Source organism: Mercenaria mercenaria, chromosome 12, assembly GCF_021730395.1.
Source record: "Mercenaria mercenaria strain notata chromosome 12, MADL_Memer_1, whole genome shotgun sequence".
NCBI classification, from domain to species: Eukaryota; Metazoa; Mollusca; class Bivalvia; order Venerida; family Veneridae; genus Mercenaria; species Mercenaria mercenaria.
The window spans coordinates 13211565-13275834 of record NC_069372.1 but is presented as its reverse complement, the minus strand read 5'-3'; the positions used below and the strand labels follow the sequence as shown (position 1 = coordinate 13275834).

The following is a 64270-nucleotide window of genomic DNA, read 5'->3' as shown; positions in this document are numbered from 1 at the left end:
GCGCTAGTGAGATTTAAGAATTGCCTGTCATGTTTTATTTCACCTATTCTCTCCGACACAATTCTAACAGGCTGAGATATTTACATGTGAATCAGTTCGACTAGTCCGCCGGAGGATTCTAATTAAACGGACATTGGTCACGAGAACTCAATCTGATTAGTTCCCCGGGTGTTCAAACCGCAACGGGCTGAGTATTATATGGAGACGGTCTATCCAGCCATGTCTGAATCCTTGCTCGTAACATTATTTAATGTAAATTAAACCCTTTTATTACAAATAGATATAAGCATAGTAAAACACTTAATATACAGATAAAGATAGATTAAAGAGATTGCAATGTTCTATATCAATAGGCACAAATGCAAACTAAGTTTTACTCGAAAGAAAGCGTAGCGTCCTATTTTGGAAGTGCTGAACACCAAACATTCTTTGTGTCTCAACATGGTTGTGGGCAAGGAGGCAATGTTAATTTTTCAGTTATATCTGTGTCTCTATAAGGCTATGATAATAATTACAGAATATATGGATACTTTGCTTTTGTGTAATTTGTCGGGTAAAGTCATATTTTACCTGACAGAGGTCATGAATTTTAAAGGCATTGAATACGTCGTTTAATATTAAGGTACTTCTGAACATTTTGAACCCATCTAAATACTGTTGAAGTCGCATAATGAAACGTGTAAATAATGTAAAGATGATTATAGATTCATTTATGGATGGAATGGAAATTGATGATACTGACTAAACTGGCTATTTATAATAAAGTCTTAATGGTGATGGCCAGACTTCCTTTTTCTTCTGATGAATACACTGTTTGTTTGTAACAGATCGGGTCTCTAATAAATGTCGTCCATCAAGGCAAATGGCAACATTTCCTCCTAGTCGAATAAAACATCATACATTCTGCTTTGTTATAAACCAAACTTAGAAAGACGTAAAGAGAAGTCTATCATTATATTCTTACTTCAATATAATGGAAGCTTTTAGCAGCAAATTAATATCGGGTCTTATTTTCCGCAAGCTAGGTAATTGAGACAAAATTATTTCTGTCAACATTTGGTAAGAATGGACGGCAAGTTGTTACACACAAGTAGATACAGCTGAGTAAAGAAAAACAATTATTAAGGTATACTGTCAGTACTGAAATTCCAGCTATGCGACAGACAAGGACCTTTAATACTCCGACTTTACTGATGATTATGTTACTCATTTGAAGGTATTTACAGTAATTTCTCGGGTCAAGATGCCTCAGTTTTTGTATGCATGTCTGTTTAACTGAGAGTGGTGAAAATGGGGAAAAACTAACTGAAATTGTTTGATAAGGATATTTGCTTTTTCAATGTTATTACTTTTTTGTGTACCGGTTTGACATTTTTGTGGGGATACCTTTTGTGAATCTTGTTTTGAGCATTTTATTAGGATATAGAGCTTTTTGGCACAGACTTGACTTTGTGAATGTTTTCTAAAAAGTAATCATATGATTATTTAATTTTAGCTCTTATTTGAGATTTTAGTTTCTTGAATTGAATCTATTGTTCAATCATGATCTGGCTTGCCTTTATTAGTGTCCGTTTTTTTATATATAGATTTTTGTATAGTTTGTACTTTCTAAATGGATTTTGTTATCCAAGACAAAGATGGTTTTGCTCTAATTGTTTTAGTCAGTATGTATTTTGATATTCCATCCTCAAGTGTGTGTTTGAACTCGGCCCTAAGGTCTTCAACAGAGAGAGATTCAGCTTTTGTAGTATTTCTGGTGTAGAGATTTAAATGATGTTTTTTTAATTCTGTCCTGTTAGCTTTTTTGTAAATGTGAATATACGGGGCTTTTGTTTGAGTATTGTAGGCTTTGATCATATTTTCGTGGGGATGATATCATGGGTTAATATGCCAGGTATGATCTTGACTTTATTAACCAAGGTGTGATTAGAAATGAGAAATAGATCAAGAATATTGTCATGTCGTGTATTTACGCTGATCATCTGGACTAGTTTATGACCATCAATGATGTCTAGGAATTTGTCATAGATAGAACCTGTGATTGAGCCTGCTTTAATGGTAGGTGTGTGTTCAATCTAATTATGGAGGTTAAATTCAGTAAGAATTAAGTTCGTTCGTTTTAAGTTACGTACAAAATTATAAAATGCTATTCATGCCGAATTCCTGTGGTTTGTAATAAGGGGTGGCAAACTACCTGTGGTTTCAATTTTGATACAGATTATTTTACAATCAGTGTTAGGTTTTGGTTGTTCACATGGAAAATATTGTTCTTGACAAGGATAAACTTTCCGACACCCTTGCCGTTGAGTCTGTCAAGACGAAAAACAGTGTAACCAAGATCAGGTGGGATAAAATCATTGTTATAGTGCTCTTTATTTAGCCATGACTGTTGCTGTAACAATGTCTGGGTTCTGATTCGCTATTAAAGTTTGCACTTTATGTTTTATATTGACAAATGATTGACAATTTTTACAAAGAATTTTTAGTTTTGACACATAATAAATTTGCTTTTGTTATGAGTTGTCGACATTTGTTTGAGAGATTTGATTCATTGCTTACTGTACAAGTCCATGCAAAAAGTATGTCACTATTGCTTATTTCTTGGTACCATTTGTTGTTCATGCCTTGGCATTGTATGTGGAACAACATGCAGCAATTGTTACATTCCACAGCCAGGTCAGAGTCTTTGACCTCAGAACCATAGCTTTCACAGGGCTAATCTTGACCAGGATTCCGCTAAACATCGCATGATATAGATAATAGCAATATGACCAGATATGACAAGGTCTTATTTCTGTGGGTTTTGAAAATCTATGGATTTCTTAATTCTACATTATGGAAAAGAAATTAATCTGAATGTGCAGAACTACCTTAATTGAACTTATCAGTTTAATCAAACAGACAGATAAAAGAATGACTCGCAATTGCACTCAGCTGTTACATTGCCTGTTCCTTTGGGATCATAACATATATTCAATTTGTTATTGTGGGAGCTAAGAACACAACCAAGCAAAATAACAGAAGACCCGGATTGATTAAATCTGTTCATAGGAGTTACTAAATGTGCAACATTCTAGCACCTGCTTATGCGGAATTCTATTACAGAAAAACTGAATGAATGTATTCCTAGATCCCAAAAGATAAGAAAATATAACAATCCGAAATATATGTCTTGGTTGCATGGTATGCTCCCAAAGGATCTTTTTAAAGTTGCATTATTTATCACAACATCGGTGTTAATACCCGTACTTGAACTTGGTGTCGTTACGTTATTTTTTACTTTTATCAATACATGACAACATAATAATAGTCTGTGATAGGGACAGTCTCTGATGTTTCCAGAATATATCAAGGTCGATAAACATTGTCTAGAAATAATTTTCCTCCATTGCGTCGTACAGTGTCCCTCAGTCACTGTGAGCATGCTTTGCCGTGACAAATAGGCGTACTCTATACAATGACAAGTCAAAAAGAATGCAAGCACACCTCAAACTTTTATAATCTTTCTAAAGTTATTTGTTTTCCTCGAATATGTCAGTTATTTGAGGAGAATACTAAGTCTAACCGATTGCTACAAAGCAGAATTAAATAAAAAAAAACAAATATTTTAAGGAGCTGAAGTAACATAACTTATGACTGTGCGTAAAATAAAATTTAGGAAAGGGGACTATGCTCCCAATATCGAAGAAATCGGCACTGATTGAAATTGTAGAGAGAAAAGATTTAAAGTAAGGGGAAGATTTCCCAGAAGCACATTGCTCCCCTACACTACCATAGAGCTATGAATCGCAATGTATGCCCGCAACAAAAAGAAACAGCAACGAAAAACGAAAAATTAGACGGTTTGTTTCATTTAGCACATTTTAATTATATAATTATAGGCAAAATACAAAAAGTAAAGGGTAGATAAAAGGATGGGGTGTTTGGGGAATGGATGAATATTCAACAGAGAAAGCAACATTCTTAAAACGACGCCTTAGAAAGATCAGTAAACTATATAAAGGAAACAAGTTAGACAGGACAGTGTAATTAAAGGAAAACTAAAATACATTCTTTTAAAGAGTTTTATAGAATCCTTAGAAGATATGTTCATTACTACGAATTATGTCTGAACATTGACTACGTCTTAGTGGCAGGCACGAAATGTCAGTATATATTTTTAGAATGGAAGTGTCTGCAAATGTAATTAAAACGTACTTTTTTCTAATCTAGAGTTAATGAAACTGTAATGAGGTTTTTCTATTCTGCGTTTGTTTTTTTTTTTTTTTTTTTTTTTTTTTGTTTTCTTTTTTTTGTTTTTTACTTGGCCTCAGATAGAATAACTAAATGGAACATTGAATCAAAAATAGAATTATATTGCATACTGCTACGTTTTATGTACTAAAATATTGTTTAATAGTGTCCAAATACTATTAGGTTATTTAACATTGTTCTGTACAATACGGAGATATATTTGGACGAGTACCCAGCTGAGAAAACCATATTGGACGAGCCGCTAGGCGAGTTCAATATAGTTTTCTCAGCTGGGTACGAGTCCAAATATATCTCGTATTGTACAGTACAATGTTAAGTAACCTTTTTATTCTATATCTATTTTATCTTACTATAATAATAGTTTGAATTAAAAATGTTTCACTGAATATTGTATTCCTGCTTTTTCTAGTTTTTCCCAGCTTGGTATGAGTGCAAATATATATTATACAGAACAATGTTAGACCTTAAATAACTTTTTTATTCTATATTTATTTCACTTCATACGTAATATACGTGATTCATTGAATGTTGTTTTTTCTGCGTATCATCATTAAAAGGTATATGGTGCAACCTCCCTACAACAGCCATTTGGCGATTTGGGTAGTAATAATACTTGGCTGAGATATTATGCCCACAAACATTGTCAGCAAGTTTGGTGAAGATCGGATGAAAACTGTTCGACTTAAAAGAGCAGACAAGGCTAAATTCCCCGTTTTTCGAGTAATTCAAGGACTAAAATCAAAGAGTGCCTGGTACCATTTGGCTGGTTATCGAAACTGGCCAAGATGTAATGCCCACAAACATTGTCAGCAAGTTTGGTGAAGATCCGACGAAAACTGAATTATAGAGCAGACATGTTTTGGATGCTGACCGCCCGTCCGTTGCCATTCATAATCTTCTCCATTTTGTTTCTTAACCGTTAAATAAAAACTGCTGAGGTAGCTATTCAGACAGTCAGGGCTGATACCAATTTCTAGCTTTCGTCCGGAACGGCTTCTTTATGCGACTTTTCAAATATTCCAACATCTGATGATCCTTTTTACTGTATTTTGAAATTTTTGATTATTTACGAACGTTTTAATATCTAAATCTGATAGCATTGTTATCCCTTGAATCGTTTTTGTGTGTTGTAAACAAAAAAGACTCAAATTAAATCCAGATTTCAAGACGCATAATCAAACTCTGTACATAGAACGCCTACTTCATCCGATTTACATTCGGAACATTTTCACGCGTTTCGGGCTTTATCGTATGTTTAACATGGGACTGTTGAACCGTCCAAATACAGAAAATACAGGATGCATCCAAATACCGTAATATACTGTACGGTCACGTGTTGCAAACGAACGTTCGCGATTGGATAGATAAAATAGATATAGAATAAAATGTATTAAAATAACTCAATGCATCCTAATAAAAGTTACATTTATAACAAAATATTTTTATGTAATGTATTCTCATTTTCTCTGTGGGGGTACGTGGGGAGGTGTCTCCAAGTGGTTAATGTCGCTTTCATCTCACCGCTTCGATTGTGGAATAGAGTTATTGCGAGAGCTTACGGAAGGTGTAAGGTGAAATGCAAGTGGCACTTATGGTGTTCCTCCGCCATCAAACCCTCGATAGTTCCCATCTAACCTTTAGTTGTGTAGGTGTGACGTTCAACCAAACAAAAAATACAAAGGACAAATATCAACAAGAGCTGTCGGAGGACAGCAACGCTCGACTATTCAACAGCCTTGTCAATTGAATGAATACAAAAGTTGAAAAAGGGGCATAATTTTGTAAAATGCAAAGTAGAGGTATTGAACCTCTGTACTGCATGTCATATCACGACAGTGAACAAGTGTGTGAAGTTTCAATCCTTTCCAATTTGTGGATACTGAGATACCAGCTTACATACAAAAACTTAACCAAAAACTGCTAAGTCAAAGGGGCATAGTTTTGTCAAAATGCCAAGTAGAGTTATGGGACCTTCACAGTGCATGTAAGATCATGACAGTGAACAAGTGTGTGAAGTTTCAATCCATTCCAATGAGTGGATACTGAGATATCAGATTACATACAAAAATTTAACCAAAAACTACTAACTTTTTAAAGTCGAAAAAGGGGCATAATTTTGAAAAAAAAAGAGTAGAGTTATGGGACTTGCTTAGTGCATGTCAGATCATGACAGTGAACAAGTATGTGAAGTTTCAATCCATTCCCATTAGTAAGTACTGAGATACTAGCTTACATACAAACCTTAACCAAAAATTTCTAAGTCAAAAAAGGGGCATAATTTTGTAAAAAAGCAAAATAGAGTTATGAAACCTGTGCAATGTAGGTCAGTTCATCACAGTGAATAAGTGTGTGAAGTTTCAATCCATTCCCACAAGTGGTTACTGAGTTACCAGCTTACATACAAAACCTTAACCAAAAATTTCTAAGTCGAAAAAGGGGCATAATTTTGTAAAAAAGCAAAATAGAGTTATGGAACCTGTGCAATGTAAGTCAGTTTGTCACAGTGAAGTGTGTGAAGTTTCAATCCATTCCCACAAGTGGTTACTGAGATACCAGCTTATATACAAAACCTTAACCAAAATCGGGACGAGGACGCGGACGCCGACGCCGGCGCGGACGCCGACGCATGGGCGAGTCCAATAGCTCTACTATTCTATGAATAGTCGAGCTAAAAAAGGGTAAAAACAACTTTCCGACACAATGTAATCTAACTATATCTAAGGACTCAAATGTTTGTTGTGTTCATTTTCGTGCCTTTAATCTTTATCACGTATATCGAGGGAAATAAATTAGGTCATCATCTGTTCGCGTTAGGCAAGAGTTAATGAAGATGTCCGATTAGTCCGATTATTGAAATTGCGTGAAAACGATTGCTTAAACAGACGACTATGTTGGGGTTATACAGTATCATAAATCTCCTTAGATTATTTGTGTGTTTAAATGTTGTTTATTTTGTATTGAAGATAACCTTCAGCTGAAGCAAACTTAAACTGAAACTGTATTACTTGATTAAACTTGATTTATAAAGGGATATATTCAATTACGTTGTATATTAATTTTAAAACATAAATAATGTCATTACGGGACATTTCGATTACACAATGAAAATATCAACATGAGGCAAAAAGAGTACACAAATAAGGAACAGAACGAAACGTAGCATCCTTTCTATTTCTACTACTTTTTAATCGTTAAATATTCAGTAAGAAAATGCCTGTGTTATTCCTACTTAAACGATTTTATTCAATTTTCCAGATGTAGTAGATGCTCCAGTTTTAAATAAAATAATCAAAGCATAAGGGCTTAAACATCAATTAGAGTACTTTTTATACTTTTAATGTTCTTGGAAAACACTTGCATATCAACTAAAGTTTCATACTAGTTTTTGTCCAGATTCCTAACTGTAACTCGAGGATTCAGAATTCCCGTTTAATTGGTTTATGTCAATAAGATTACGCACAATTATAAAACATAATATGGTTAAGATGTCCTATAAATTAATATTAAAGTCATACTTGTACTCATTGTGTTTCGATTTATACTTCTCGTGTTGGTACCTGAAATGAATCGATTTTTCCTTTTATACCATTAAGCATGTTCAAAGAAATATTCCTTAAGAACGTTGTTACAATGGTAATTGGTTTAATCGTCTAACATGAGTGTCTCTATGTTTTCAATCTCGTGTTCATAGAACATACAAGATGTTGTTCTTCACATACTCAAAATATTCCTTTTAATTTTGCCGTCTGTTATTGGCAACAGAACAAACATCCTTTAATACCATTATGAAAATCCAGATGCAACGTCACACTGTGACCGTTTTGAGATTAATGAAAATTGTTAAGAATGGTGTTCACTTGAATGTTTGATATGCGGTCTATGCCTACATATAAGAACTGGAATATCCGAATGGTGTAAGCAATAATCACTGACACTTCCGGTAAATGTTCTTCTAATCAAACCCATTCCTCTGGTTCCCAGTATCAACATTGATGCCTCTTCTTCTTTTGCAGCCTCTACAATAGCTTCCCCTGGTTTCCCGCACTGCTGCTTGACGTGACCACGTAACTGTAAATAAATTGTAAAAGTACATAAATTGGGAAAATATGACTGATATTTTAAAGTTATAGTGTCTCTCATGGTGCTACAAAAAGGAATTACGGTTTTGTAAGTTAACATTTGTTCAATATCATTATTATTATATAATTTTACATATTGACTTTACTCAGATACCTATATACCAACATGGCACCATCATGGTTTGCAAAAACCTATTTCAATACGACAACTGCTCCTTCTCATATGATTAATGACCCCCTTTCTAACAAATAAATAGATTTTATTCTATATCCATTTTATTTATCCAATCGTGAACGTTCATTTGCAACACGTGATCGTACAATATATTACCCGAAACGAGTGAAAATGTTCCGAATGTAAAACGGGTAAAGTAGGCGCTCTGTGATGCTTTTTGAAACCAGGAAGGCAGAAATACAATCTTTAATTTAAACTAAAATAAAACAGATATAGAATAAAAAGGTTCTTTAACATTGAACTGAAAATACGAGATATATTTGGACTCGTACCCAGCTTGGAAAACCATATTGGACTCGCCTAGCGGCTCGTGCAATCTGGTTTTCTCAGCTTGGTACTCGTCCAAATATATCTCCGTATTGTGCAATACAATGTTAAACAATCTAATAATTAACATGTAGGCTTGACGCATTAAATCGACGCAATTGAGGTAATGTTTAAACAAACCAAAGTCCCATTTTCCGTTTTCTTATGAATACATTAAATTCAACAACAATAAGGTTTGCAGAGAGAACAATGCTATGGCATTTTGTTTCATTTGTATATTAATCTCGGAAAAATATATTATGCGTATGCGAAAATGTTCTTTAACGTTAAAAGGTGTTTCATATTTTACAGTTTGTTTGTTTAATGATTTTTACGCTAATGGTTTTTAACCTTCTTTTAGACCCCAAGAAAAACAGTGTGCTAAATATAATTAAGCACGTCATTTTAACTGATTAAGATCTTGAACATTAAACCTATAACTTATAATGTGGACGTTGAAATAATCTTGCCCTGCGTGTTTGGAGATACAATATCATTAAAGTAAATTAAGAGCGTATGTAACGGAAGGAAAACACTCAAGTATATAAATGATGGGGTAATTATACTGCATTACCCAGATTTTTTTCAGATAAAACATATATAAAAAAGAATGAAAATAATTACATTCATACACATACACGCATGTACACAATTTACAGGAAAAAAACCTGGTAAATGAAGTCTTACGTTACATTCTTTCATTTTCATGGAATACTTCTCTACAAGGTCGCTAACTCTTTCCTCATTATCTTTCAGAAGATCAGACACAATGTTTGGATCCGTCAACAATGATGCTACAAGCAAACGATATAATCATTATCTTTGAATACAGTTATATTATATGTCTACACTCGACAAAACATATAAATGACAAACTGTATAGCTATGTATACACAAATCGCTTGAATAATCGTCCGGATATTTTGTTAAACTGTTTGGTTATTTAAAATTTCAAATAGTTAGCCCAAGGCAGACAATGGAGCAGTAATATTCCATCATGTCCGATTATATAGACATATATATATATTGTGTAATTTGTCTATCTAATCGATATTATACAAGCCTTTTATAGTCTTATTTAATATGAAAATGCACTTTCATGCAAGAAATTGAAATAAGTTATGAAACTCAAAATAAGTAGCACTAGATAATTTGCATGTAATTTCATATACAGTCGTCCAAATTTAAAATAGATAAATTTGAAACTCCAAAGGTCGCTCAACACGACCAAAATAAAAATGATGCAGGTTCGGTTTGATTGAGCCTGTTCATGGACTGTTGTGGAATGTCATGCTACCGCCCATGCCATCTATTCCAGGATTAAGCAGAACTCAATATTTACACATGTTACAAGTACCAAAAACAATTTAGAAAAGTTCGAGTCGTTGCACAATGCACACTGCTACACTAGTATGCAATTCCAAGAAAAGCAGCATATGGTCCACAGTTAAGACAAATCGACTTGACGTTATCGTTATAACATTGAGCAGGATTAAACAAACAGGACTTTAAAAAGGAGACATGAGGAAACAGAGGCTGCATATCACAGAAACTGTCAAAAGACATAATTAAACCGCAGGTACCATATCCAAGTGGTGATTATACAATACTCAAAGATATGTCAAGAGCTTTTGACAAACTGCGCAAGAGAGCTTTAAGAATTGCCTTTCATGGGATCTTTCATTTGTTCCGTCAGACACAATTCTGACAGGTTAAGATATTCAAAGGGTCAACTAGTCCCGTCGGATTCTAATTAGACGGGCATGGACATTTCTACTGTGACGGGAAATCAGTATGATTTGATCCCTAGATGTTCAAACTGCAACGGGCTTAGGTATTTAATGAAGACGGTTTATACTGCGGTGTCTGAAACCCTGCTCGTGCAGGATGTTCCTTTAGATAAAACTGAGGAGAAACTATTAATAGTTAATAACATTAATCCCTTTTATATGTGTAGTAAAATAATTATCAGCGCAAGATAAATATAGATCAAAGGGGTATCAATGTTCTGTATCAATACAGACAACTCTGTAAATGCGATAAGTAGGTTTCAAAAGAAAGTGTGGCGTCCTATTTTAAAAGTACTGAACACCAAACATGCTGTGTATAGCATAGCATGTTATGATAAAGCAGATGTGGACAAAGAAGGCAATGTTACATTATCAATTATTTCAGTTTTCCAGTATATTACAGTAACATTAACTGCCTTCGTAGATAACATCTTAATTATATTTATTTTACAAAATGTAATTATAAAGTCCAAAGGTTATGGCAATACTTACAGAATATATGAATAATTTGATTTTGTGAAAATTGTTGGGTAAAGTCATATTCATATTCATACTGCCAGAGGTCATGAATTTCGAATGGCATTGAACACATCAGTTAGTATTAATATGTTTAGTGAACATTATGATCCCATGTAAATACTACGTAGTAATAATACAGATGATGTGAGAGTTTAAATGCATCTTTAAAGGCATTGAATGGATTCGAATGAACACTTTGCAAATTATTGTGTCGAAACGCCCATTAACATGTTGTTGAATTTAGAATTGTTATACTGTTTTATAACATTCCGCTTTCTACGTTACTTACTGAGTAGGTGGACCCAAATAAATTTTATAAGATATCTTGTGTATTAAGCAATATTAAGGTATGTGAGAAGCAATATAACAAAAAACTTTCCAACTGAAACTAATCGATACCATATGCACTTTGATTTTTAAAAGTAAACGAAATATATAAAAGTGTAAATGCCTTTACCTTTTTCTTTAAATTAAATCATTTATTTATTCTGTTGAGTTTAACGTCGCATCGACACAATTATAGATGATATGGCGATTTTCCAGAACAGACTCAATCAAACCGAGTCTGCAATTTTCACTCTTTCCCTTGTTCTCGGTGCTTCGAGGGATCTACTTTCTAGACTTTTATTTACTTCACAACAGCGGGTGATAAGTACTGTGTGGTGGCCATAAAAAGTCGCCTTGACTTCATACTTCATCTCAGTCTTATTATATTTTCTGGTCCTTCGGGATCATTGATTTCAACTCATTTAGATTTGCAGATTGAATACTGTTTTAGCCAGTGCTAGGGGAGAGGTGGGTGAGCAGTGTTGACTTTTCCATTGCTGCTCATGAACAGACTCAATCAAACCGAGTCTGCAATTTTCACTGTTTGACTTGTTCTCGGTGCTTCCGAGGGATCTACTTTCCAGATTTTATTTCCAGTTTTCATGCTGGGGGGAGACCCCGGGTGCCCCTCAGTGCATTATTTCATCACAAGCGGGCACCTGGGTAGAACCACGGATCTTTTGTAAGCCAGTTGGATGGCTTCCTTACTTGAAGAATTCAGCGCCCCGGGTGAGACTCGCACCCACATCGATAAGGGGCAAGTGATTTGAAGCCAGCAACCTTAACCATTCGGCCACGGAGGTCCTTTAAATTAATTGCTTTCCTTTATCAAGTTCTAAATACAATGTAGTCCTATTAGTCTAATATTAGCTCTTCATTTATAGATGGAATAAAAGCTGATGATACTGACTGAACGGACTATTTATAACAAAGTCTTAATGATGATGGCTAGACTTCCTGTTTCTTTTGATGAATACATTGATTAAGTGAACAGATTGGGTCTCTAATAAATGTCAGTCCAACAAGACAAATGGCAACATTTCCTCCTAGTCGGATAAAACATAACACATTCTACTTTGTCATAAACCAAAATTAGAAAGACATTAAGAGAAGTCTATTATTGTGTTCTTACTTTAATATAATGGAAGCTTTTAGCAGCAAATGAATATCGGGTCTTATATTCCGCAAGCTAGGTAATTGAGACTAAATTACTATATTTAACATTAAATAAGTATGTGGCGGCAATTAGTCAGAAAATATTGCATTGTTTGTATACAGTCAATACTGAACAACCAGTCATGAGACATCATACTATATTTTATGTACCCTGACAGTATATAAAAATGTCTTAAGACAGACAGCACAAAATATCAGTAACGACAAAGAAAATATAGTCTACTAAGCAATAACTCTAATATTTCCCTAAAAAGGGGTTATCTTAAAAAGAGTGTATGCATAATGTCTTGTATACACTATACGGTACAAATTCTTTCAGAACCAGAAATGTAAAGTTTTGTTCTTCATATCTGGTTCTAAAATTTCTAAAATTACTATACAGTTAATGACTAGTGAGCCAATAGATATTATATATATGATTTGATATTTTAGGCAAAAAGTTATACCGACCGAAATTCTTTTTATCTTTCTTTTTTGTAGATATAAGCTCGTATTATATGCACGTGTATGTTAGCTGTTACATAAGTTTTACTGTAATTGTGAATTGTTCTTTTCCTCTAATTTGGAGATAGTAAAACTGATAAAGATGCAATAAAACGTATACATTTATTATTATACTTTTATATCAAATACAAAGCAGCGTTTCCAGGAGTTAGTTAAATACAGAGTGAAAATGTTAATGAATACAACTGAATGTCTGTTATTATTTTTGCATTATACTTCGTTATTGCTTACGCATTTTGTAAATCTCTTTGACATAAGTGACAGAGGATATGTTTGGTCCAAATGCAATTTTGGTCGATTTTTTGCTTATCTGTCTAATTGACATTTTGCGGCTAAAAATCTGCATCAGTATCAATCGTTGGAATGCTGAAATTGTCACTTTCTTGCCACTTTCTAAACACCATTTTTGAAATGTTTATCAAAATTAAGGCAAACTACGAGGGGTGTTCCAAATATAATGTCATTTGTGTTTTATTTCGCGGAAATCGTGTCATGTGTACACAAAACCACCTCGTGTCGATAGAACGATCACTGAATCGTAACACAGGTAAATATCGCGCTCACACGTTCACTGACTTTGGTACAGTGTACATTGCTTTATTGCGTATTCATTACACTTACATGTCTCATAGGACTATTTGTGTAGAATTCTTCACGTGAGGAAGCCATCCAGCTGGCTTACGGAAGGTCGGTGGTTCTACCCAGGTGCCCGCTCGTGATGAAATATGCACGGAGGGGCACCTGGGGTCTTCCTCCACCATTAAAAGCTGGAAAGTCGCCATATGACCTAAAACTGTGTCGGTGCGACAATAAACCCAACAAAATAAATAAAATAAATAGGACTATTTGTAGGTGGGTAGCTAAATTTAGGACCGGACAGCAGCAACTCAAAGATGCTGCTTGCACAGATCGTCCTGCAACAACTACGTCGAAAGGTAACATCGAAAAAATCCTCAATTTGCTAAAAAAGGATGCCCGATTCACCGTAGGGCAATTGGCCCGACTGACAAACTTGTCGTTAGCACGAGTACATGGAATTTTGAAGAAACACCTAAAACTTAGAAAAATAAATGCAAGATGGATACCCCATTTGTTAACAGATGAACAAAAGAGGACCCGTGTAACAATGGCAAAAAAACTTCTGAACATGTACCTAAAATACAGCAAAAAGGTTTTTGATAAATTAAATATACATGTAGTTACTGGTAATGGAACCTGGATTTATCATTTTGAACCAAAGCGGAAGTATTCCAACCGAATTTGGAGAGACGCCCAAGTATTGCCAAACGAATACGAACGGTGAAGAAGGTTTTGTATGTATTTTTTTCACTCATAAGGGTCCAATCATTCAAATTCCGGTACCAAAAGGCAGTACGGTCATAGGAAAATGCTATAAAAAATTGTTCTATGAAAATTGAAGAACTACTACAAAAGTCGCCGCCCCAAAACAGGACTTAAGTACCTCCGACTTTTGCATGATAATGCACCCGCTCACAAGGCACGCATTGTGACCGAGTTTTTGGAGTCAGAGGTTACCGTCCTTCCACACCCTCCGTTTTCGCCAGACCTGACCCCCCTGCGACTATTTTCTGTTTCCCAAACTTAAATATCATCTGTTTGGAAAGAGATACAAATCGAAAAATGCCCTTGGATCTGCTGTTTATCAGTATCTGATGGGTGTTCCCACAGAAGAGTATGAAGAGTATGAACAATGCTTCCAAAAGAGGATTGACCGGCTCAAAAGGTGTATTCAGGCTGACGGAGAGTATTTTCAAGGGCAGAGCAAGTTAAAATGATCAGAACATTTGCGGTATAGGAGAACCGATGCAAGTGACATTACTTTTGGAACACCCCTCGTATCTTAACAAAAACAATATCAAGATCTAGACAACATCGAAAAAAACAGCATGCAGTTAGTGAAATCTATTTCTTACTATTTCTTCCGTTGTTCTCGTCAGTATCAGTACAAATATTTCTAAAAATATAGTTTCCACGGCAACACAGTTGGTAAAACCAAATTTAATAGTCCCTTGATAAATCAAGTAATAACTTGCATCAAGAACGCGAAATAAACAAACAATTAAGTTTTTCTAGTTCAGACATGTTCTTAGCCAATTGTTGTTATACGCAGTTTTATTAGTATTCTTTTTTTACAAAACTTCAGCTTTCTTTGGATATCGTGTTAACAGTTCAAAACCTGGACATTTATCTTGATATTACAAATACCTTCTTCATTTATATTTGTTTTTCTTACTATAACAAAGACATACACTTCTTATGTGAAAAATACGACATTGTGTGAGAAATAAGACATAATTCAGGCGAATATAATATTATGTCTGTAGAAATACATAATTTCAAGATATACTGGTTACAGCGTTAAGTTTATGAAATAACTTAATGTTGAAACGTTTAAACTTGAAACCTTACGTCAAATATTATTGATTTTAAAACCAATAGGTATTGTTTAAAATTAAATTAACGAAACCAAATATTCAATTTACTGAGGTCAACGTATTCGTCATTTTACCGAAATCGAAGCTAGTGTTAAGTTAATAAGATTATTACATATTAGGATATAATAGCTTTCATACTACAGTTTTATACAATATGTACGTTCTTCATAAAGGTGTTCCACTCACAAATGATGTGCAGAAAAAATACATTTTATGTGTAAAGAAATTAATTTTCTTTAAGATATAGAGGAATACAGGAATCATGGTCAAATGAACTGAAAGCAACTTTTACAAGAAGAACTTCTGACACACAAAAAAAAAGATTGAACCTCCCAAGGTCGCTCAGCAACTACATTCCAAGCAAAACATTCAACCTGCTTTGTACAGTATTATGTTGGAATTGACATCATAAATGAGACGTTTATTTAAGGGATTGAAACAAACAACAAACATGTTTCACTTGCTTCTGATCATGTCACTAAATAAATATGGACGTTATTTGATGTGACTAATCACTGATTGATTTTGTTCTTGTCTGGCATCAAAGTTTTAAAGTTATAAAGTCTCCCTAAACACTGCTTCTACTAATTAGTGTCAAAACTGCTTTTATGAAAGGAGTTCAATAAAAAAAAAACTTTGCTTCTTGATGGACTGGGTTAAATTACGGTCTACGGCAAAGAGAATATAAAATGAATGAATTTTACGATTTCAGATTGTCAAACTTCTCATTTCAAGGTTAGTTTAACAAAATATATGCTAATACAGTCAATATCAATCCACCCTAAGTATTTGTTAACCTGCAAATACGCGAACTGTCATTTTCCATATCTTCGAGATAAATCGTCAGATAATTGTCTCTGTTATTTTTTTCTGCTCTGTCTTCTTTGAAAGTTGATACAAAGGGCGATATATTAACCATTATTGGATAAAGGAACGAAAGGGCAAAATACGGAACTGTTAAGTACATACTTGATGAATACTCCTTCCATCGTGCCGAAAAAGATTATTATTGAGAACAAAATGCATTTAAAGATATCTGCTGATTTAATTTCTGTGACATAAGTATAATCAAGCTTTTCTTCAAAGACGTGACGACGTATTTGGACCCAAAATGTCATGATGCGTCACAATTATCATTCATTCAATTTAATCATCGAAACCATTGCTTAATAAGAATGACAAGATTGTATTTATTTCAATCCAAAAGTGTTCCTTAAAAAATAAGTAATCTAATACTGGATCTTACTTCTAAATTGACTGCATAAACTGATGACAACAAATGATCAACTAAATATGAAACTGTTTGTAATCTTTACATACCAAATATACTGAAAAATAAAGAAACTTGAAATATGACAAGAAAAAAGTACAGAATGTATGAAATGATGCAGATAAAACGCATTTGTTTGTACAACATAAAACAAAATCTTTTGAAATCAATACATTCTGGTTGTTTAAGCCTGATACCGAAATGTAGATAAAACTGACAGCTGGCTGAGAATCAAATTTGATTTAAAACTCAGCAATATCTTCTGAGTTGAAGACTTGCATCAAATGAAATCTTTGACTGAAACGTGTCAGAAGAATTAGTCATTATAACTGCAGCAACAGGGATGGTGAGTTGCATAGAGTAATTATAACAGAAACGATACCAAACAACTGAAATAATGTTGAAAAACGGCGTTAAACCCAAAACAAACAAATAAGCAATTGCTAAGCAATACCCTATTACATATATATCGCATTCCATTGCACGGCATATTAAATTAGTCGCTCCAACCGTTCATACAATGAAAACGATTTCAGAACTGCCCCTTATTTATACCTCTTTACACCAGTCTCGGACTGACAAAAACGGTTGTATATCTTTATAGGCTGGTGCTAGACAATGGAAGTGAGAAAACTGCCTAATAACCGTTTACTGAATGTTCCCAATATTTAAGCCGAGCGTTTAGACTGTCTCTAGACACCTCAGGTGAAGTTGCAGGTCTAACCGTTCCTCAGAAAGTAATCCTACCTATGAATCCTTTTTCCTTGCATCGTCATAAATCACAAATTGAATATAAATGTCTAAAACTTACATCTACCCACGCAAAAACACGAGTCATTACTTAACACTTAAGCTAGTGAAATCTTGCGTAAAGGAACAGGCTAGCTACTAGATTGCAATATAATGACGCCAATTTTAAGAAAAGAACCTTTATTCTAAGCGGAGGAAGCTAGTTTCAGGGAGGATTGAGCTAATACTTTTAACCTCTTTCCATTGCGAAATAAACTTTAGAAGAAGTAGAAATGTATTCTATTTAGTACCGGATCAGTGCCAGGTGTAACAGACTGCACATAGTAAATGTGGTTATTTAAAATATGTGTTGCGGTGAAATTTGAGATATCGGCTTTGGTACTTTTACTTTGTTTATTAATGTTCGAACCTTTTAGCCTATTGTCTAATACGGTCATATGTTTAGATTATCTTAAGAAATTATTTTATACATATGGTTTTGTCGTCAACCTCAGCGAAGATTCTTATACACTTGCAAATAAAACTGCTTTTAATCTATTTTGGCATGTTTTTTATTATGCGATGGAGCAATGAATTTTAGCATTTTGTTTCGAAGAATTTGTTACGTATTTGATTCTGTTTATTTGTTATGCGCATTCTTACACGAACTTCGAAAGTCACTTGAGAACGTTGAATCAATTCATTACAATCAAACTTCTGTTGATACCTGTAAGGAAAAGCTATGTTTATCGTGTAGTTGATATAACGCCACATGCTTCGCAATAACAACATCTATCATAACATGCTTACAAAAGATGAAGTTTTCCAGTTATACACATGCTTGATTTGTGTCAATATGTAGGCAAGATAAAATATAAAAACTTGTGAAACGAGACAGGAACATACACACGTATGCGCCAAAGTTACAAAAACGCCGCTAAGTGATAAAGAATCGCGGTTTTGACGACGCCAGAGGGTACTCAGGGAGAACGCTTTTTAGATAAGACTTCGACAAAGATACAGAGGAGACTAGAATGACAAGACTTATACTATTAGGTCAAATGTCAATTATGCTGCTCAAATACTTTCCAGCAGACACAGTATCGATATCATTGTTTAAGTTATATCACATACGTATAAAGCAAATTGAGATTTGAGGATGCAGGGTATATCACTAGGTGAATTGTGTTACTTAATAGTATGAGAATTAGTTATACACCTATTTTACTTCAAACCTACATACATGTATACCATCTAAGGAGGTCAGAATTAGGATTAGTTCGAATATTATCATCGGTTAATTAACACTTATTGTGTTCTCACTGGGCGTTGAACCTTTAGCCTGCTGGCGGCAAGTGATTCTGCCTTTGCGACCAGTACAAACCAAGATCAGCCTGCACTGTTTCCTATTCAGACTGTAATTTTCAGTGAACGCCCCTTTAAATAATGAATGTTTTTTTTTTTTGCTCATATTGAATGAATGAATGACTTGTCCATTTTAGAAATTTAGCAGGCTAAAGGTTAATGTGTTGCATGTTTTTTTTTTTATTTTATTATCTATCCTAGTTGCTCAAGTAAGATATTTCAAAATCAGTAAAAATTTGATTCACATACTTATGATTCGCGTTTAAAATAACATGTTTCCCCGAAAGGCACTTAAATGCTAGTTTGTAAAATTATCATTAATCAACCAAGAAGAATGAAAAGAAAGAAATTCCGAAGCTAGATTTAGTGTTAACACTTGTTATTTGGTTCAGATTATTGAAATATCCAGACATCTCAGACGAAACACTTAGCTGTATAAATGCTTTCATGTTTAAAGGAGTTATTATAACATTTTCTGAAAGTCAGTTAAACATGCATTTCTAAAAGGGATCTAGCTATGGATCATTTTGTTCCGTAAAATTAACTCAGACAAAAATACAAATATACGAAAAATAACAAATACTATGAAAAGTTGCTAAAATGTGATTGACCAGCTTTTGTACGTTATTATAGATATGTTAAAAGCATATAACATTTCTTCCGGCTTACTATACAGTAAATTGTCACTGAACAAAAGATAATATCAGTGTTTTGAGTTTAGGTGCGCAGGAGTTTTATATATAACGATACACATCTGAACTATGAATTTATCGAAGGGAAAGTTATTAACTGATTTTACTTTGATTCGAAAAATGACTATGATCTTCAGCTTTGACGACATTCCCCAAATGTTGCCCGTTTTGTGAGGTTTTCTTTTCTAGAGTGTTGCTATGACGTTTGGCGTCATGACATAATTATTACGTACAAGCAGTGACTTTGTTGCATAATAACACATAGTTTCAGTTTAATAAGAAAATAAATCAGGTCGTGTTAGAATGGACTATGATATCAATATGTATTGTTCTGAATGCAATTTTTTTGTATATCAACTAGCACTATTTCGCCAGGTTAAACAAACAAAAAGTTTAGCATAGTCAATAAGACTTACCTGGTCCGACTTTTGAAAGCGAAGAAACAAAACCATAATGTTAAATGCCAGACTGCTTCGTTACTATTTCAAGTTTCAAGATTTTTTTCGTTTTTTTTTAATTAGCGTTATAAAAGTTATATATTGTATAGATTTTTATTCAGTTTAACAATTACTGAAATAAATTAATTTCACATCTTACATCCAATCTTATTATTATGTAAATCTGCTTCAAAACATATTTCTGCTATCTATACTTACAGGTTGACAATACGTTGCTGTATTCAGGGACATGAACAAGAACTATCCGATCTCCTTCTCTGTGTACATTTTTCACGTAAACTGAAACAGACAGATAAGAATTATTAATGAAATATGCACGAAAATATCGTGCTTCACTTCTATAAAGACGTTATCACCTAAACAAGAAGTAAGTACATGAAGAATGTGGTACTCCTTTTGCAAAAAAAGAATCCTATAACATTGAATTAATATAGTAATAAATGTGTACTAATATAAGTCATATTGCCATTAAAAACATTGAATGTCCGGTACATGTATTTGTAACTGAGAAAAATGTTCGCCTTTCATTCTGCATGCCTCTGGTATCTTAATATATCTCAATGCTAGAACACTTCCTCGTATATGTTTAACATGAACACGTAGTATACTTGCATTACACACTGTATAGATTGATTTAAGCTTTATTTTAGAAAAACAATAAGAGTAATATTGTGTCATTCTACAATTTTTAATGATATATCCAATAAAGACAATGTTCATTCTACGGGCTTAATGATTAAGTAGACTTTTATTGGAGCAGCTCAACTTGATCATTTAACTCGTATGTGAATTTATCATTTTTTAATATTACGTTCCTTTTTGTTTAATTATTAAAAGATATACTAAAGTATTGTTACTTTTACGTTTGTAATAAAAGCTACCATTTACATGTAACTTTCTGTCTAAACGTCTAAAGTCACTTTTTTGTTCACTTATCATTTCAAATGTTTAAATTAAATTAAATTAAACTAAATTGAATTAAATTAAATATACTTACAGTCAAAAGCGAATTCTGAATGAAAACTGTCGTCTATTGCAATAACAACTGTCCTGTGTACTGACATGGTAGTTTTATTACTCCAAAATTCCAGCGAGCCAAAGAGTACATTCAATGTATCATGAACTGAACTTTGTTTTCGTGCACGAGGCACTATTCATAATATTATAACAGTTGTAACTCAGTTATAACAAGATGAGCGAAACGTTATAACATAATTGTAATGAAGCGTTCAGTTATTCTAAGAACAGTTCCAAGTTAGAAAGAAACATATTCTACACACGCTGCTCGGTTTTGTGAATGGTTTCTTTACTCAGCCTGTGTGTCTATTTTGCTGAAAATAAAAAAGGTGTTGATTAAAATGTATTTCAAGAAACTCCAGCATTGTGAATTGCCAATACGTAATACTTTCTCTCTATGAGAAGTGGTTTGTGTTTGACATTTCTAATAGCTAATTATACTAGAAATTGGTGTATATCTTAAACTCTCATTATACACAAATTTTAAGAATATTAAGGTTTCATTTTCTTTATATCAAACATAATAAAAATATTCTGTTTTTGTAACAAAACAAATGTGTGTTATGCGAGTTACTCCGTGATATATGTAATTCTAATTTCTAATTTTCATTCGATTGAAAACGTAAACGTCATGTTCACATGATACATTAGGTATTATCACATACTCAATGTAATTTTCCTTTGAGTTACAATGGAACTGGAAACATCACTGACGTTTCAATTCAATATTGGATGCGTGACGTCATTTTAATGTACTAATTCCGCCGGCTGAGATAATGCTCTTTCCTCTACATTCCTTCTAAATGCAACTGCTAGAGCAATTTTTCCGACAAATGCAAATGTGCACTTCATTCCTCTATTAATTTTAACATCTTGTTATGATCATGATTACGGTCATTGTAGGATAAAGCGCACTCTGTATTCGTAGTCAAAAGTAAAGGTGAGTTAATGAAATGTTGACGATATATTTTTTAAAAATCAGTTTGGTTTCTATTTTCGATCATGATATTGGCCAGGTTGGCGTATTGTATTATACATTATGCCTTTTTTGTCAAAGAAAATGTTATTAAAATAATGGGTAGGGGATCTGTGTTTTGACCAGTTATATCTTGCGGTTTTCTTAGAGTGTACGTTATTTTATTACTTACTAAAAAGATTAGCTTTTTACCCTGCCCTCCGATCTTTCAATTGCATGTCAGTTTAGTTTCAAAATACGGCAAATATCAAAATTCGGCATCATTATATTAAAACTAAACAATCCATTTGTAGAATGCAGTTGTATTTACTACCCAACGTTTCGGTGGAAAGATTGTATATCGTTTCAGAATAAAATCAAGGAGGAAATTGCACGAGCATATGTGACAGGAAAACAAATATATTTTCCAAAGCCTTTAAGAGAAATAGATTTCCCAAGAAATACTTCTACGTTTTCCTTTTAAACAGGCATTTTGCGAATATGATTCATTGTCTTTGATAGCAGTTACTAGCAGATTAACTCTTGGCAAATGAATCAGCTGCTGAAAATTCTAGGAAAACTATTTCAGTAAACATATTTTATTAAACATCCTTTGATTATTGCCGATTAGGCCGAAGCAGGTGCTACTGAGGATAAACGTTTATCTTAGATTTATCGTTTGTATCGATTTTCGAAAATATGAATGTTACGTTTGATATTGCGTTTTTCTCAGAGTTTACTTTATATTATTACTTACTGAGACAACACATATAATTACATTTTTACCTTGAATACTTTCCTTCTTCTAATTTCATGTCAGTTTAGTGTCAGAAAACGGCAAATATCAAAATTCGATCAGGTATAAAGAAATATCAGCATATTTATACACACAATCCTAATTCAAAATACACACAATTTCATGTGAAAATTGGTATATCACTTAGAAATTTGAAATCAATGAAGAAAATTGTCTTAGCACACGTAAAAAGAACAACAACAACAAAAACAACAACATTTTTTCAAAGCGATTTTCAAAAAAAAATGAATTTCCCAGGAAATACCCCAGGCCTTAAGTGAGCGTGATGCATTGTCGTTGACAACAATTACTTGTCAAATAAAGCATTTACTGAAAATTCTCGGAACACTGTTCCAGTAACGTCATTTTTGATTTACTTAAATTCAATAAACATCCTTTGATGATAGCAGATTAGACAGCAGCAGGTGTTGCCTTCTCTACAATTCTTGTCAAGGATAACCGTTTATCTTTTATTGATCTTTTGTATTGATTTTCGAGAAAATGAATGTTACGTTTGTTTTGCTTAGAGAGTTAGACATCAATTATTTATTATTCTACACAGGTGAAGATTTCAACTGGTAATTACCTTTTTTGGAAATGTTTCAAGAAGAATTCGTTTATTTATAAGGAAGCAACTTCTGAAATAAGAACTCTATGTGCCGGTATTGATATTTTTATCATATAATGACAAAAGATATGTCTTGAAACTGTTGTTTACACATAAAGACGACAATTTTGAATTGAACCACACTGTCTAGCTGGTAGGTCGAAGAAAGTATTAATGACCACTTCAACAATTTGTCAATGGAAATAGGAGAAAATCAGTCAATATATTTAGAGACTTACTTAACCAGCTCTTGTGAATGTACTTAGTACTTTGGTACATTTATTTGTTCTAATCTACTTGCCCTGCATATCTATTAAATCAGCGTACTAATATATACATGTCATAAAATACTAATTACCTTCTTTACAAGTTGAACAATATCCAATAAATATTTATACTGTTGTATTCATTACTCCATTGAACAAACAATCAAGTCCGCATCTCGCATCATAACATTTGTACTAGAGCAAAAATGTGAGTATCAGAAAAACCTTTAAGTGCATAGACTCGCTACTTTGCTATAAGGTAATGATTATTCGCTCTGTAATCGCTAGGAATTAGGCACTGAATAATGTCTACCTGTAAACAGATTATCCAGCTTTTAATTAAAACAAACATATGTTGAACAGACATTATTGGAAACGTTCATCAGTGCTATTAGCTTACAGTTTGTAACGTACACTGTTTGTGCTACACTAACTCTGTTTTCAGTGCACTGATGATCTCTCGTCATGGTCCACCTGAATCTTATTAGTTTGCAAATACAGGTTTCAGCATGGAGGGCATTGGAAAACGGACATACCTATTAGTCGGCCGCACAATTTTCATACACTCACTTACTATTAGTGTCTGTAAGTGAGTGTATTCACACGTATATATAGATGTGATAGATATAACAATCCGTAAATTGAAACTGATCAGGGTTTTGCGTAATTTAAAGAAAATAACCTTATTTTTATACCTTTTTTGTCTTCAAGATTTAACTTTAGACTTGCAAAATTTAGTATTGAACTAAAAACTAACTGTCAGTAGCACAAACTGCGTGCCAGCCACTCATGTAACAATATCCTTTATATATCATGTTATCAGTACAGACACAGACATTTTGATTTGGCTTTATACGAGATGATGAGAATAAATCTGGAAAAATAACAACTTGCACATGCATCAAAGTTTGATAATGAAACTTTATTTGTTATCTTTATCCAAATTGTATTTTCAAGATTATATATTAAGTTAATATCTATTTTCAAGAGACAATTCAGAACTGATAGTCAGTCTAATTTTGAATTTAATCTTGAAGTTCTAGTAAAATTAGCTATTAAAATTTCAACTTCAACCTCAGATGAAATCTGTTCAGTGAACATGGGGCCAGATTAATAGTAACTACCTGCATATTTATCAACTCAGGGTACAATAATATATTTACAGTGCAAGCTTTGTTTTCCTACATAAGTTATTACCTTCCAATAAGAAAACGTCAGTCAGACTGCCCTTAATTTCAAACTCATTTTCTATGTAATAAAAAACGTCGCTGCAAACCCAGCAAAGGCACTTGTCCGCAACTAAATAAACGCAATACCCGGTTCAATTTAAAAGGACTGCACCGGTCGAAATGGAAACTGAATGCCGTTTACTAAGGACAATATGAATTCATTGACAATCCTTTCTAAATCCAATTGCTAGAGCTATGTTACCCAACAAATGCAAACATGTAAGCCTTCCGTTTAGTTTAACATCTCGTTCTCATTCTGAGAAGACACATATAATTCTTTTTACCTCAAATGCATTCTTATCTGTCAAATACGTTTCAATTTAGTTTCAATTTGTTTTAAATTTTAAAGTCTATAAAGTAAGTTGCATTAGTATATTTAAAGAAACAACTACGTTTTCCAAAGTGTGTTAAAGAAATAAATTTCCCAGGAAATATCCCTAGGTTTTTCTTTTAAACATGTCATTTGCGAGCGTGATACATTGCCTTTGATAGCAATTGCTAGCAGGATAACTCCTGGCAAATAAAACAGTAACTGAAACTTCTCGGAAGACTATTCCAGTTACGTCAATTTCGATTCAATAAACATCATAAAATTTTGCAGATTAGACCGCTGCAGGTGATGCCTTCTGTACAATTCTTGCTAAAGATAAACGTTTATCTTTAATTGATATTTTCTATCGATTTTCGAGAAACTGATTGTTTCGTTTCCTATGGCTAAAGACTAGGACATCAATTATTAACGAAGCTTTCAGTTGGAAGTTGGCTTTAGAAATATTTGTTTTTAAAATGGGGTTTAAAATTGTGTTCTTTATTTATTAGTTAGCAATTTTGTAAATGACTATATATACCGTTATTAATAGTTTTAATTATCTATTTATATAATAGTAATTTATGTTTTGAAATTATTGCGTATACATGAAGACGCCATTTCTAAAATCATCTGCTATGTCTAATTGGTAGGTTGAAAAAGGATGTATAATCAGGCTCGTCAGAAGACTTTTACGTAAAAGAGGAGACAACCAGTATACCTACAAAAGCACAACAAATCAGATAGAGTCGTAACATTTGTTCCAATCAACTCGGCGTATACACAACTGGATGCACATGCCATTAAACGGGTCATGAAATTGGCCTTAATTTTTTCAAAGGTTTTTAACAGAGTTTTAAAAGGTCACCATTAAAATTCACCCATTACTTCTTACTATTTAATGGGGTTTTCATGACCATAATTTTAATGCCATACATTAAAAATGACTTCGATGGCCATAAAAAGCTGCTTAAAATAAACCATTAAAATAAGTTAACAGGCTCGTTAAAACTCCATGAAAAATTTTAACTGGCATGAAATAAATGTGCCATTAAAAATTACCCCTTAATTCCCCATTAATTAGTAAGAACTAATGGGGCCATTAATTTTTTTTAATACTCTGTAAATGGCCGTTAAATATTAAAAAATTGATTAATGGTCTCATTAAATATGTCAGATTCAATTTTAATGGGTTTATAATATTTTAATTGTATATCAAATTAAGGGTCAAGAAAATTAGCTTTCAGAATTAGACATCTTAAGGTAATCAACTTCATATTAATATTTGCCGTATTGATTTAAATTACGTATTGCTACACATGTAATAGTATCTATACATAGGTACTGTTTTGTAAAATGCTAGAAGAATATTTGTTTCTTCTTTTTTCTCTTATTATTTTGTAATGTAAACACATGTAACAGCCTCGTACAAACATTTGTTATATTGTATCCTTATTCTGTCATATGTTCATATGAAATAAGAAAATAAATGGATATTGTATTGTATTGAGTTGTACTGAGAAGGGTACCGGTTTAATAGATCAAGTGACCATGTGGGTAGTTTTAACTATTCAACATTATAATATTGACAAACATTCTGACCAAGTTTTTATTGGCACAGACATTAGGCATCAGGTGTATTCAAAAAGCAACTGTTGATGACAATGTCAGCGCACAATGGGCAATCATAATTTAGCTCTACTTCAGTATTTTGTGCTCACATGCATGCACTGTACAACTAAGAGCAAATGTTTGAGGGATTGCATCACAAGTAGCTTCTCCCATCTCCAATTAAGCGTACCACACTCTTTTATTCGTTGAAACAAAGAATTGATTGATCTGCCCATGCCCCAAATGAATTTAAATCAGGCTGTAAATCTTCACCATTATGTGTACTGTTCACTTTTCTATTAACCTTAGTTTCTACTCAAGAATTTGAAAATCTAAACTAGTCTGAACACATTTTATAATGTAAATTCCTTACCCCACCCATTTTCTTATACAAATGCTGATTATTTGGACAAGAAAAACAAAGAACAGAAAAAGTGGCATGCATCAATACGTATTTACCCTTACCAAAATATTGTAGATTGATGTTATCAAATAAATTAATACGTTTCCATCCGAATTCATTGAAATAAATCCAATTTTTGTAGGAACACAATTTGCCAAACATCTGAAAAAAATGGCGTAACTGCATCAAGGGGAAATAACTTCAATGCAACTAAATATAACATCATCATATATTATAGACGATGTGTGCATAGTATGTATTTATTGTGATTAAAGTCCATTTTAGAACAATATGAGACTGGAATTATAAGCATTCAATAGGAGAGCAAGCCAAAAACCAAAAAGAAAATATGTACGAATCACATTTTACAGAATTTAGGATTTAATGGGCATTACATTGCTGTTAAGGGCCATTAAGTTTACTCTTAAATGAAATCGTACACAACCTGAACATTTAGTGGGTATTAAATCAAATTTAAGGGCCATGAATAATCCTGTTAAATTAAAAAAATACAGAATTTCACTATTTTTTCAAAACCATTAACTATTTTAGCTACCAAACTAAATTTTTAATGGCATGATTCATGGTTAAAAATGGGTGTTTTAATGGTATTTTAACATGTAACCCATTAATTTTGTGAAACCTGTTAAATAAAGTGATGCAAGAATTAATGGGGTTAATTAACGGTTTTTCCTATTTTAATGGATATTTTACAGGGTTTTAAACCATGTTTAATGGTATGTGCATCCAGTAGTGATAGTAATAGACATATCATACAAAGCATTTAATGGTTCATAATAGCTTTGTTGGTAATATTTATGTTTTTAATCCTTTTTCAGATAATTGTTCTCTCTAATACTAAAGAAAGGTCTGAATATTGCTAAACATAACAGATAGTATTATTGGATCCATTCCTGCACGGATATAACAAAATAAGCTCATGTACTGTAATAAAAGTAGTGCTTTTTAACAATGTAAAATATGCAAAATAATATTATCTATTTGGACAGCAGTTTCATCATAAAATATAAAAGTATCATGGAACATATCGTACACAAGTTATGAAAAATTATGTTAGTACGTTCCTGTTTTAGGAAAAAATTAGATAATGAAAAATAGTTACTACAGGTTTCCAGATTTCAATGATTGTATAGTACTAAAATTTTAATGCATACATGAGAAGTAGCCTTTTCTGAGTGTGCTATCTTGCAGTAAAATATCAATTTTATTATTTACCTACATAAATTCTGTCAACAATATAATTTGTATTTAACAAGAAAATGTGAACAGTCAGACATAAAATAATTCCGTATTGTACCTTTTGTATTGTATGCTGCCGGACTATTTTCGTAAAATATGAATGACCAGGTACAGTTCTATAAATAGCGCACACAAGAACTTCACTCATTTCTATTTGAACATCGACAAACTTTTAAGATTTCGTTCGATAACAAAATAACAATCAAAAAAGGTGGAGGTATATAATTAAAGGGTCATTACAACAGTAGCTAGACCTAAGATTTGTATTCGGCACTCTTGTGTTTTGCAAGGACGGATCACATTCGGCATTTGCGCGCCTCATGCGATTCTATCTTGCAAAATCCACTAAAGACGAATACAGCATCCTATGTCGAGCTACTGTTATAACCCTATTATGATATTACGCGTCTGCTAAAATTAACATATTTTTATTACAATAACTTGTTGAATCATAACCCCTTTTCAATAAGTATCATTAATTACCTTCTTGATAAGTTGAAAAATATCCAGTCAATATTTATAATGCTGTATTCCTTATTCCATTGGACAAACAATCGGGCCTGCAACTCACACTCGCAGCAAAACATTTATACTAGAGCGAAATATGAGTATCAGAAAAACTTTTACTTTTAAAAACTCGCTAATTTGCTATAATATAGTGGCATCCGCTCAGTAACGGAATTAGGCACCGAAAATATCTATCTGTAAACAGATTATCCACTTTGCAGTTAAAATAAACATATGTTCAACAGTCATTACAGAAAGTATTCACCAGTGCTCGTGGCTTACAACTTTTAATGTAAATTGTTTATGCTACTTTCTTTTTGTTTCCATGCACTGATGGTCCTTCGGCATGGTTCACATATAAAAAACCTACGACGTAAGTATAAGTGCTTTTGATTGGGTCGGGATTTTTAAGGTTCAGCATGCAGAACATTGAAATTTGTACATACTTGTAACCGGCAACATGTTTTCATACACTCATTTAAAATAATTCTACTGTTTTGCACTACACAAATTTATATAAATGATAAATACTACTAAAAAGGTTTGTCTGGGATATGGTGTTGTATGTTATACAGAAAATAATGTCACACGTGTTTGATGCAGTTTTAATGTCTTTTTGTCTTCTTTTACTAGTATAAGCTTAATGTCCGGCAAATCATAAAATGTGTTTTCATGAAAGTATGTAGTATACAAGTTATCTATTAATCAAACTAGATCAAATAATTATGAATTCTCATGCTTTAAAAGATCAAACATTATACAAATGAGTTTTCCACATAATTTAGTTTTAAAAAATCAGGTATCAAGAGTGACAAATTAACGTTGCTTGCTCAAGCAAAATGTATGAGAATAGTGACTCGTGGCTTTTCTATCAGTAATTGTTTGTTTGTTGGAATTGTTTCCATCTACGACCATTAAAATTGTCTGTAGAAGTTTGCTGCAACTACATGAAATACTTCAATAACCTTCTTGATATACATTTAATACATTCAATACTAAATCAAACGACACACTTCAATAAATTTCAAATACCTAAATACTATACTAAGTTCAATGTAAACATAATGCTCATATTATAAAGGCCTCGACATTTACCCCTATAATAACAGAAGATCACGTACTAACAAAGTGCAAAAAATATACGATAAGAGTGTCGGCTTTATTTTCCTGACAAATATACTTCATATGGTTTTCAAATGTATGGCTTTCTGCACACGAGCAGGCCAAGTTAAGAACATACTACATTACCTAATGCCTAAATTGTCTATACGATCTCTTTAGTTTATCCATCTAGAAAACTTGAAGATCGGATTTCAAGAGTATTCCAAGTCTGGAGGCTATATTCCTATCAGAGTTTAGACTAGATGCCGTCTTTGTATACGCGATGAATACACTTTAGGCACCTTTAAGCAACACTAAACTAAATCATCTCTAACCATATCCAATTTTGCGTAGAAGAAAAAAGAACTAAGTTCTTCGGATATTTTTCGGCGTTAGCTGCATAACACGGACTTTGACCTAGATTCTGTAGTAATCGGGACACGGAACAGGTGCGCGATTAGAAAATAAACCATTTATTAAGTCTTAAATGACATTGATTATCAGAAGGCACATATCAAATGAAACATATTCAGTAGTTTTGTTACCCTAAACGAAAATGATATATTCTAATTTAAAGTTTTTAGTAATTTATCACCGCTAGAGAAATCGAAAGTAAACTTCTTCCCCGTTGCGTACCTCGCTTATGGATGAATGAGTTGTGGCTGGTTGTAACTGTAGAATCAATGTACCCGGTGTCGGACTGTACGCGGTTTCGCACAAACGGCAAATTCATGTTCTTCGTGAAAATAAAGCAGAAAATTTAACAATTCTTTGTTATTATTGCACGAAACTGAGTTATTCCCTACATAATTTGACACCAGGGGTCTTTCCCCACTGGAGCCTCGCTCTGGCAAGTGCAGACAAAAACAATAACAACACCAATGGAGGCCAGTAAGTCAGCTGAAAATTTTTAAATTTCATGAAAATAATGTCTATGCAAACAACAACAATGTGCAAATTAAGTTTAAAAGTCACTATTCCATCATATGTTATGTAAGTTTTTACCTATTACTTTACCCAAATAAAAAAGATTTCAACATTTATTGAAGGTATCCCAATCTGCAAAATGTTTGATTTTTTGCTTTAAGTTTTTTTTTTAAACTTAGCCTTTTCCAGTCCAACTAATTGTAAGCTGGTCGACATATTGTGCTAGTGGGTTACTTATGGGTGATTCTGACCCAACACGAAATCATTTCAGAATCAGCCCAGGACGTCAAATCGTTTTGACCTTCTATCACTGAAAGGATACCTACTGATCATTTAAATTTGCTGCTTAGTTGAAATATTTGCAAATGAATAACATGTTCGTATATGCATATCCAAATCTTTTCTGTCTGTACATCCTGTTTAATTCTGATTTTTTCATGCGCCAAACATTATTACCTCTACGCCGTTTGTCTTTTTAAAGACATTTCTTGTTCTTATTGATATACTTATACAAGTTTCTGATAGCTTTGACTGAAGAAGTGAGCGTGCTCATTTAGAAAACTGTGCTATTATCGGCAAACGTCAGACTTTACATTCAATTTTATATGGAAGAGCGCAATATAACTGGACATTATAATTGTTTTGTCATATAAGACAAGTGTCCAAATCTGTCGCAAAAAACACTTCGTCTAGAAATGAGTAAATATATTTTATTTTAAGTAGATCCCTTCTGTTGCAACCCAGTGCAACTGTTCTTTCTCAAGGTAAATTGTTTTGTCATATAAGACAAGTGTCCAAATCTGTCGCAAAAAAACACTTCGTCTAGAAATGAGTAAATATATTTTATTTTAAGTAGATCCCTTCTGTTGCAACCCAGTGCAACTGTTCTTTCTCAAGGTAAATTGTTTACTGTGACAAACAAATCCGAACTGGCGAAATTGCTTTATTAAATGTCATTGATCAGTTGCAGGGCTTATAAAACAATTGGATTCGTATGATAACAGATCCGTTTGGTGCTTATCATAGACATTAACTTGTTTTTAAAGCAGTTTGGTAAATAGCAATTATGAATCGTGTTCAGTGGTGGCAGTCACTGGTTATTTGCATGAAGGCTTTGGCAGCATATGTAAATATTTCTACAGACAAATCTTGGGCTGATCGTTAATATACCTCACGTTGTTTATGGTATTATATGCTTGACCCGAGCTTGACCAGATGTCAGGATATCAAGACATTTAGAATATCAGTCAGTCCTGCTACACGTGCTAAGCAAATAAACAATAAGTGATTTTTTTCTGTTTTCTGTGCATGCCATGATGTGATCCCATTTCATTAAATTTCGAAGTTAAACGTCTTACATGGATATATTGTCATCTCTTTGTATGAAATTTTTATTAGATGGGGTTGTTTATAAAACAATAAAACAAACTTCTTTGAGATCATACAGATAGTAACGGTACTTTGTCCTTCACAATTTTACTACTCTCTTCTCTCTCTCTCTCTCTCTCTCTCTCTCTCTCTCTCTCTCTCTCTCTAAAATAAAACTTAACTCATAAACTATATACATACTCTCAAGATTTACAAACTATTATATAAAATGAAATATGCCATGGTATACAGAAATGTGAGAATACATAACAAGCGACATAAAATTATGTTGTTCCAAGTTGTACAGTAATATACGAAATAATGTATGTTGTGTTGAGTCTGATTGAATGGAGGAACTGAATTTTGGAGATGAAATTGTGATTTAAGACCTGATTTTACGTTGAACCAAAGAAGTATAAAATTTTATAGCTCTTTGGTTGAACATGATAATCATTAAATGTTGAAATATGAACATTTTATCATTAATTTCATAATTATCATTTTTAAGTTGACTTATTAAATAATGATAAAGCCACTATTATCGCAAAAGAGTATTTGCTAATGTTTTATCATTTGTTATAAATACCAATGTTATTATACTTAAACATGAAACTGGTGCTGTTTTGGTTGCATTACTAGGTACTTCCAGCCATTATGCATTTTGTTATTATGTAGCCATAACAACCCGATGAATATTTTGACGTATGGGTCAATGATCGTCATGTTAGATATAAATGTAGTTTAGTTTGGGTTTTAATCTACATATCATGACGTTTATCTAGACTAAGTATTCAATGATTTTTAAGCGTATGAAAAATAAACTTGCAGTTGCAGTTTCAACCTGACTGCCATATATCTTAAAAACAAACGAACATTAGATCATTTCAATTGACATTCTTATAAATGCATTGGAAATTATGAGCAACATTGAACATACTAGAATTAGAAATATGTTATTTTTAGAAAAAGGTATAGATTACTAATAAATAAATTAACATTTTAATGTTTCTGAAAATTAATAAGACGATTGAAACGGATTTGAATAGTATAATGATTGGTATTATTGTTACTGTAAGCATCAATATTGTTCAGCCCATATCATTATCGGGGAAGACCTGGTTATTTAGAGTACAAGTAACTTTAATAATAACGTTGATTATGACATTTGCCCATTATCGGAGTAGACTATCAAAATATAAGATTCAGTTAGGTGTTACTTATAACTTCTGAATAACGTACTTGAAATTAGTTATATTGTATAATAGTAGTCATTTGCGAAGAAAATGTATAAGAAAATCCTTTGAAGAAAGTAAACAAGGACAATAAGTGCTATACTCTATAATGTGAAATGTGCTTAACCCTACACGCCCCATACCAACGGATTCAGTGGACTTCTATTTTACAGAAACAAGGAATAGTTTTTGTGATTCCAGAGGACCAGAACGTTATGCAGGCTAAAACGAGAAAATGAAAAAATAATTAAATACAAACTCCTGAATATACACTTGAACGATTTGTAAATGAAGTAGGCAAATAGGAACCTGAAAATCCTATCAGCACTTCAACAGATTGACTCGATACAAATTAACATGATTACTGTTTTTTATGTCTTTTAGATAGTATCTCACATATTTCAGAATGTCTCTGCCAAAGGTCAATGAAACATTGTCTAGAACCACTTCTTATCATACTACAAATACATTAATATAAGAGACTTGACGTCCTAATAAGTATCCACTTTCCCTCTCCGATAAATAATGCATTATACAGTGACCTTCGTGGCGGCCCTAAGCACGCTCTTCCGTAACAGATACTAGTAAGACATTATACTATGCAATGACTTGTGATTTTCAGTGCGCTAGATGAGAAAGCCGGGACATTTCCAAATCGAATAATTATTATTTGTTAGAATTGTACAAACAGGCTATGGACGGAAAATAATTCTCAAATATTCTACCCCTATCTGACAAGTTCGTACCGCGACATCATTGACCACGTTCTTCGATGGATCTGTTTTCTGTAGCGCAGAAACATTTTTGATGCAGAATGTAATAAGGATTCAATGATTTTCAGAAGTATACTAGGAACTTTAGTAGCGGATAAACCTGCCCCCAAGAATAAATATAAACAAGTCAAAATCCCGATTTATTATATAATTACAATATGTAAGCTCTATAGAATCTCATAATGTTTTACCACTATGCGCATAATTTTACAGAATCAACCATATTTTAACTATATTGCCCGGTAAGCTGTGTAAAGTATGCGCCGCTGCCATAACTATCAGTAAGAAGATAGCAGGGTACAGTTCTTATTTTGGCCCCCGTCAATATTTGTAATAATTAGAACTTCGTGCTTTTGGTTGTCTGTAAATTACAGTGAGAAATAATGATTGTTAGTTCTTTGGAACGTTTAAACAGCTGATACATGTACAATTCCCATGTCAGTGTAAAACTAACTGCTGCTAACTTTGTAGGAATCGATGAGTCATCTTCAGCTCGGGAAATTCAAATCATTGAAGAGTTCTATGTTGATGACACTCGGCTCTTGAATATAATTCCTTTGCATCTGAACTCTAATTAATGATTTTACTCAGCGACAAATCACAAAATGAGATATATTATTTCCTAAATTACCTCCCTTTAATATGGTAAAAAAATCGATTATATTTTCATTTATTTTTCCAATTTAAAAATAAAATCACATTAAATCTTTACTATAGAAATATAAGCATTTGAAATAATCCACCAATTATAGATTTCCAGACATTTTCAAACTTTAAAACATCTTCATGAGTGATATATAGTTATGATTTATATACTTTGTTAGTATGTTGCCCTGTTACATACAAGATGTTCTGTTCGCATGCAATATGGACTCGTGAAAACATGCTCCTAGGTGTGGGACTTTGGTAAGTCTGTTACAAATTCTTGTTAAATAGAGTAGGAGCATTGACTGACAAAAAGCATGCTCCCATTTATACTTTGACATACGAAATGGGAGATTAAAAAATACACCTTACATTAATAACATAATCATATATCATAACGTAAAAATAAGTGTTAAACATTACGCCTATACTAAATTGTAGATTGATACCTATGGTCACAATATCCGACGTATCGTATCTCTTTTCAGGTCCGCGACATGACTTATTAATGATACTTAGATGCAGCTGTAAAACAGCAAAGATATGTGCAAATTTAACTGAAAATTTAAAACACAGTTATTTTGTCGTGACCCCAGTGGGGCTTGAACCCACGACCCCTGGATTGAGCGGCCGACACCATATCCACAAGTCCACCTCTCCCCTTGTAATGATACTTAGATGCAGCTGTAAAATTACAAAGGTATGTGCAACTTTAACTGAAAATTTAAAACACAGTTATTTTGTCAGAGAAAGCGCAAATGTACAAAAAAAGCTCTCTTTCTCGCAGTTCACGTCTTGCCCAGACAAAACGCGCCGTCACTCTAATCTGTTACGATAAAAGTTTCCCCATACGTAAGTACATCCCGATCACTGATATCTTTGGAAGTAGTCTTCAAAACAGTGTCAGACGGATTCAGTTCCCAAACGCATTATGCAATTACTCAATAAGTACCACTTGCAGCCGATAAACATTATATCTTAGGCAATGACTTTCCTTTTTTGGCGGCGATTACAACAGTACTTCATTGGCGGACAGTTAACCTAACCAGCGGATTCTTTACTTGAAATAGTATGTTGGCAAACAGGTGGTGTAAAAGGGATAGTCGTATTCGTGATCAAACATTACTGTGCTAAATTAGTACTGATCGCGGAATGGTGAAGCGTGGGTAATAAGTTCAAAGAAAGGACACGAAAGTACAAAGAATACAAACATTTAATATAATGAACGTTTGCATTAACGCAGTTTTGTTAAATGCTTTTTTAATGCAAAGACTTTTACAATAAGTGCTTATACTTAATTATTGATTCGTACCTGTACTGTAAACAATACATTCTACGTCAAAACAGCTTGTATTTGCGCTTACACATATACAAAAGGCACACCACGGAAACATAAAATTATTCAGGATGCTTATCTAACATTCAGCTATCCCTATCAATAACAAATGCGTTTGATTTGCTCTGTATAACATACTAAACTGTTCATAAATAATACTGACAAAGACCTCAGTGATTGGTTCTTTAAGCTCACTTTAACACAAAATGTTTCAGGTGTTATTGTTAATCTCCTTGACTGGTCAGAGTCCTTATAAATGCCAGTCATAGTCACTTCTTAGATTTATTTTATTATTTAATAAATTACTTCCCATCATAGTTATAACATCAATTTCTCTTTCTCCCGAAAGACATGATAATACAACCTCAGAAAACAATTCCATCATGGGCATCTGTCATTTTTCCAAATGTATATCCATTGAATCTAAAACACTTTAACATAACAAACTAAGTATATTAATTCATATCTGAATGTTTCATTCTAGAGTACTTTATTTGTGTCTCTTAGATCTTGACCCTGAACCATGGATTAAGAGTTGTGTGCGATATAGACCTGTCATAACCCTTTAGTTTTATTTATATCATTTCAAACAGACATCGGTCTGTTTATTTTAAGTTTTTGTTCTGACACAACCTCTTATCTATGATAATAGATCACATTCAATCCATTTGTAATGAAAACAAAAACGTGCTATTGTATGGTATAATTCTTCTTCAAACTGCAACAGTGGTCAAGCGTCATGATTAAGCAAAACATGTTTCCGTCTTATGAGTGTCGCGCCTTTAAAGAGCATGCTAAAGATGAAGGATCTGATCAACATTTTGCATTTGAGCAAATAAATTTTACATAGACACTTTATAAGAAACTAATAACTCGGTCGTAACACATTTTCCGTACGTTAGACGTTACATGACATGAAGGCTGGAGGACGAACGTCTCTGGTAAGGTATAATCTTCATGTGTATATGTCACATTGTCGAAATATCGAAATTCAAAGTAATTTCATCTGTAGGTAAAAGTAACTAAAAAAAACAGTATAATTCATATATGCAAGATTTAGTTATTAAATGTATAACAATTGGGCAACAAGTGGAGAAAACAGAACTCTCTACCACGTTAAACATGCTGTAAAATATGTTCTTTAAAACAGTATAAATTAGAGTTATACTTATTCAAACAATATTCCAATTATTCGTTCAAAAAATATTTAGCACATAGAAATAAATATTTCTCAATTATTATTTCGCATTTAACAATTAACCTTATCGTTTGACAATTATCGTTTGACAATCAATATTAGACAATAAGCATTAGGCAAATTACATTTTGAATTTAATATTTGGCATTTAGCATTTGCCAACTGGTCTCTCACATAAAATGTCCATTTGACAGTCAATATTTGACATGACGCCTTTTTGCAAACAACATTTTGCACGAACAGTTTGGCATTTAGCATTTGGCAAATAGCATGGCGCGCCGGCCTTCCATACATAGGCTAGCTATACAATATAACAAATTCATGTGGTATTCACTTATATTGATTTGATTACGCAAATCTTATTTTTCTAAATACTAAAAAAGTGGTATCAATTTATTTTGAAGACAATTTCAGTTTTCTCTCTTATTTTAGAAACTGGTACTGATATAATTCCAATTTGAGTACTCTTAGTTTTTGCTATAAAAATATACAATGTAAATTTAATTGGACAAATCAAATATAATGACTTTATCAGACGAGGCACATGTTACAATTATAAAGTTTCCCATGCCTTCATAACATAGTGAAATAGGATTCACTAGTCCGTCGTCTTTAGATACTAACTCCCCAAAACATTTTCCATCCTTATCAAACATCACAATGTTGTTTGAGCTGTATCCAGACAGGAACACAGTTCCATCACTAGATGTACACACGCCTTTTGTGCTGACGAGCCTTTCATTCCGCAATTCTCTTTGTACCGTACGACCTCTTCCAAGACAGACGGCGCCATCACAATCATCTGTTACGATAAAAGTTTCTCCACTAGCTGCCGTGTGTCGAGTATTCGATTTAAATATATTCCGACCATTTATATCTTGGCTAATAGTTTTTAGTAGAGTACCAGATTTACTGTAGACATTGACACCTCTTCCGGTAGATATCCACAGCTCTTCATCACAATAAGCCATTCCAATAAAGTATCCATCTTCTATAGATATAACTCTGAGCTTAGACAACGAACTGCCGACTGATATGAACTGAACCTTGTTGGTTTTCATTTTCACAGCGACTTCATTCGGACCAGTACAACAAATACTCCTAGGAGAGTCACCTAGGTCACAGTGGTCCTTGATGTTATAATTCATATCAAGCCTTTTAAATTTATTATTATCCGAGTCAGCCAGCATGATTGTACCGTCCTGAAGTTGACATACATCATATATATTACACGTTTTACGGTCGTTTTGCATTTTGATATTGACCTCCTTTTTTCCTTTCACCTTACATATTCTCTGGGCATTTTGACCTTCATTTTCTGTAACTGTTGTGACATGTCCTAAAGATGTTGCTATCATAACAGAATTGTTTACATTTGCATTTTCTTTAAACCATAACGCTTTACTTCCTTTCTCTTCGATGTCACCAAACAAATTTACTGTATCATTTATAGTATTTCGTATCAGTTTTGTCCGAAAAAACTGCTGCCTCGCATCCATTCTGGTAAATGACTGCAGCTGGCTACTTGCATTCTCTATGTCCTTTTTCATAAATGCGATCAGGTCGATTTTAGAATTCAGTCCTTCCTTGGTTGAAGTAAAGTCCTTGTTCAGAGTATTGATTGTTTCACGTTTTAATTTCTGAATATGTTCTATCAAGCTCCTTTCGACGTCCTCGATTTTCGTAAGTATGTCATCTCTTTGCTCTTCAAGGCAATCGATGTTTTTATGTAACTTCTTATCAGTGTCTAGTACACGCTCTTGAATTTTTCTAGTGTCATTTTGTAAACGTTCTAAATCTGTTTGTTGAATGGAAGTTGTCTTTCTTCCTTCGATTTCAGTCACTCCGCTGCAAGCCCTTTGTAAGAAATAAACTTTATTCAGTCTACGGTAAGAATACCTTTTAGGTAAAGGAAACGACACTATTGCATTTCCTAAAATGTTTATTGGTAATGTGTCCATATAAAAAACAAATGAGTTATTATGACAAGGTGATATTACAGTACTCAAACAATAAAATATTATGGATGTAGAACGATGTAGAACATTTGGACCTTCTCAAGAATTTTCCTAAACCGTTGTTTAGAGTATCAAGTTTGAGAATCAAAGGTCAAAGAATTCTGAAGTTATTGAGCGGAAGCTAAGTTGCAAATGGACTGATTGGTGACCCGCACCCTCACATAGTACGTCCCTCTGATCACTTGGCAGTGACCATGCCTTTTTACTATGAAAATTCAAAATCAAAATGGATCAGTGCTGATTTTTTTTATTTTACATTAAACACCCTGTAATCCTAACTTAAGACCTACTTATCTCAAAACCAGTACGGCCATTCAGTGCCCATGATCAAAAAAACTAGATGTGTGTCCATAAGAAATAGGTGCCAACATTTCCAATCACTGCACATGGTTTTATGACACGAGATAAATTTGTTTTAAGATATATGCAACTCAAATTTTTAAGCACTTTATTAGTATTTTTCACTAAGTCAAGGACCAAACTCTGGTCTGTCTGAATGAAATCCCAGATAGAACACGAGATGCACAACTTCACATGCTATCTAACAATCCCCTAACGTTTTATAACTCTCACTCAAACACTTTTTGAAATACCTGCGACACAACTTGTATGTCCTTTATGCATATTTATTATTTAATCAAGGACCATTACTTTAGCCTGACTAACAAAAATCGCATACAAAATTCCAGACTACTTCACATACAACTACACATATTGAATAAATTTCCTAGTTTGTACATGACCCTATGTCAAATACGTTTTAAGAAACGTGCGACACAAACATGTATGCCTTTTATGCATATATTTGACTTAGTCAATGGCCATAATTCCTCTACGGCTGAATAAAATATCTAATCCCAGGTGCACAACTTTATATGCTGAATAATATTCCTGTAATATTTTATACTCCTAGGTCTTATTCTGCTTGCGATATATTCGACATAAGTTTTAGGCTCTTTATGCATACTTTTGACTACGTCGAGGACCATTACTCACATGCTAAATAATAATCCTGTAAGATTTAAAGACTCTGGTTCGAATATTGTTTGAGATATGCACGACGAAAATTGTGAATGACGAACAGACGGGCGGACAAGGGCAACTCTAAGTGCCCCGAAAAAAGATTGGGGGCATAAAAACGATTCCTGCACTAACAGTCAGTGCGACCTTGTGTAACAAGCAAGAGGATTGTAAGTCAAGGAGTTCTTAAGATGATGAGCGGAAAGGGTTTCTGTACTAACAAACACTGCGACCTTGACCTTTGATTCACTGATCACAAAATCGATAATGGTTATGCAGACGAAAGAGTGAATCATGGTTGACCTCTCGTATCCGGCGGGTGTTTCCCCTTAGTTCAACGCAGACCTCTTGCGTTAACGTCATGATTTTAGTACATTTTTGGCCCCTCCGTTTTCAGTAAAGTCAAATTTTAAACAGGAAATGACGTCGGCAGGAATTTGCTATTATTTCAATATTAGTTACTAACTTTTTAAATGTAAATCAAAATTTCTACAGTATATTAGTTTGATATTAGCGGACCTTATGAGTTGCACCGGCATTAAAATGGTATAGTTTTAGATCAAATGCTTTACCATTTTAATAAATTTATAAATGTAGAACGTTAGACATAAAGTCTAGGGCAAATATCGGTTACTTTGACAAATGACCTGGTGCGCAGAAGTCCCGGTAATAAATGGAGCATATAAAACAAGCGGATGCGTACAATTATTAATTCGGTGCGTTATGCTGACAAATTATATTTACTTTCATTATTTCATTTTGCTAAACTGTTATTTGATTCACTTCTCAACACGAAGATGCATGCATAAAGCTAACTGGTCATGATATATATTACGACGTCACTTTGTAATAGCGTATATTAATTCTTTTCCCAATTATAACGCAACTTAAATGTCTACATGTTTCAGAAGACATTTAAACTAAGACAATAATTAGCAAACCTATGTTGATTGACTATACACTTCGTACAATAGACCATGTCGTGTCCTGCACAGTACATCTCGATATCTCGGTTTGGATGGTAACGGCATTTTATTGTCACGGCAACTACCGATCCTTGCTTGGCGGCATCTCCGTCTAGTAGTTATTGAGAACGTGTTGCCTTTTGTCGGCCATGATGTACTGAACATGTTGTACACAGATACTCCTGACATTCCGGGAAATATTTGACAGCTGCTTCTCTGATGCTGCCTTCCCCACACGGTGCACAGATAATATCAGAGATAGCATCTGAACCGTCTTTGATTGAAAGTCACCTCCTTCAGCCATTACGCCATTCCTGTAAAACATTCAAGCGTCATGCAATTTATAATGCAAACCATTGTTATAATTTCTTTCAAGTATTTTATAATTCTGATTAAAGGCGTACACTAGAATTCCCTGTATATGAGATGGGCGTATTTTTCCCAATAATAGAATTTCTTCAAACTTTGGATATTAAAGGACAATCATCTAAGAAACAAAAATATGCAAAAAAAACTCATAGGTAACCGGTATTGAAAAAGAGTTATCTGCCCTTGAAAACGGTATTTTTGGTGGAAATGACATTTTTAAGCGGTGATAACTCTTTTTCAATACCGGTGACCTATGGTTTTTATTGCATATTTTTGTTTCTTAGATGATTGTCCTTCATAAAGAAATTCTATTATTTGAAAACATTTCGCCCCGAATTCTAGCGTACGCCTTTAAATACATATTTTAAAATTGTCCTACAAGAGCAATTCTAAAAATTCCTCAAACAGACTTTTTGTTGTCTAGTGACAAAATAATGCCTTTAAACATTTCTGGTCAAAGTGGGGGCATCTATTAAACTTTGAATGATAATTTCTTTTCAACTTCAGACGGTAGACCTATTTCACAAGCGAATGTAATGTATTAAAAATAATAATAGTTTAGAATTGCTGTGCACATCCCATCCTTTCATCCGTGTAAAATGTTCTCATTTATGACCTAATTATCTCCTGCCTTTTCATATCAGTCAAATGCGAGCCAAAAAAAAACTATTTTTGTATGATATCGTGATATATTAATCTTGAAAAACTAATTATTTATACGATATCCTTTGTATGAAATAATTGTCACCAAGCAACGGAAGAAATTTTAAGAAATAAAAATTTCATATTTCAAAAAATGATTGCTTTGATAAGCAACAAAATATAGATAGCGCATAGTTTTTTTACGCCCGTCTGAAAGACGGGACGTATTGTGGGAACGTCCTTGGTGGGCGGGCGGCGTCACCAAACTTTGTCTGACGCATTTCTTCTTAATGCATGAAGGGATTTTGATGTAACTTGGCATTAATATTCACCATCATGAGACAGAGTGTCCTGCGCAAGAACTATGTCCCTAGGTTGAAGGTGAAGGTCACACTTAGAGGTTAAAGGTCAGATACAACAATGACAGCTTTGTCCGGCGCATTTCGTCTTCATGCATTGAGGAACTTTGATGTAACTTGGTACTAATGTTCATCATCATATAACGGGGTGTCAAGCGCAAGAACCAGGCCCCTAGATATAAGGTCACGGTCACACTTAGAGGTTAAATGTCAGAAGATACAACAATGACAACTTTGTACAGCGCATTTCGTCTTCATGCATAGAGGAATTTTGATGTAACTTGGCACAAATGTTTACTATTATAGGACTGGTGTCATAGGCAAGAACCAGGTCCTTAGGTCTAAGGTCAAGGTCACACTTAGAGATCAAAGGTCAGATACAAGAATGAAAACTTTGTCCGGAACATTTCTTTATGCATGGATGAATTCTGATGTAACTTGGCACAAATGTTCACCACGGTGGGACAGACTGTCATGTGCAAGAACCAGGTCCCTAGGTCTAAGGTCCAGGTCACACTTAGAGGTCAAAGGTCAAATAAAAAATGACATTTTCTTGTATGCACTTTAAGTGGGTTGATGAGTACTTCTACCTATTGTCAGAAAACTTAATATGCAGGCAAGTCTAACAAAGCTTTCGACGGGCGTATTTTGTGACTATGGCACCCTTGTTAGGTGTATTTTAAGGTATCTCTACCTGGTAATGATATTTTTAGAAAAACAATATATATATTTCTTGTGGACTTACTTCCCTTTGTTGCTACTATGAATAGCTTATTATTGAAACGTTTTAATCTGGTTGTTAGAATTGGATATGTCAGTGTTTGAGCTTACTGTCTACGAAATGCAGAATATGTTTTACTATAACATCTACGCAAAGTCCAATAAGTATAGTTACTTGTACTTGGACCAGTGTCTTTACAGTTATGGCTCTTGAATTATTGAAAATAGCCGAAGTCTGAATAATATGATAGTAATTTATTTCCAGATCAGCCATTTTGAAATGATGGTCTCCAAGAATTATGACAAAACCACATAATTTAAATTCCATGTGCAAAAATAGTTGCTAGAGAAAAGAAATTTGCTAAAACGGGCGTATATTTTGACATTCTGGCACTCTTGTTGATGATATGATGCCTGATTTTTTTAGGTAAAATGTGTTATTAGTCAACATATCATTTACAACTGTTGTTAATCAGAGAATATCGCGTCCGCAAAAGTAGTGTATATGTTTAGTGAAATACTTATTCATGGAATTAGTTCATACTTGCTCATTATCTTTGCCTTTGAAACAGACTTAAACGTGATAAAATAAGATTTAGATATATTTGATAGACTTTAATCGATATTTAGGCAGTTGCATAATTGACTGAGTGACCCTCCTGTAAAAGTATTGAACATAATTCCTACATACGTTAAATTTATGTACCGTGATAATATTTTTTTCCGAAGACTGAAGGCGTAATCATCATTTCTAAAATGTTCACCCAATGATAAAAGGTGGTCAGTTGGTGTTAAGACATGTCAACACGTATATATGTAATCACTCTAAATTTCTTAGATTTGTTTTGAGTAAAAAACGACATCATAAGATAATACATCATAAATGTTGCTCGTCTTAAGCATGACAAGTTCATCGACACAAACATTGTTTTAGGGTTTAACGTCCCACCGACACAAGTATACATCGTATGGCGACTTTCAAGCTTTAATGATTGGGGAATATTCCAGGTGCCCATCCATGTATAGTGTCATCAAGAGCTGGCACCTGGGTAGAACCACCGACCTTCCGTAAGCCAGCTGGATGGCTTCCTCGCATGGAGGTTTCAACTTCCCGGGTGAGGCTCGAACCAACATTGGCGAGAGGCAAGTGATTCCAAATCACAAACAAACAAAAACACAAAATATATAACGTACGTACATCAATGTTGTAATATTATAAACAAAGTTGTATGGCAGTAATTATGATAAATCCATTTTCGATCCCAAGATCACTATGACCTAAATTTTTGACCTTCAGACCTTTACACAATAAGGGTCATTAACTGACCACTAGGAATCATCATAAGAAGTTTTTAGACTGTAGGTCAAAGCGCTCTGTATGTATTGAGCAGAAACTGTTTTCAGTCTCAGTATTATTGTGATCTTGACTTTTGACCTTAAAGCACTAGAAGTCATCAACTGAACACAGAAAAGCAGACTATGCAACAGGCTATTAATGTGTGGTAACCTCTTTCGCTCTCGAGGTCACTATGACTTTGACCCCTACTGACTCCCAAAACAACAGAGGTCATCTACTGGCCACAGCCATTCTTTTTTTGAAGTAAAATGGCACTTGGCAAAAGAATTATTGGGTTGCTGAGTGGAAACCGCGTATCAAGCTCGAGGTCACGTTAACGTTGACTATTGGCCTACTGATCCATAAAACGACAGGAGTTTTCTACTGATCACAAGCAGTAATCCTAAGATTTTTAAAAGCGTTCTTAAGTTATTGAACTGGAAACGTTTTCTGTCATCGAAAACGTTTTCAGTCTCCAGATTATTGGGACCTTAGTCATCGACATATCGACCCCTAAAATGACATGGCTCATTTACTGACCACATTTCATTCTATAAAGTTTGATCATTGTAAGACCAAATATTCCCTAGTTATAGATCGGAAACCAGATGGTCTGTCCATACAACCTATTAATCAATGTAGTTTTACGCGAATCATCATAGTACATGTATGTGCATTTTAGAATGAACTGAACTGGATCTTCCAAATCCTGTAGATTACAGAAAATATATCTTCTCTGATGTCTAGGTACTTGGTTCACAGAATGTCAATATTCACGATCAGTACGTCATGTGAGCTTTGTCTTACTTTAGCAGTAGCACGCCTCTTATACAGTGAAAAGCACTTATTGCGAACTCGGTTTTAAGGAAATCTCCGTTATAAGAAACTCATTTCTCTGGGCCATTTTTCTGATAAATATTTTATAAGAAAAGGATATGGATAAGAACACGGATATAAGAAAAACTCGGTTATCAGGAACACTTTTCTTTTCTGTGTTCCAACATGACATTCGCTCGTGTATAATCAATGGCAAATCAGTATGACATTATTATAAATGAATATAAACACGTAACTTTAATTTGATGAAACAACAATTAAACACATCAGCAGTGGCTCTAGTCAGTTTTGCAAGTCGTGTTTGCTATATGTCAGATGTTCGTTATATAGTTCATTAAAGCGAACTATGTGCGTTTCAGGTTTAAGCCTTTTCACTCCAGTGTAACAGTGGTATTTAAAAACTACCCAAGATAGTTAAAAAAAAATAAAGGTCTACAATTACTATTCAATATGACGTATTTGTTTTAATTTCTTAACCTTTTTGCCCAGCAAACTTCTTACACGTAACTTTAATAAAGATATTGTAACTATATTGGTAGAATATAATGAATATTAAATTATTTCTTATACATTTTTCAAGGATTGTAAAGTCGAAAACGGTATTTAGCCAAAAAAAAATCATCATTTTGTCTGACATGCTAATACATTGTTCAAACATATCTTTGAAGAGAACTCAATTCAAATTCAAAGGAAATGAATTAGAATAAGTAAGGAAATGAATTGGTTTCACGATTTCAATGAAAGCTTGTTCATCAGGTCCTTCACACTATTTTGATTGTAAACTCAATCAAACTGAGACTGCTATTATTCTGCTTGGTTGCAAAGGATCTTTTTACAGATTTTATTGATTGAATGTATATGATATATCCATAAAATACTGTTAAGACATAGTACATGTACCAACTATTGTTAGATAATGGTTTTACATGGTTGAAATTTGACAGGAAATCTTCAGGGAAAGCCGAAAAGTTTAATTTGACAAAAGCTGATAGATGAAAGTATTTATCCAGAATTAAAGGTAAAGAGTCTTGTGTGAAAAAAAAGCAAACAATGATACGTTTTACGAGGTGAAAACTATATGAGAGCTTTTAAATGAAAGGCATGGTTAAAATCGGATCAGCTTACCACGTATGAAATTTTATTCTTAAGTGAGTCTTATATCATTCTATAGAAAAACTGGTTGAGAAGAACGACAAAATAGACCTGAATCGCACCGTTGATGCTCAGATGTAGAAAAATCAATAGCGGTGTCTGACCTATAGTAGTCAAATTACTGCTAAAAAGAACATATATAAATGGCGTTATAATAAACAGAATTAACCAACCCGTCATTGTACAAGCAATATCGCTCAAAGAAGGGCATAACAAAAGTTAATAAAAATGCTTGGCTGGTATATCTAGAATGTTGATTCCAAAAGAAAAATAAGGCTGAATCTATCATTTGTTGACACACCAACGTATGACTCAACCATTTAGTCAGTTAACTAAAGATTCATACAAATCAGTTACAACACCAAATAAGATCAGAGTTAAACTTTATCCTATTAGTTTAACCTTGACCTTTGAGACAGGGACCAGTGTCTAGTGGTAATTCTCTCCTTCATGAGGTACCTTTTCTGCCAAATAAAACAAATGAAATATTACTCAATGCCTTTCAAAGTTGTTGCACACACAAGATCTTATGTAATAGAAAGAGCACTGAAACTCGAGGGTAAACGATTTGTACGAGGGGGCGTAGCCCCCGAGTATAAATCGTTTACCCGGGAGTTTTAATGTTCTTTCTGTTTTGTATCATAGTCATCCATATATGGTAGTTGTAGGCGTTCCACATAGCCATATACAGCAGTTCAGTGAGTACTTAAAATCCTTGCTTTACAAAATGTGTAAAACTCAGGTAAAATAAACCAATGCTAGAGCAGAAAATCAATAAAAAACACTTCGCTGTCTACTGTTCCAGACACGCTGGCATACTTTCCTATCCAACAGTGTGGTAACTAGCGTGCGGGTATTAAATACATGCACACTTTTAGTTACCGCGCCCTGTACTCAGTGTATACGAATTACCTGCACCAAATTTGTTAAGAAAAAACACCGAGCTATGATACAAATGATTTTTACCCAAACTTGATCTTTGATACAGGAGCCTGTGGCTTTCGCGCTACTTTTACCCTAAAATGTGACCTTGACCTTCAAGATAATGATTTGTGGTTTAAAAGCGACATTCAATCCCATTGAAGAAACTATTATGCCAAATATACAAAAGATTATTCGATGGTAGTCAAAGTTATTGCCCGGACTATATCGGAGGTATGTGCATGCATGAACTAACGCACGCAATAACGTACGCATGTACACGGAAAAGCCATCGAGAATACAAGAAGCGGGCTAGACATTATGTCATATCAACGACCAAGAAGCTTCTTATTGAAAAATAGTGTTTGTAAGACAACATTTTTTAAAATGTAGGTTAATGATATCTCTTTTGTATTTACAGTACATGTACGTAAAACAAGATAACGAAAGGTAATCTTACACGGGGTCTATTTTGAAAATATAGGTACATAATGATATTGCACTTACATCCATATATATATAAGCTTAAGATTACAGTCGAATATTTAAGATATATTAACGATATTCATTTTAAAAATCATTTGTACGTATTTAATTGCTAGATATCCATTTAAATTATAGTTTGAGGTGAATATAATCATCCCAGTAGATTTAGATTACGAGTGTTTTAAGCTCTATAATCACATCCTTCATCCTTAAACAATTTCTCTATTCCCTGGTGCCTGCCTGCTGTATATATTTAACACCGCTTTATTTTTCAGTTAAGCAGTTACTCATAGAGCTTACAGGTTACTAAAGGGGCGCTCAGTCCTTGGAAATGGTACGTTCATGTTCAAATATTACAACTTATTGTGCTAATTAATGTACATTTTACATATCTGAAAGATGCATGAATGTTTATTTTATTGATATTTTTTTTTCGATTTAACGTCACACCGACACAATTATATGTCATATTGCCACTATCCAGCTCTAGATTGAAGAGGACAACCCCGTGTGCCCCTCCGGGTATTACTTTAGGCACGCGAGAGTACCTCGATACAACTACCGACCTTCCTTAATCCGGCTGGATGGCTTCCTCACATGAATTAATTCTACAACACAAAACAAGGTCTCGAACCCACAGCGGTGAGAGGCAAGTGATTCGAAACATAACTGTTTAAAAATGGCCAACATATAAAGCATAAATTAAAGTTTTACCTTTTTTATGTCCCAAGTTGCCCTTCTCCAAATCTTTAATTTCGTCTTTACATACTGTAGCCTCCCTTTATTATATAAGAGATAACATTGTTTAGTGGCGTTCTATGTAGATAAAATATTTTGGACTCACTTACTTTGTCATGTTTACAACAAAAACTTGACTATGATCAAACAAATTTTATTGATTACCTGACTGATTTCAACCCGTTGGACAGATGATTGTTTGTCATTTATATCACACATATATTTATTATACAGACAGATCATTAATCAGCATACATGTAGATCGATATCTGCAGAAAGAGAACATGTACTACGTATTGAATATTTTTAATATCGAAAAAGCTTTTTGATAAGGGATTCAACAAAATGACGATATGACCAATTGTTTTTAGATTTTTATATCATTCTTTAATGTTTTACGTATTTTAAAAATAATTAGTAGTGTAATCAAAGCGCTCAAAGCACATATGGTGGCTGCTATTGCTGGTAACTAATTTGTGAAATTCTGGAAAGAAAGCGACATCTCAGATTTCTTTTGCAAAACATTCAGCTTTTGTTTCAAAATTAACGCTTTTCCACTGTCTATCTTTGTTTACATATGCCATAATTAGTCCTTAATTGATAGTTTTAGTCCTTTCTGATTATTTGTGACGAAAACTACAAAATGACTTACACCGACGTCTCCTTTACTGTAAATAAATAATAAGAAGTATTTTTTCCGCTGCAGGTCCATATGCGGCCCATTTTCACAAACCTAAAAGTTGATAAAATTTTAAGACAGTAGTACCTTCCTTGGACTGGCTTAGTCAAAAGCCAGCCCGCAACATATGTATTTGGTGTAGCTGTCTAAGCCAGTTTTTGACCTACTTAATGTTCTAATGAAAGTTATTTATAATTCTTCGGCCAACAAAAACAGCAGGACTGGACAGAAAAGAATACATATATACTTTTCATTGGCTGAAATTAATAGTTATTGTACCTTTTTTTATTAAACGTTTCGTTACATTTCAACAGAGTATTACATAGATATAGTAGATACCGTTTCTGTTGCGTATATCGGAGAAACACAAAAGACTACTGTAGACGGGATGTATTTATACACGTAATAGTGGGGTTTTGCCAGAATGATGATTTGTTTTTAGTACATGACTAGAATTGTGTAACTATTTATGTGTAGTGTAGGTGACGGTCGTGGTGAGCTCGGCTATTTCCGTAAACCCTGTAATGCATTTGCGCTTAATTAAACTAATAGTAATAAAGTCAAGTGTTTGATATGACATTGAATCACAAAATGCAGTCTACTTGCTGGTTTATCTACTGAAAAGTGTCTGAAATGTAGTATTAATGGTATATTCGAACTCTTTTGCGCAATCCAACAATTTCAATACATAAAATCCCCATCAACGCCGAATTTGATAGTTCTTGTTTTTGTTATTTTGGTCACCCTGTGGGTTTTCACACTAGCTAAATATCAGCTCTCCAATTCAAGTGACATGAGGTCATCTTTTGTTGACGTGGCAATATATTTGCATATTTGTATTCATGCACTTGCCATGGTTGTTTTAATTAAAACGTAGACCAGTTTATTTTGACTTTAGTCGCCGAATTTACAATAAAATGGTTTTAAGACATACCTTGTAGCACTGCATATCTGCACGCTGTGAAAATATTTGCTTTTCCGGAAAGCCTGGAACTATTTTCAGTGTTGTTGTTATGATGGTCTTAAGAACTGGCAGATTTCTCAAACTTAGTATACTTTTTGACACTGGTGGCTGCAGTCACCAAAAACTATGTCCGAGGTATTGATTAAGACACAAGATTCAAACCTTTTCGTCGTTGGGGTAGACGTCGATTCTGTATTAGGCTTATTAACATAATTGTAGACCTAATTGATTCGCCTAGTAAAAATGGTCCCAAAGTGATTCACTTAATAAAACATAGTCTATTTCAAAAATCGTTAATCGCGCATACGAAGAAAATCATATTGACTGTGCTCTTTTGTCTAATTGGTAACTTGCATAACTTACCGTCATTACTTAGTTATATATGAGTCTCCATTAGCGTTTTAGGTCCCCGGTCTGTAAAACGGTAAGTTACAATTTGCGCTATCACTTTGAAATAGAAGTCGCTTGAAATGGGAATAGGAAAATGGGTTTTGTAATATTGTTAGGTAAAACAGCAAGACGTTCTAACCGTTCCGTGTAAATAGGTGATGTCGCATGCACTGGTAACCTCTTCTGTGCCAAAACAATAATTATGACTTATCATGGAATGAAAAATGGCGAAGCGTGGGTAAAAAGTTCAGTGAAAGGACATGGAAGTACAGAGAATACGAGCATATGATAGAATGAACGTTTGATATAACGTAATTTTGTTTTTTATGCATTTAGTAGTATTTTGTGTGTTCTGACAAATTCCAATTCTACTCGTATGGGGAATTTCATAGAATAGTTAAGATTGAAATCAGTCATAGTTGAGACTGACCAAATTAGTAAGTTGCGGATCCCAAACCTACTACTATGCAAGTCAGGAAATAATAAAGATTTAGAATCAAACAGTGAAGTAAAACTTTCTTATAGATTCAAAATAAAATTTTACTCTTTTACTCTGAGTGCTTGTTGTGGACATGCTTTAGAATAATCTGACCGTGTTATATTACATTTGCCTTTCAGTGGGGTTTGAACTTGCAACCTCTAAATTTGTAAGATCATTATACTATTATGCGCCATAAACCACTCAAATCTAGGTCAAAAACGACTATGTGTAAATACGCCATTGCGAGTCGAAATCGTATAATACTATGAATGTAATACATTTTCACTTTTTCGGAAACACTGAATTGTATATGAATGAGTACTTTCTATTCCAACACACGTGTAAATGACTTTTGCAATAAATGCATACGTACTAAATTATTGAAACGCTCTTGCACTCTGCACAAACACAAACAGCTAGAATTTGCATTTACAGTATATTCAAGGCAAACCAGAATAATAAAGACTGGAAATAATGTCAACTAAATATGGTCAGGGGAAAGTTTTGCAGGGAAAGCGTTATCAAACAAAGGCAATCTCACAACGGTAACAAAATAATATGCAAGACGCTGATGTAACATTCAATAGTGCTTACCAATAACAAATGCATTTGCCCTGTACTTCTTACTAATGAGTAACAATATTCACACAGACCGTCAGATCAGTTTGTTGTAGCTCACCTGAGCACTAAGTGGTGAATGTGTTCTTTTATTATCGCCTGGACAGGATAAAATCCATAGTCTTAAATTTAAGTTAACTTACATAGTTATAACGTGATACTTCCGAATGTAATTATAAGACAGCCAGATTATATTAAACAGATAGCATTTCACAGAATGAAAATTCACTAACTGAAAATATTTGAAAATTCCATGCCAGATCATTAAAATATAATTCTTGCTGTCATGGATCAGTGATTTTTTAAAATATTCTTGCAAGTGACCACTTCCAGCTGTCAAATTAATTGTATGCGAATATTCTCTGGGTGGCCCTCTACAAAATTCCTTCACATCATTCCGGTGCCGACTACGAGCGGGAAAGTTTTCCTTATATAACTGTAGTTGAAACTTTAAACATTTTCTTTTCAAAAACTGTTGGCCTGATTTCAAAATTATTTTACACAAATGTTTCTTGGGTGTCACTTTGCCATTTCTTTTCAGACTTTTCAGATTCATAAAAAAAGACTGGAACTTGTTGTATTTTAAAAGAGGATTTTATATCGAGATTCCTCTTTCTGGGAAGATGTCACGTTTACATATCTATATCCAGTGACTACAAAACACATTCACATAACAGACTTAGTATACGAAATCATAGCTCAATGTTTCAGTGTAAATTACTTTATTTGTGTCGTAGATGTTGCCCTTGAACCATTGACTAAGAGCAATAATACTCATGTCCGTCATGGCCCTCTTGTTTTTTATATCATTCCAAACAGACATCAGTATGTTTAATTTAGGTTTTTGTTGTGACAAAACCTGTTCATTTGTAATGAAAACAAAAACATACTATTTTGCATTTGAGCAAATTAATTTGATATAGAGGTTTTATAAGAAATTAATAACTCGGTCCAAATAAATGTCCCGTACGTTAGACAGTTTACATGACACAAGGGTTGAGGACGAACGACATTGGGTAGGTATATTTTCAAAGCTTTTGTCAATTTGTCCAAATTTAGACAGTATTTTCATCTGTAGGTAACCGTAAACAATAAACTCAAAATAATTCATATATGCAAGGTTAGATATTACATGTACAATAATCGGGCAAAATGTGGAGAAAACAAAGCTCTCTACCAAGTTAATCATGCTTTAAGATATGTTTTGTATTTGATAGAAGTTGCAAACTCTTTGAAAAATGTTTATTATTGTAATGTGCACCTGGAGGTAAGTCCCTTTTAATTCAGAATGTCTATTAAACAAGAGGAACAGTGCTGTTGAATATTTGGGGTTGCTAATTTAACTTTGTCGACAGGGCACGCAATTCATTTAGCCTCAAAACGTCACTTTATTAAACAGGCAAGGTAGTCTTTAACGTTTTGGTTGCTAATCCAACTTCGTCCAGGGGGCGCTGTCCCTTTTGTCTCGGGATGTCTCTTTTTAAAACAAGCAAGACGGTGCACTTTAATATTTTAGGTGAAGTAAGTCATACAAATTACAATGTTTATTCAGTATGTAATATATCATTGAATATTTGAAATAAAATCAAGTGTAAAAGTTTTCCTCTAATGATTGACATATTTCGTTACATTTCCGTGAAGCAACGCCTACTATTAAATAAAGTCAAAACATAGCAATAAAATGGTGATTTTCTAGTTTATATATTTGTGGTTGTAAAGCACCTTTGCTTTGGGTAAGAATATACTCCAGTAGAAATACAATATATTGCCCGAAATGAATTAACCCGACAAACTAAGCATACAATTTGCCTAAATTTGCGTCTTTGCAGCGTCATTAATTAACAGGGAGAAATATCGTTGTCACCCAAAGTAAAACACATACAAAATGAAGGAGACAATGCCGAATTCTTGTATGGAAGGTGAAATGCCAACTGTCTAATGATAAATGCTCTATTTTAATTGAGAAGTGTGGACTAAATTGCTTATTATTTAGACTGTATACTAAATAAAACAATATAAATATTATAGTGCTGAGGAAATGATTCCCAAATATACAGCTTTTCCTCTTTTAAATCTTTTCAATCCATTATGAGCATGTTATTGTTCCATGTCAAACTGATTGAGCACGCACGATATGTCTTCAAATATTGACGGTTATATTGATTTGCTATAACAGCTAGACATTGAGAGATACAGATTCCTAATCCATTAAGTTAGAGGATTTTGTAATAAGTGTTCATTTTTAACCATTAAGCATATGACAACGAGTAGTTAATATTTTGCATTCAGCATTTGGCATTAATCGTTTAGCATAACATTGCAAGTGATCAGCATTTTGGCAATAAGCATTTTGAATTAAGTATCTGGCATTTAGCATCAAGTATTTGGTATTAAATATAATACAATCGAAAATGGAAGAAAACCTTCAAACTGGTTTTTAATTTATTTCCAACTAGTTTCGGCTTTCATTGCCTTCATCAGGGGTATAATGTTTACAATCAATAACGTTGATGATGTCATGTAGAATACGACGTCATAACAAAGACGTCAAAACGTACTAGTATGCAACAGCATGGCGAAATTCAACATTAAAAAACATTATACATATAATACAGAAATGCACAATGTAAAGGATCCATGAAGATATATTATTAAATATAAAGAATTTATCATGGCGCACCGGCCATCCAAAGTCAAGTAATACAATACCAAATTTATTTCGCATTGAATTTCATTAAAACAACATACACATATCCGAAGCACTTTCACTGCAAAAATCTTACTTTCGATATATTTACAAAACATGGCGTGAATTTGCTTTGAAGATATATTGCTATATCTCATACTGATATTACAAATTCAGTACTCCTCGTTGCTGCTATAAAAGAATACATGTAAAGTTAGTCGGAAATATCAAACATAATGACTTTATCAGAGGGGACACATGTTACAAATATTAAGTTTTTCTTATTGTCGTTACATAAAGAAATATGACTCACTAGTCCATCGTCTTTAGATAACAACTCTCCAACGCATTTCCCATCCCTATCAAATCCAAATATTGTTCGAGCGTGATCCTGACAGGAACATGGTTCCATCACTAGATACACAAACGCCTTTTGTGCTGACAAGCCTCTTGTTCCGCAATTCTCTTTGTACCGTACAGTGTCTTCCTAAGCATACATCACCATCACTGGCGTCTGTTACGATAACAGTTTCCCCACAGACTGCCATATGTTGAGTTTTCAATTTAAATATATTCCGACCATTGATATCTTGGCTTATAGTTTTCAGTAGAGTACCAGATGTACTGTAGACACTGACACCACTTCTGGTAGATATCAACAGGTCTCAAGCACAGTAAGCCATTCCACTGTGGCATCCACCCTCTAAAGATATAACTCTGAGCTTACACAATGAACTACCAACAATTATAAACTGAACGGTTTTCTTCGTTTTTACAGCGACTACATTCTGACCAGTGTAGCATATAACCCTGGGAGAGTTATCTAGGTCACAGTAATCCTTGTTGTTGTAATACATAGCACGCCTCTTAATCTTGTTGTTATTGGTATCAGCCAGTATTATTGTACCGTCCTGAAGCTGACATACATCGAATATATGACATGGGTTACGGTCGTTTGGCATTTTTATATTGATATCCATCGGCCCTTTCACCTGATATACGTTTGGGGAATTTTGATCTTAATTTTCTGTAACTTTATACACACATCCTAACCATGTTGCTGATATATCAGAATATTTTACATGTGCATTTTCTGAAAACCATAAAGCTTTACTACCTTTGCCCCGTTATCTTCAACAAATTTTACTGCATCATTTACAGTGACTGTTTTGTATCAGTTTCATCTGAACAAACTGCTGTCCCGCATCCATTCTGGTAAATGACTGCAGCTGGCTACTTGCATTCTCTATGTCCTTTTTCATATATGCGATCAGGTCGATATTAGACTTCAGTCCTTCCTTGGCTGAAGTAAAGTCCTTGTTCAGAATATTGATCGTTTCACGTTTTAATTTCTGAATATGTTCTATCAAGCTCCTTTCGACGTCCTCGAGTTTAGTAAGTATGTCATCTCTTTGCTGTTCTAGGCAATCGATGTTTTTATGTGACTTCTTATCAGTGTCTATTAAACGCTCTTGAACGTTTCTCGTGTCATTTTGTAAACGCTCTTACTCCATTTATTGAATGGACGACGATTTTATTTCTTCTAAAGCAGTCACTCCACTGCAAGCCCTATGTAAGAAAAATTTTGTAGTCTTGGGTAAAAAGTACTTTTCAGTAAATAAAAATGAAATGACTATATTGCATTTCATAAAATGTTTACGGGTAATGCGTCCATATAAGTAACAAATGATTTATTATTGCAAGGTGCAATTCCGAGAATCAAAAATGAAATACAATAATTGTAGTACATTTTCTCCTTCCCAAGACATTCTAAAATGTAAACAAAACAACCACTCTTAAGAGCATAATACACGCAAAGCAATGTATCTATCAATTTTAAGAATTATAGGTCAATGTGCTTCGTTGCAAAGAGACGGATGGATGGTCTGCATCATCACATAACGGCCATGACTTTTGACTATGAAAATCAAGAAGGATCTGTGTTGAATATTCATTTTAACTAACGGTTATTGTAAGCTTGACTTTAGATTTCAAAATCAGTTGTGGTCCTTCACTGCCCATGGGCAGTTTTTCGTATGTCTGCTTTACTAAGCAACACAAAAAGAACTTGCGTTAAGTTTTAGATAATATATGTACAATACAAAGACATATAAAGTTACATTTAACAACATGCGTTCACTTTGGGCCTATAAGTCATTTAAGTTTTTGTTTTTGTAAGTTTTGAACATCAACGTACATGGTGAAAATAACAGTAAATAATAAAAAATGGAACTCATTATGTGATAAATAGTTTTAATAGAATTCACAACAATTAAATATACAATGTCATGTCATTTAAGCACTTCATTAGTAATCAAATTTTACATTTTTGTATGTTTCTAATGTACTAAGATAGAGACTTTGCTAACATATTCACCGTCTTAAAAATGGAATATTTGAATAATAAGAATGTTAACATATACATATTCCGCATACACAAATCAGAACATTTGAATTTAAACATAGAAAAAAATGTATTGGCATAACTGAAATAGAATAAGGTAACCCCACATGGAAATAATTCTTAAGCCACTCTTACGACATTCAATAGAAAAGACAAACTAGATCAGAATCGCACAGTGGAGATCTAAGTATAGAAAAATCAATATCGGTGTCATGGAATCACAGTCCAAAGTTACAATGACAAGTACAATGTTTTCAAGCCAAGCATTAAACACGATTATTACTTATTCTATCTGCAAGTGTATACAACACATTGATTGTGTATTTTTTATTTATACTAATGTACTATACTATGCAATAAACATCATACTTCCATATTATTTCATTCATTATATCTTTATCTTCAGGAGACTAATGAATTCGCATAACACTGTGTCAAAGATGAAAAGGTATAGAATATAATACAAAAATAATGTAGTGGTGCTGTCGCATATCGAACCCACACCAACGGCAATATCACAATAAAGTGCGCACAATGGTGGCTGAGCAAGTTATATGGTATTTCTGATGAACAGTACAAGGTGGTATCTATCAGTTGACATGTAAACTTCATGAAAATTTGCAGTGTGTTAAAATGTGTCACACAAACCAACGTTGAAGAATTTCAATGGTTTTGACGGTCTATATACACATATAACTAAGACATTTGGTGTTAAGACCATCAGTTTGGCTGTCCGCAAATATCGTGTGGGACACGGCCCCTATGAAGATTTCCTACCTCCAGTGAAGTTTGAGTATTTATATTTTACCAGTGTAAATATGTCTTTGAATGATAAGTATAGGGTACATAAAAATTAACTTTCTGGTTTTGTATAGCTGTAACGAAATGGTTCAAAGTAATCTGTGTAGGACACGGCCCCACAAATTCAGAAGTTTTCAATATGTTAGCAATTTCATCCTAAAAAGTCATAAATTTTATTTTGGTAAAATGTAGCATGCAATAGACATTAAGGTTATTAACTAATCAATATTACAAAAAAATATATTTGTTTAATTCAAAATACTGTAAATTGAATATGGTAGATAGAAATGTAATTATAAAAGCAAAAATATCATACATACATTTCTAAGAAATGTACACAATAACTTGCAGTTACTAATTATAAAAGCAAAATAATAATATATACATAAGAAAAACAATTTTTGTTCAAAAACACCATGCATAAAAGCATTAAACATTTATAAACGAGAAAGTACAGAAAATGTTCTCAAGTCAGGTTTTAGATAGCCATTTCATTGATTGCTCTATATTAAAGTTACTTAAAGAGGCAGCCTTGGATTTGCACCACGTTGATACATAAGGTAGAACAGTAAGGTTTCAGACCTATAAGTGTACACATGAACACATTGATTTGAACATGATGTATAAACAATTTACTTTATTGTAACAATGTTTTAGTTTATTTTAAACACATGTTTTGTTCCATACCTGTGTTTATTTGATCTCGTTTATGCATATACAAAACCCAGTATCAATTTTACCATAATTTTTTTTGAAATAAACGAATATAATACTCCAGTGCCTTTTGATGACATAAGTGTGTACCCTTGTGGTAGTAGGAGTAAACAAGTCAAAATGTCGATACTTTGTTGATACATTTGTGCTATTCCAATTACGTGCCCTGATGCATAAGAGAGTGTCAAAGTTTAAATTTTTATTTCCTACTCTTCATAAAATGGCATATTTTTAGGATATGTGCGCTTAAGGTTACAAACAGTAACGATCTTCAATTTAAAAATCGTTACTTCGTCTTTAACTGCTAGATATCTATTAAAATGTTAATTAAGAAATGAAGGTGAACATTAACAAGGACACAATATGAGGTTTAAAGCTCAGCCACATGCTTCATCCTTAAATGACAGTTTTCCTACACCATATGAGCCGTGCCATGAGAAAACCAACATAGTGGGTATGCGACCAGCATGGATCCAGACCAGCCTGCGCATCCGCGCAGTCTGGTCAGGCTCCATGCTGTTCGCTTTTAAAGCCTATTGGAATTGGAGAAACTGTTAGCGAACAGCATGGATCCTGACCAGACTGCGCGGATGCGCAGGCTGGTCTGGATCCATGCTGGTCGCAAACCCACTATGTTGGTTTTCTCATGGCGTGGCTCATTTAATTTATCCCATGTTTCTTCCTCAAACGAAAGGCGGGCTATACCATTTGATTTATTTCGATCCTCAGTTTCCGCAATATAATAAACGTCTCTTAAACTTAAGTCTTTATCAAAATAGGAGGTACACATTGAATTCAGAGGATTCAGTCATTTTAAACTTGTCCAAAGTATGTTCAGTTTTTACAACTTGTGCTTAAGATAAAGATGTGAACTTTATTTTATTTTTGTTTGGTTTAACGTCACACCAAACAATTATAGGTCATATGGCGACTTTCAAGTTCTTAATGGGTTAGCAAGGACTCGGGTGCCTATACGGGTATTAGTTCAGGCACAAGCTGGTACCTGGGTAGAACTACCGACCTTCCGTAATATCTAGCATGGAATTATTCTGCAACCAAATCGAGATTTTGAACCAAGAGCGGTTACGGTGAATGAGAACTTAAATATTAACCGTTCTACAAAAATGTAAAAATATAAAACATGAATTAAACTCTTGCCCTTTATTCTGTGTTGGCCAATAACTTAGTTTCATTTTCGATTTAGTAGGCTCCTAATAATTGTAGCCTCCCCTTATCACTGTTCAGTGACGTATTCTATAGACAAAATGTCGGGGCTGACATTCAGTCATGGTTATCATAGAAGCTTGAGATGCCTGATAAATAAATTTTATTGATCAACTGCCTGATATTTAGCGCGTCTGATCTTGGAAAATTATCTACAAGTATTGTCGGTATTGGTTAAATTTTTTGTTTAGATTCTTTTTTCTCCAAAACTATAAGAGATGCATCTTTGAAACTTTGCACTTTTTAATCAATATACGATAAACAAATAGGTCAAGAACCATAACTCTTACCTGTACTATGATGGACTAATAATCATTTAAGTCCTTAGAAAATTTAAAGTTCTTTGTTACAGTTTTTGTAAAGGGCCATTTCTCTTGAATAATATATAAACTATAGCTTTGAAAATTTGCAGACTTCAGAATCATCATTTGATGGACCTGTTGACTAAGAATCCTAAGTTTGTCCTAACACGCATTTCCTTTTCATCAGAATTATGGCCCTTTTTTACTTAAAAAATAGAAAGCCTTTGTTTACTTCTTGTTAAGGTCCAGTTTACTTAAATGGTATCAGGGTAACATCTTTGAAACTTTAAAATCTCGTTTATCATCATTAGATGAGTATGTAGACCAAAACCATTAACTCGTTCTTTCATTTTGTCAGAATTATGATACATTTTATCTTAGAAAATTGGTATTCCTTTGTTATTCATTTTTGTTCAAAATCACTAGTCTTGAATACTGTAGCTTTAAAGCTATATACAGTCTTTCGTCATCAATAGGTGAGAAAGAAGACCACTGCAAGAATGCTGTATTTTTTCTTGCATATTGCCTTTCGATAAGCTCTTACAGACAAGAGTTGTCTCCCGAAGGCACTGCTCTTGTACATTGATTATTGCTTTACATAGAGTAATATAATTATCTATACACGCCTATATCAAATTAAAACATTTTAGTTGTATGTATACAATATTGTATTTTAACTATTTAAAAGAACAATAACCATTACAGCCATCACAGAACAGTTTATGTAATTTAATGTCATATGTAGTTAAAGTTCCATTTAACGCAATATTCCAAGACAATACAGCAAACTAACATGAACTGTGGTATGTCCCTTTTGGTCAAACACCACAAAGATGACATTTCGGGTCAGGTATGCTCAGCTCCAACAATCAACTTGTTTCAGCTTTGTTTCAGTACAATTATACAACAACATTACATCTTGCCATCTTTCAGAAGGATTCTTGTTCAGTTTTGTATTATTGTTTTATACCGAACTGAATTCCTGCTACTCATTGTTAAAGAATTACTACATTGGCAAATGTCTTATTTTCTTTGCATATATTAGCCGCCAACAACAATATTTGGCACAGACACGTAGTACTTCCAGAAAGAGTTCAAACCTAAATAAGGGTTCAAATGAAAGATTGTTGCTACCCGTATATCGTGGGCTGAGCGCGAAACTATTGTAACTGTATATGAATAAAGAACAAGATACAACAGTTTCGCGCTCGGCTCTTGCTATCAACCCAGTATCGCTATCGTTTTTAGAGATACTGTTTTATGAAATATCCATGTCAGTACAATTATGATCACATTGAAGGGCATATCTTATTTTATAAAATAAGTATACTTCCGTTATACGACTAAAAGTGATAAATCATTTTTAAAATGACAAATATTTGACATGATTTTCCGTCCTTAACCATAAAAAACTAAACAAAACTGATCATGATAAAACTAATGTACTGATCAATGAATAAAATCATAATAGGCAGGGAGAACCGCCGAGAAAAATAATCTGCAATTCTATAAATATTCAAACGTTGATCAGAATACGAACAATACATTTCCGCAAAGAACGAGAAGCAGGCATGGACATGTTTGATAAAGTTAATTCATTCTAATAATATGATGTACTTTTGGAGTATATTTGCTAAGTCAAACATCGTACATGCCAGACTGTAGCTTTATTTCTTTTGTTTTTATTCGCATGAAAGAGTTTTAGTTTAAAAAACACTAAAACTTGATTTATTTTTATTTGACCATAAAAACATATTCTATATAGGCAATATAGATTTATACTTGATACTAAATCCTGTACAGAACGTCTTTCATATTCATTCCTGATGCTGTCTTTTTTCCTTTTCAACAAACCGGATCTCAATGGTCCATTAAGTCTGAAATTCTTTATTCTTAATTCATTTAAGAGAGTAAACCACTATTTTACATGAATCTGTTTACGGTAGTTATACAATAGTCTCATCAAACCTTTACAGTCCGTATAATTCAGGTTAAATATTACCGAATTTGATGTCTGTATTATATTCCTTCCCAGATGCCTTGTCTGTTGCAATAACAGACAATTCTGTTCCACCATAAATCATGGTCACTTCGACTTCTTTTTCAGTACTGCCTTTTGTATCTGGAATATCAACTGAAATTTTGGCTAACTGTTTACAGCCGTCTTCAGTTGTGTACTTCGGATTCAGCGAGGTGGACGTAAAGATAGGAAGCCCAAGTTTCGTTTGCTTTCTATACACGGGAAAGTAACTCTGTACTGGCTGTCTGTTGCCAAGCACAACAGATTGACCCTTACGTACATGTACGTCGAAAATATCTTTGCAAATGTCTTTTCCCGTCTCCTTATTTCTCCATTTCTTCGTCTCGTCATGTCTTTTCGGATCAAATGACAAATTCGTCTTAATTCCGAATGTTTCTCTACTTATACGACTTTTGAATATCATGGGGTCTTGCCCAAAGAGCACTGCTCCTTTCAAGACAGCTTTGAAGGGTGAAGATGGCACAACAACTTTGATTTCTGGGAAGTCGTTAGCAATCATTTTCCGAATGTTTTCGATCACGATCGGTGACTCCGCAAAACCACCAACAAGTACAACCGTTTTCAATCCATTTACTTCTTCTCTGTTAAGCACTTTTCCAATGGTTGTATACACTACTTGGCATGTTTCCTTGAACAGGTTGTCACGAATCAGAGCTGAATTAAACATTAATTCTCTGTCCTGAAATGAAAGGTAGTTATTTTCCTTCAATCGTATTGTTTTATCTTCCAGTTTATCACGCACCTGTGCTGGAACTTCAAGTTCAATCATCTCTCCATCCGGATCTTCTGAACCGATAGTCACTTTCTTCCTTTCAAAATCTGCTTCCATCTTCAACATTTCAACTGGGGTTGCTTTATTGGATTGAACGTCTCTTTCCATCCATCTCCCTCAAAGTTGTCATGACAAACTTGCAGAAATGCCTCACTGATCTTTTGCCCTCCTACTGGATCGCCTAGTGGTGGACAAATTTCCTTTAGTAGCCCTGTTTCTTCTACTTCAACTGCGGATAAGTCCGCTGTCCCACCTACAATCATGTTAAAATGATACTAGAATGAACTATAAATAGATACATACATGTAATCATAATTTGTTCAACTTACAAAAGGAAGAATTGTTTTAGTAAGACCCCTGTTCTATAGTCTAAAATATTTGCATACGAGCACATAAAACAAGAACAAGGCTAGGATACCATATAACACAAAATATGTTGTTATACCTTTCATCATCTTCCTAAACTGAACCAGGAAGTCCTTACACAAAGTTTGCATTTCTAAACTGCTTTATTACCCTTGTGATGCTGTTTTCATCTAATATCATTAATAAAGGTATAAACATTTTTTTCCAAAACAGTGTAATATTTAATTCACACTTTACCCTACTTTAATTTTTTTTCCAAACAGTGTAATATCGAATTCTCACATTACCCTACTCGGCATTTAAGTTTTTGTTAAGCGGATGTTTAAATTGTGTGTATGAATATTTGAAACTGCTAATTTTTAAAATAAGTATTGAAGATGGGTGCTACCATTTTCAAAATTCTGAATATATGAATGTATACTTTTTATGTTCCAACTGTTACTGTCTACAAAACAGTCTCTGTGCTAGTACTTTACTTTGTAACTTATATGAGTATAGGACAATTAAACGGGACTCTTTAATAACTCATGATTAAAACAAATACACTTAATACAGTCAGACAAAATC

General features: G+C 33.6%; 4 protein-coding genes across 7 annotated transcripts in view; all 4 read right to left on the bottom strand.

Annotated features, from left to right (window-relative positions):
- Positions 1–7406: 7406 nt before the first annotated feature.
- On the bottom strand, positions 7407–29279 carry LOC128545874 (universal stress protein in QAH/OAS sulfhydrylase 3'region-like). 4 transcript variants are annotated; one of them, XM_053519250.1, is made up of 5 exons: positions 29095–29279; positions 21158–21491; positions 20359–20439; positions 9499–9668; positions 7407–8322 (listed from the first exon to the last, which is right to left on the bottom strand). In XM_053519250.1, the coding sequence occupies exons 2-5, from the start codon at positions 21222–21224 to the stop codon at positions 8095–8097; spliced, it is 546 nt and encodes a 181-aa protein (XP_053375225.1). In that variant the 5' UTR covers positions 21225–21491; positions 29095–29279; the 3' UTR covers positions 7407–8094. The 4 variants fall into 4 exon arrangements, with proteins under 4 accessions (XP_053375225.1, XP_053375224.1, XP_053375226.1 ...); XM_053519249.1 differs by lacking the exon at positions 29095–29279 and adding an exon at positions 23894–24217; XM_053519251.1 differs by lacking the exon at positions 29095–29279 and adding an exon at positions 23894–24207 and having other exon boundaries at positions 9562–9668.
- An 8919-nt stretch (positions 29280–38198) lies between these two features.
- Positions 38199–39659, bottom strand: LOC123535215 (uncharacterized). Its single transcript, XM_053520434.1, has one exon. It carries the CDS (start codon positions 39657–39659, stop codon positions 38199–38201), a length of 1461 nt encoding a protein of 486 aa, XP_053376409.1.
- An 18859-nt stretch (positions 39660–58518) lies between these two features.
- LOC123533108 (heat shock 70 kDa protein 12A-like) overlaps positions 58519–64270 on the bottom strand; it is a 10855-nt gene continuing 5103 nt past the window's right edge. Inside the window, exon 6 of the mRNA XM_053519248.1 lies at positions 58519–63590. Coding sequence (XP_053375223.1) covers positions 62516–63445 — 930 coding nt within the window. The 5' untranslated portion in view covers positions 63446–63590 and the 3' untranslated portion in view covers positions 58519–62515. The remainder of the gene's footprint in view (positions 63591–64270) is intronic.
- The window catches only part of LOC128547496 (heat shock 70 kDa protein 12B-like), a 10645-nt gene continuing 9971 nt past the window's right edge, over positions 63597–64270 (bottom strand). Inside the window, exon 7 of the mRNA XM_053520433.1 lies at positions 63597–63622. Coding sequence (XP_053376408.1) covers positions 63597–63622 — 26 coding nt within the window. The remainder of the gene's footprint in view (positions 63623–64270) is intronic.

Bases quoted from the DNA above. Each gene is read 5' to 3' on its own strand.
- LOC128545874 (XM_053519250.1), bottom strand. From the start codon at position 21,224: ATGTCAGTACACAGGACAGTTGTTATTGCAATAGACGACAGTTTTCAT. The intron at 20,440-21,157 runs GTAAGTATATTT...TGTCTGTTTCAG, and splicing joins TTCAGAATTCGCTTTTGACT to TTTACGTGAAAAATGTACAC. The intron at 8,323-9,498 runs GTAATTATTTTC...ATTTATTTACAG, and splicing joins ATGCGTGTATGTGTATGAAT to TTACGTGGTCACGTCAAGCA.
- LOC123535215 (XM_053520434.1), bottom strand. From the start codon at position 39,659: ATGGACACATTACCAATAAACATTTTAGGAAATGCAATAGTGTCGTTT.